Source organism: Malus domestica, chromosome 13, assembly GCF_042453785.1.
Source record: "Malus domestica chromosome 13, GDT2T_hap1".
In the NCBI taxonomy this organism is placed as follows: Eukaryota; Viridiplantae; Streptophyta; class Magnoliopsida; order Rosales; family Rosaceae; genus Malus; species Malus domestica.
Window position 1 is genome coordinate 24287728 of NC_091673.1, and position 72089 is coordinate 24359816.

At 40.4% G+C, this 72089-nt stretch overlaps 1 protein-coding gene across 3 annotated transcripts; it reads right to left on the reverse strand.

Annotated features, from left to right (window-relative positions):
• Positions 1-15604: 15604 nt before the first annotated feature.
• LOC103422319 (transcription factor bHLH35-like) lies at positions 15605-22854 on the reverse strand. Of its 3 annotated transcripts, none has more exons than XR_011574470.1 (5): positions 22518-22763; positions 22235-22397; positions 21715-21945; positions 17515-21420; positions 15605-17344 (listed from the first exon to the last, which is right to left on the reverse strand). XR_011574470.1 is itself a non-coding variant. In XM_008360372.4 (5 exons), exons 1-5 carry the CDS (start codon positions 22589-22591, stop codon positions 15795-15797), a joined length of 729 nt encoding a protein of 242 aa, XP_008358594.3. In that variant the 5' UTR covers positions 22592-22854; the 3' UTR covers positions 15605-15794. The 3 variants fall into 3 exon arrangements, 1 of the variants encoding a protein (XP_008358594.3); XM_008360372.4 differs by having other exon boundaries at positions 15605-15884; positions 21250-21420; positions 22518-22854; XR_011574471.1 differs by lacking the exon at positions 15605-17344 and having other exon boundaries at positions 20451-20703; positions 21005-21420.
• Positions 22855-72089: the final 49235 nt, after the last annotated feature.

The window sequence follows — 72089 nt, forward strand, 5'->3', positions numbered from 1 at the left end:
CATATTATAACAAGGGCGTTAGGTCGAGAGGTCTACAAGCAAGAGACTTAGTCCTAAGGGAAGTCTTCGAAAACACTACAATCCTGGAAGAAGGTAAACTCGAGGTAAATAGGGAATGTCCATATAAGGTCACCAGAGTAGGAGGCAAAAGAACCTACCACTTGGAACACATGGACGGAACCATGATCATAAAAAAGTGAATTAACACCAAGCTCAGAAAGTATTATCCATAGAAGCACCACACGAACTACACGTGATTTGATTCCCTTCTCGGGATATGTCGGCAGTCTTCTCCAGACCCAATCACAATGCCGCCGTTTGTGCCTAGACAAATCCATGAAGAACTCATCTCCTAACGCCCCATCATAGACTTATCGTCAAAAGTGATCCTTGATGTAATTTTTTAAGCCATATCATCTTTTCCATAAAACTACAATAGTGATTTGATTCTCCATCCTGGAGATAAGTAGGCAATCCTTCTTGGATTTAATCACACCCTATTGTAAATTAACTTTGGAAAGAGGTCATTTCAGGATCCCTTCCACCAAATCCACCAAATCAAGAGATCCGGGCCCTAGAAATTTGATCCAACGACTACAAACAGAGGGCCCCTTTAAAAATTATAATAACTTTAGCTATTAGATTAAATTTCAATGGCCCGAATCTCTTGATTTGGTGGATTTGGTGGAAGGGATCCGGAGAGGATCCCTTTCCATTAACTTTACTTAGATCATTAATAAAGAGCATATATACACCTTAAATACGTGTTCTTAGTACCCTACTTGTTCAAAATAGACCCAAACTTTGAAAACTTCACAGCAATACAAGTATAAAATCATTCAAAGTTACTGTCAGATGAGCTTTATTTTCCCAATTCGTCTGGAGTGGTTAACAGCTTAGGAGACTCAAATTGTAACAAGTGTGGTAACGATTGAAGGGCTACAGGGACAGGCATAAGGCGCCTTGACTTACAAGTCCAATGCACCATCTGGCCTATGGAAAGTTTATGTAACCAGCAAGGTTGTGGGTAGTAACATTCAAACCTGGGCTCTACGCCATTCGAGGTAATCATCCAAAGGGCGATTCGGAACTCATCTGAAGGTGGCACAGAAATCCAACTCTAAGTACGACTACTCATATCCCAGACTAACTTAATAAGTTAAGTAAGCTCTGCAACACCAAGTTTAGTAGGTTTGAAGGGGCATCTAGACTAGGTAATCCCTAAGAGGAATTTATTCCAAAGAAGCTCCGATACGCGGAAATGCTTTGGTTAAGCTAACCAAGGTAGTTTAATCGAAAACTTTCAGGTCAGACGCATAGGGTCTGACAAAAAGATTCAAAAACTGTTTCTGATCCACATGCTGATGATTTTATGCTCCTAAAGAACTTTCATTTAAGATTCACTGGGAGCTGACATGCAATCCAATTTGGAAAAATCACTCCCAGACTACATTGCGCGTATTAAAGATCTTAATTCAGAAATGGGGAAAAATATTGAACAAATTTTTGGTATCTTATTGGAGGTAATTTTTCTTTAAATCAATATTACCAAGGGGGTTTTTCACTAAAAACTATGTTCTGGGCCCACAAACTTACTCGCATATTGCTTCGTTGCTTATTCTTTTCTTTAATGTTCATTTACTTTAGAAACATTTATCGGATTGGGAATTTCACAAGAAGATGTATGAGATGGGAAAATCTTTACACAAGCACATATCTATTATCAAAGTCTCAAAGAATATCAGCTTAGTATAACAGTTTGGGGGAGACAAGCCCTTACCCTTAGCGATCAAATATTTGAAAACGATTACATAAGAGTTTTGATTAATGTCATCAGGTTTTGATGTCAGATCAACGTTCTGCTATGCCTACTTAGTTGCATACAGCACACAACATTACAATGAAGGCGAGTATTTTGATGACGATCCACCATCGTCATCTTTAGTACGCAGAGAAGATTGAGAAGCTTGGAGATGAAGAATTCACAAGAACATCCAATCGTCCTGAAGGGATCAGACACCAGTACATGTTTTACATTAAGTGTCCGGCGATAAGAGAATGAGTGATGTGGCATCCCAATGAAATTCCAAACACTCAAGCCACATGACTGCCACATGGGCTATGTGGGACCATGATTTTCGAAGGCCGGAGTAAGGTTAATCTGAATACTGTTACCTCAGAAGTGATAGTTATAGACTCACTAGCTCCGAGTGGAGCTGTATCAGATGGAGCAGGGTGCCACTACCACTATACTCCACAGCAACATGCGGAGTCTTAACAACTCTGCTGGATGGCCAGGCTTATTCCGCAAGACACGCGATTTGATCCAAATATGGACACAATCAGATCCTATAAGTCTTGGAGTCCCTACAATCTAGGGATATGCGTGCGCTGTAAGTAATCTCAACTCCTAAGAGGATGCAATATCTACTTACTAGATATCCTCTAGGCTTTTCCTATCTTAGAATGAGGATTTTGTCCTAGAAATGTCTCTCTCCCACGATATAAATACACCTATCTAGGGTTCATCTATGGTAATGCAAGCTATACACTTGAATTCTCTTGCCCACTGCTTGAGTCTCAAACCATTAACTAACTTGACTGTCGGAGAGCATTTGGCCGGCACACCCCCTAGCCTAAGATTTGATTATAGTTGTTTCATTGTTTTGTAGGTTGCTTAGGATTATGCAAATTTGTACTAAACCACCACTCACGGAGGTGCGTATATTTGGTTCCAACAATTGATGCTTTCATTGAGAGCAAACCCATATTCCTCTCGACGAAACCATTTCACCAATAGACATGTCAATCGAATAAAGTTCAGTCAACTCCCACATCAACCCGTCCGGTGAAAAAGGCCTACCTTCTAATGCATCAGTTATCCTTAAGGTAAGAAGCATGTTGCCTCTGATTACAGTAGCAACGCTTGAAGCCATTAATGACCCTAAGGGAAGATGGCTACCCCTAGGGACGAAGAAGATCCAGTTAGGAGACTTCCCCTACTATGAACCAGATCTGGGAAACTCTAACCATGATCATCATTTATGTTGAAACGTTACAGAAGAACCAAATTATTGCTAAAGTTGAGAGACATTCCAACTTCGTGGACATAGAAAAACAGACAAAGAACCTAGAAAACTTAAGTAAGACAATGCCCTTACCCAAATCTCTGTCCTCAGATTTAGAAGCATAAGTACCATAACTCTAGAAAGTGACCTAATATCATCTCCAATCATTCAGGCATTGACAAATGTTGCAAATCTCAGAAGAAATCTCGCTGGCGATGGATGAATCCTAGGCCCAGACACATGAGAAAGATCCCAGAATCTGCAAAACCTCTCTTAAAACACCTCTAGGGTACTGAGAGTAGAACCCCGCCACTTGAGGTTCAACGAACTCGAGGCTCTTGAGATTGAGAAACAACGACACTTTTTGAATGGAGAATACATGTAAGTCTCACTCGGCCACGTACTTCAAACAAGTTGATGGTCCGGGTTTGGACGCCTCTTTTAGCAACAATTGAATGAGCGCTCCCTCTAGAAAAATTATCTCAACCAAGGTTCAAGTCATTCTGCAGTGATTCCAACCTTAGCTACCATATCATACATTATAGGAATGTTATGGTGTTGTATAGTAAGATGTTTCCATCCACTTTGAAGGGACCCATTATGAAATGGTACTCAGAACTACCCACTAGGTCCATCGATTGTTTTGAAACTTTAGTGGACCTATTTACGAACACCTATTTTGTGTACCACAATGTCCATAAATGCCATGAAGCTATGTTTTAATTGCTTCCTCAGACTAGAGATGAAAGCCTCAGAGCCTACTTGATGCACTTCCGGGCAGAGTTAGTTGAGGTGGAAAAAATCGGATGATAGACTCGCGACCATGAAATTCAAACATGGTCTCTATGTCCATTCACTTCTCTCCAAAAAACTGAACAAGAAAAAGTATAACTATATTACCCTAGCTGAATGCTTCCATATCGTTGACAATTTAACTGATTGGAATAACAAAAGAAGAAGGATAGCCATTGAACCAGATTACTCCAGGAAGACCAATAGAAGAATGATGGACAGATACACTCCCTCACCTTCTTTACGACATGTCATAAGAGGAAAACGCCGAGACAAGCAAGTCTTATCGAAACCCAAATATTACGTTGCATGGAACACCTCTATCACTAACATCATCCACAACATAAAGGATAAACTCTTCCTCCAACTCCCAAAATCGCTCCCAAAACATTTGGCTAAAAAGAACCGGAGTGAATATTACTCTTTCTACAAAAGTACCAGCCACGCCACCATAGGTTGACGAGCGTTCATGGATCCTATTGAGGAATTGCTAGATCAGGGGCGTTGCTTGGAATTTTTTAAAGACAAGGCAAGAAAGGAAAATTCGACCAAACGTATGGACAAAGATTGGTTGGACAAACACACTGATGATGAAGATCGATGGCCTGCAAAAAAACGGACCCTTAACATAAATTTCATCCGTGAGGGACAGATGCAAGCAGCAAAAGGGGTCACTAGAAACTTAGTATCAATCACCCTAAAGTGGATGTCTCGTCATCACATTCAGATCGAATAAAAGTGAAAGGTAACACGAACTACACACGATTTGATTCATTTTTCGGGATATGTAGGCAGTCCTATTCGGACCAATCGCAACGCCCTCATCTGCACAAAGACAAGTCCACGAAGAACTCATCTCTTAATGCCCCACTATAGGCTTATCGTCAAAAGTGATCCCTAATGTAATTTTTATGTTATATCATCTTTTTCTTAGAACAACACAAGTGATTTGATTCTTCATCTCGAGGATATGTAGGCAATCCTTCTCGAATTCAATTACACCCCCTTGTAAATCAACTTTGCTTGGATCACGAATAAGAGCATCTGTTTGTCTTAAATACGTGTTCTTTCTTTATTTTCTCGATGATACACATAGTACTTTACTCTTTCAAAACAAGGCCCAAACTTTGAAAACTTTGCAGCAATGTAAGTCTAAAAACGTTCAAAGTTACACTCTTAGAAGAGCCTCTTTTAGCTAAATTCGTCTGGAATAGTTAGCAGCATGGGAGACTCGAGCCGTAATAAGTATGGTAACGACTGGTGGGCTATAGGGCACGGGCACATAGTGCCTTGAACAGGAAGTCCAATGCACCATCTGGCCTTCAAAATGTTTATGCAACCAGCAAGGTTGTGGGTTCCTAGGCTCTACGCCATTCAAAGGAATAGTTGAAAAGGCTATACCAAATGTTAGCAGGTTCAAAAGGGGCATCTAGACTAGGTAATCCCCAAGAGGAATTTATTCCAACTGAGCTTAGATACGAGAAAATGCTTTAGTTAAGCTAACCTAGATAGTCCGATCAGAAACGCTCAAGTCAGACATATAGGGTTCGACCCACATGCTGATGATCATGCTCCCAGAGAACTTTCGGTTCGAAATGGGGCAAAATATTGAACAAATCGCTGCTATCTTATTCCTTGCAAGTTATTTCAAGAATAAGGCAGTCGCCTCAAGTATGATAAATGTATGAATAAGTTCGAAGTAAGGGATTCCTCATGGGTTTAAATGCTTGCATTCTTGGTGCCAAAGTAAAGTGGTACTCCAGTTATCATGATGAGAATCTTTTACGCATGCTAAGTTTGGGAGGCAATATTTCTCCGAATCAATATTACAGAGGGCTTTTTCAATAAAAACACTATCCCAGGCCTACAAACTTACTCACATTCTACTTCGTTGCTTATTCTATTCTTTAAAGTTCATTTACTTTGGAAACATTTATCGGATTGGAAATTTTGCATGAATAAGATGTATGAGATAGGAAATCTTTACATAAGCACATATCTATTATCAAAGTCTCAAAGGAGATCAAAATAATACAGCAGTTTAGGGTAGACAAGCCCTCACCCTACAACGAAATATTTGAAAATGACTACATATGACTCTTGATTAACGTCATCGGGTATTGCTATCGGATCAACGATCTGGTACGCCCACCTAGTTGTATACCACACACTATACTAATTGAAGGCGAATATTCTGATAAGGATCCGCCATTGTTGTCGTCCGTAAATAAAGGAGATGGAGAAGCTTGGAGACAAAGAACCACCGCTGTCATCGTTAGCAAGCATCAGATGAGGAAGAAAACGGGGATGGAAGGGCCCGTTGTTGGATCTCCACACTTGTGATGATACAACCCTTCTATAAGACCCACACAGAAGCCGTACGAAGTGATGAATGTTATAAAATGAGTTGCAAGAAGCATGGAAAAATTATAGAACGAGTAACATACATGCGTCATGGAAAAATATGAGGGTTTGAAGAAAACTGTGACTTGGTAAGGCTATTTAAAGGAAGATCACTAGAAGATCTCACGTTAAAAGTGAAGGGTTGCGCATCTCAAGATTGTCACACATAAAGATTGGTGTTACTAAAAGGAAAGGTAGCTGGGTAAAACAAAGGCGTTCATCATCATGGTAGTTGATATATTTTTCACGATTCTAAAGATTATGTGATGGGAATTGAAGCAACTAGACTACTCAGTTACTACAAAGAATTTGAAGACTAAATGGTACGTATTCCAGCTTACTCCAAAAGGCATAGTCTTTGGTAACAATCCATCCTCAAGGGGAACGAGTTGCCTCTTAGATGAATAGTTAGGGGCAATTGTGGGACCATGATTTTCCAGGGCTGGAGTAAGGCTAATCCGAATACTGTTAACTCAGAAGTCCAGTCATGGACTTACCAGCTCCGAACGGAGATGTATCAGACGGAACAGGGTGCCACCATCACTCTACTCCAGGGCAATAGGCGAAGTCCTAACGACTCTGTTGGATGACTATGCTTGTTCAATAAGACACACGATCTGATTTGGATATGGACACAATCAGATCCTACAAGTCTTAAAGTCCCTACAACCTAGCGATAGTCATGCGCTACAATTAATCACAATTCCTAAGAGGATGCAATATCTACTTACTAGATATCCTTTAGGATTCTCCCAGCTTAGAACGAGGATTCTATCATAAAAAGTCTCCCTATTAATGTGGTAGACACTAACACAAAAATTAAACCCTATATATTATGCAATCGTATTACAAGTAAGTAGGGATCGTTCTATTCTAGGGATTAGAATGGATGCTAATCAACACAAATTAAACTTGTAAAACTGAAAACTAAGTTAAACTAACATAAAAACAATGAAGGGGAAGATTTTGGACGAATTTAATGAAAACAAAAGTAAATGGCAACAAGTAAATTAAGTTGTGAATGAAATATGGGTGAAATGATAGCTAAAGGATTCTTCTCCACACATGGATCATATGCATACAAATCGATTTCCAGTTATTCTTCCTATAAACCATGAGTGACAATGCCCCAAATTAACCATGAATAGCACTAATTAACTCTTAGATTTTCCTAAGTTCATTGAGTTGGACTCACCGGCGCAACCAAATTATTCTTCTCAAGTTCCCTAACTATGAAAAGCATGATAGAGATACATCTCAAAGATCATTAAGTTCTGTGAAAATCATAAGTATTGACAAAGCATTCGTAACTATGAAAAGCATTATACTCTTGCCAAGGATTTACTTAACTCAATCATGACTAGTGACTTTTACTACTTACAAATATAAGTTCATAATGATTAGGTGAAATTCCCTTATATTTTAGCATCAAATCCTTGCATGCAAATTAAGCGTGCACCCTTAGTAAACATACAAGAATAAGTTCTCTATAAAGTAGATAAATCACATTCATGTCTTACAAAACAATAATTGAATGTAATCAATTTATATAAAACATATGATCATGGCTTCAAATTCATCTCTAGCTAAAAAGAAACTTATCTACACATGTTCATCATAACTGAAAAACAATCTAACATAAACATTGAAACTTAAAACAAAGAGAGAAAGAACTCTGAAAATTCCAGCAACTTCAATGGATGAATGGTAGGCGCGACACACCCAAATAGCTGCAAGAATTTCATATATATAGGGGGAACGGCTGAATCCAAGGAGGAAAAGGTTTTGTCATTTTGAATTATTTTAGGACTCTAAGAATCAGGTAGAAAGTGTTGGAATGTGATTAGGATTGTTCCTTGCAGCTGGAGATAAGATAAGATAAGATAGGATAAGATAAGCTAATATAGGATAAGATAGTGTTTCTCTCCAACTAGGATTCTTCTTTGTTGTGTAATTCCTTGCCTTCCCAACCTCAACTTTAATTTCTCCAGATTTTAGCACATGTCTAGCACCATTTAAATACCAAAAACGTCCAGCCCATATGCTATCCACGCATGCTATCCAATCCAAGTCCAAAAATGCTCCAAATTGCTCCATTTGGCTATTTATTGTCATCTTACCAACTAGACCTACAATAATACGAAAATAACTTAAATTACTACAATAAATGGAAATTAACTAAATAAACGTAAAGAAATAAAATAACAAAGTCACATAAATATGCTCCTATCACCTACTACAGTATAAATACACCCATCTAGGGTTCATCTACGGTAATGTAAGCTTTACACTTGAATTCTTTTGCTTACTGCTTAAATTCTTACACCTACTCAATAACTTAACCGTCGGAGAGTCTTTGGCTGGCACACCTCTTACCTTGGCCTAAAGTTTGCTTATGATTGTTTCACTATTTTGCAATTTGCTCAGGATTACACGGATTTGCGCACAACCACAATCACGGAGGTACGCATATTTGGTTCCAACAGGCAAGTGTTTGAATGAATGACCACCGCTGTCACCGTTAGCAAGCATCAGATGAGGAAGAAAGCGGGGATGGAGAGGCCCTTCATTGGATCTCCACACTTTGTGCAGATCTAACCCTTCCATAAGACCCACACAAAAGCCTTACAAATAGATGAATGTTATAGGACGAGTTGCAAGAAATGTGGAAAATTATAGAATGAGTTGCAGGAAGAAGGAAAACATTTTTGGAGATTTACAGCAGGCAATACGATTTTCTAGGATTGAATCCTTTCTTAACAAAAGACTAATACGAATTAGAGATAAGCTAGGAAAACACAAACATCATGATAGAAAATGTAGAGGGGTTGAAAAAAAAACCATGACTTGGTAAGGCTATTTAAAGGAAGATCACCAGAAGATCTCACTGTTGAAAATGAAGGCTGATCCGAATATTGTTACCTTCGGTCATGGACTCACCAGCTCCGGGAAGAGTTGTATCAGACGAAGCAGGGTGCCACCATCACTATATTCTGGAGCAATAGGCGAAGTCTTAGCGACTCCACTGGATGACCAGTTAAGACTTTGCTAGATGACCATGCTTGTTCCACAAGACTTGCGATCAAATCCAAATATGGACACAATCAATTCCTATAAATCTTAGAGTCCTTACAATCTTAGGCGTGCACCGCAAGTAATCACAACTCCTAAGAGGATACAATATCTACTTACTAGATATCCTTTAGGATTTTCCCGTCTTAGAACGAGGATTCAATCCTAAAAATGTCTTTCTCCCACGGTACAAATATACCCTTCTAGGGTTCATCTACGGTACCGCAATCTATACATTTGAATTCTCTTGCCCACTGCTTCAGTCTCAAATCATTCACTAACTTGATTACTGGAGAGCCTTTGATCGGCACCCCACCCCCACCCCCTACCCCCCCCCCCCGCGCGGCTGGCCTAAGGTTTTCTTATGGTTGTTCTACTATTTTGTGGGTTGCTCATGATAATATGAATTTGTGCCCAACCACATGGAGGTGCGCAGATTTGGTTCCAACACTCATTGAGCTCTATTGAGTGACTCTAGAACTATGTTTCTTGTCAATGCCTTGAGAAATTTTAGAGCTGAATAGAAATGTGAACTACAAATGACTTGATCCCGTCTTTGGGTACGTAAGAAGTAGGGATGGCAATTTAACCCGTAAAATTCGATCCATGCATATAACTAATTTGAGCAGTTTGATTTCGAGGATCAAATTTAGGATATTTCACCGTTATGGGTAACCGTCGAGTAAATTGTTTGGTTTCGGGTTCGGTTTTAATTATTAGGGTATCCATCCTGTACCCATACCCGAAACCATCCTATTTTCATTCCTTAATAAAAAAAATAAGAATATTTATTATATGTTTTTATTTATTTTCTCCAGCAATTTATCAATTAAAGGATTTTAGAGACTCCGAAAGTCTTGAGCGTGCAAACTTCAGAGGTCTCCAACAACATTATTCCAAAACTTTCAATGCTTTCAATCAAACGATGGAATCTATGAGAAACTTAATACAATTTTCCTTCCAAAATTGAATTGTTTTCTAGCTTTTTGGCTTAGTTGCGATGGAGGAGAATCAGGACTTAAGCTACTCTGTACAACTATTTTTTCTTATTCCCCTTCTTTGCATAGCTTGCTGCTTCTGACTTATTTCTCTTTGTTGTCTGATTATTTGTAGTCACGCTGTTCTTTGTTCCTCTTGTATGAATTCCTCTTATTTGATTGAAACCCAAGGGTCTCTAGCAAACTTTCTCCCTTTTTTTTTATGAATTCCGCTTTTTATTCTCATACAAAACGACAGCAGCATACGGCAAGCAGTAGGCCTGGCATTTTGGACTCAACCCGTTAACCCGATCCAACCCGTTAATATTTGTATTTGGATGGATGCTTAACGGGTCGGGTCGCTAACGGGTGAACCCGTTAACAATCCGTTAAATAACGGGTCACTTTGGGTCAACCCGTTAGGACCCGTTAACACCCGATAGTTGAGGATATTTTAGTAATTTTAGTAAAGTCTTAATAACAAAAAATAAACTTTATGCAAAAAAAATAATAATAATAATTGTTAACGGGTGAAACGGGTGACCCGTTAGCTTAACGGGTCGAGTTCGGATGACCCGTTAGCTTAACGGGTTGAGTTCGAGTGACCCGTTAACTTAACTGGTCGGGTTGAACCCGACCCAAACCCAATAAACCCGACCCGTTTACAGGTCTAGCCAGCAGCCTCTTGCCTTCTCCTTTGCTATGCGTATCTATCCCCATGGGGAAAACTGTTACCCGATGGAGAATCCACTACCCGCACGTTGTCTGATTATTTGTAGTCACGTTGTTCTTTGTTCCTCTTGTATGAATTCCTCTTATTTGATTGAAACCCAAGGGTCTCTAGCAAACTTTCTCCCTGTTTTTTTATGAATTCCGATTTTTATTCTCATACAAAACGACAGCAGCATACGGCCAGCAGCCTCTTGCCTTCTCCTTTGCTATCCGTATCTATCCCCATGGGGAAAACTATTACCCGATGGAGAATCCACTACCCGCACGTTTGGTTATGGGAATTCTCCATTCAAGGATTCTACGATTTCGGTTATAGGGTTGGCATATCCGAACCAGATCCAACCCATTACCATCCATAGTAGGAAGTCTAACATAGAGTTTAGATGCAGCCATAAACTAGAAAGAACAGATACCACATTGTTGAACCATTGGGTCACTTAGTCATGCCTTGGGAGCGAGGCATGTTGTGGTACAATTACGTCCTGACATCACGTATCGATCCTATAGGTATCTCGGGATCAGGCATGACAAATAATATGAAGTGTAACGTTGTGATTGTCTTAATCGCAATTAGAGTCTTAATTGGTGCGTGTTATTTTAATTCCTGTTTTAGTTTAGTTCGTTGGGTTCTCTATTAAGGGTTCCACATTATTAGTTAGATAATTAGTTAAATAGTTGTACAAGTCTGTTAGTATTTGGTTAGAGTTATTAGGCTTTCTATTATTAAAATAGTGTGTGTAATCACTGTTCTTTTAAGTCAATGTACACTCTAAATTCTCTCTATTTCATCTTTCTCAGCAACTCTTTCTTCTCAAATTTCTCTTCGATTCTCATATATTTCAATGTAGTTAACATGGTATCAGAGCCACCAGCCTCACGTTCTGGTGGTTCAACTTCTCAGTAGTTTCATCTACTTCTAGTTTTACTTCTCTTCTAATTTTTCGTTAGAGATTTCGTTAATTTCCTTGATGCTTCGGCAATCGTTCAGTTCGTTCTGTACTTTCATTTTCATTATGGGTTGTGATTAGAGATTATTGGTGATGTCATATCTCGGTCTTTGGAATTGTAGCAAAATTTTCTTTGTCCATAAGCATGAATCTTGATTCTTCAGGCCAACTAGAAGTGGGAATTTTTCGGTTCTTGAATATTGTGGTTCTTGTATTCGAGATTTTTCATATTTTCATCAAGTTCTTCACCTCCCATTGAATGCCTTCATCTTCGTCGGGCACGTAATGGTGGTCTACGATTTGGAGAAATGGAATGAGATTGCATGATTATCCAGGCCATCAATTATTGGTGCGTTTTCTTAGGTGCCCTTGATCTAGTTCCTTCATCTTGGTGGTGTTTTCAGATGAGCTTTCTGAATTCTATATTCTTCGATTTTGATCCGTGCTCTGTTCCCTGGTATAGACGAAAGTTTAGCCCTATGTGCAGCCTAGGTGTTTGATGAAATGACCAGCTCAAAAGTTTTATATGAAGGTTAAGTTTTTCAGTCACTTCTTCTGAATTTCTTGGTTTGATTCTTTTAGTATAACGTAAATCAATTAGTTTGTTGTTGTGGGCATGAAGTCATTTCAATTGATATGTTGAGTATTAAGTGCTCGAAGCCATCTTTCTTCTGAGTCTTTGTGTTCTTCCTCAACTTTTGGGTTCAAGATTGGTCATTGCTTCATGATCAATGTTTGTGATAGCCTCCATTTGCTGGATTTTTTGAAATCATGAATTGTACAATTTGTATCGTGCCTAATTCTTGTCTCTCTGCTTCACTGATTTCTACAATTCTTTTGAGGAGTTTGTGCAGTATTTTCCTCTTACAGCCTATAATGTCGAGTCTAACGAGCTCAGTTGTTAGCATGTATCTACTCTTCCGGTTATACATGTCTTAGAAAAAGATGGAAGTTTGAAGAAGTTGTTGACTTGAGGTAAATCCCACGAAGGGTAATCCGGTGATATGAGTAGGTAAATCCCACAAAGGGTAATCCTACATAGATGTTGACTTTATGTTGTTGAAATTGTGAAGGCCGATGCCATTGTTAAGAGAAGTTGTTTCCGGTAAAATCCACAAAGGGCGATCCCGTGGTACTATAGTTAAGGCCGATGCCATACTATAGTTTGTTAGTTTTCTATTTTTGTAAATATTAAAGGCCGAAGCCAATGTTGAATGAGATTGTTGACGGTAAATCCAAAGAAGGGTAATCCCGCAAGAAATTGTTATAATCGGCAGGGCCGGCCCAGGCCCAGTGCAAGCAGGGCGACCGTCCGGGGCCCAAAAAAATTAGGGGCACCAAAATTATTAGGGCAGTATATTTATATATGTTTTTATAAGAGTATAAATTTATAAAATTTGGTTCAAAGACATAGAAATTTAACTAGAAGTGGTGGTTTGTCATTTGAAAATAATGAGAAGGTCTTGGGTTCAAAACACCATGTGTGCTTATTTACTCTCCATTTTTTACAAATTTCTTTTTATAAGAGTATAAATTTATAAAATTTGGTTAAATGATCAAGAAATTTAATTAGAAACAATGATTTTTATTGTTTAAAATTAACAAGAGGTCCTAAGTTTGAAATGTTATGTGCATGTTTATTATTTTCAATTTTTAAAAATTTTTGTTTGGTTGTTAATTTATTTTTAGTTACTATCTATTAGCTATGTGGGTTGTTATTTTTAAATATTCGTTTTAATTCAAGTCTAATCTTCAACAAAGAGTAATACGTAGACCAAATTTGCAAATTATAAGACGTGTCATCAAAATGTTTAATTTAGTGCCTATTCATTAATAATACATATCAATTAAAGACTCGAGAGCATAATTATTTTTTAGTACCATATTGACAAGGTTAGTAAATAAGAAAAAAAAAACACCTCACGATTTATTCAAAAACACATTCAAAGTTCAGATGGAAAACAAAACTCATCATCTATCTACTTGTAAGCCCGAAGTTTTTTGGTTTCCATCTCTCAATACAAAATAAATTAGTCTTTCTGTGTTTCTAAATTATTGAATTTGAAGTGTTTTTCTAAGTATAATTTTATCGATGTCTTATGTGTGAAAATAAATAATTTTCTTACATGAAGTTAGGGCACTTTTTTGACGTCGCCCCGGGCCTCAAAAATCTACGGACCGGCCCTGATAACCGGCATGAGGGTGTTTTACGACTCCTTTATACAAGGCTATTCTTTGATTGAAACTCTTGTGAGAGGCAGACGAATATTGGGTGGCATGAATTTAGGATGTGTGCAGCATAGTTCTTTTCAAAGATTTTGGCCTGTATGTTGTAGTGATGCAGTGAATATATATTTGAAGAGAAAGGGAATCATATTTGAAGTGGAAGACATCACTTCCATAGGTTATTATACAATATTGGAGAACATTCTGTCTTTGGGAAGATTATATCTGGAAAAGTAAAGCGTGATGACAATAGGATGAGTAACATGTTTTGGTTTTGGCAATTTTGAAAGGATGACACAGGGTTCTATTTTGCAGCAGTTGGATTTGTACATTTCTATGGTTTATTCTGATGATTACTTGTTGCCTACTTCCAATGGAGTTGTCATGATTCAAAACTGGTCTGCAGATATATCTTGAGCTATATGCAGAGCGCTTGGATGCGTTGTACAATTACTTGTGCAGAAATACAATTGGTCACTCGGTCCATCACCATTGGTTATGGAGAAGGAATATCCTTCTTAGACATTGCTTGGTTTGTTGCTGGTAAATATTGGTAAATGCTGTTATGTAGTGTGTGGTTAGAAGGGATCATATTGGTTTTGAAAATGTTCACGTTCCCCGTCTACTCCATGTGAAAGTTTATCTGCACTTCATGTGATTCTTTGTGCATCTATGGTTAGAGGCAGAGGAATACAAGTCCATTGGTTGGATTATGAGGCTGGAAATAGAGAGGGTATTGGTACTACTGAGGTCCATATAACTGAACATTATTTCCCATAGTTGGAACAGGGGAACCTGTTGGAGAAGATATGCCATATGTTGCATACTTATACCCATTGTGGTATGGTAGAGATTTGTTCCAATTTCTTGCTTATGGGCATCTTCCTCATCTCCTTCCAGATTTCTAAGGCTTCTGTGATAATTAGTATGTTGGATTGCCATAGACTTTAGACTTAAATGCTCTGAGCTTCCAAGACCAATAAGAGACAGAGGTTTGGGTTTCTGCAGAGTTTAGCTTCATAGTAGTGATTGCAGATGTTCTTCCAATCTCAAATTGGGTTTCCCCTGTTGAGATTGAGGGGGATTATTAAGGGTTCCACATCATTAGTTAGATAATTAGTTAAATAGTTGTACAAGTCAGCAATAGAGTTAGCAAGTTTGTTAGTATTTGGTTAGAGTTGTTAGGTTTTCTATTATAAAAACAGTATATGTAATCATCATTCTTTTAAGACAATATACAAGTCTCATGCTTTTTCCTCTAAATTCTCTCTAGTGCATCTTTCTCAGTTACTCTTTCTTCTCAATTTTCTCTTCGATTCTCAAATATTTCAATGTCGTTAACATTCTCCAGTTGGCAGTAGTGCTTGAATGGTATACGAGCTCTTGCTTGGGGGAAGAAATGTACGTAGTGATCATTTTATTAAAATAATATAATACAGAAACAGATGTTACAGAAATTTGTGAATTGGTTTTATCAAAAACCCAGCAAAGAAAAGACATTTCCATCCGAAACAAGATCGGCAAAGATAAAACCCTAAAATAGCAGCGATGATAAGAAAAATGGAACTTCATCGTGATCATATGCTCATGGGGCTTTCTGGATCATTCAAAGCTTCAATGGCTGTTTCAATTTTTATCTTCAAATCATCTTTTTCTTCTTCGTCTGCCTGCAAAATCCAAGGGACTATCATTAACTATTGCGGTACAAATTTAAAATAATAATATGGTTTGTAATATATAAAACAGAATTAGATGTTCTAACTTGATTTATTATTTTAATACGTGAAGCACCGACTCCAAATACTATTGAGAATATTATATATATGATATGATGATGCATATGAAGCGATGCATGGGAATGTTCTAATGTGTGGTGGACGGATTGGGATCACCGGATCCCAGCTTACGGAGCCAATTGACCAAAAGATGTCAGCCTTCCAATTTCATCTTGCCTTGTTTTACATAAGAATTTTTCAACATTTAAATTTATTCCTTGCCACAGGATCAAAAATGGAAGGATGGGATCTTTAGGTCAGTTGGCTCCGCAGTGATCCCAGTCCGTGGTGGACAAACCATGCATACTTATATAATAAAGAAACTAAACACAACTAACAATTTCTCTCCAGGTGTGAGAGACTTTCTCCCCAAGGGTTAGAGCTTTTTCTCTCCGTGTGAGAGCAGTACAAAACCTTGTTTTCTCCTTTTGCCGCCGGTCCTAATCCTTTTAGGTCGGCGGAAAACCTCTTTTTCTTTTCTTTCTGTTAGTTTTTCCCTGGTTTTTCTTCCTATTTTGTTTTTTTATAGAGAATTTAAAACCTAAAAAAACATAGAAGTAGAATAAGAAGACAAAACAAGATGTAATCAATCGTGCATTCAGGTCGTTTCTTGTAATTTTCGTTGGAGATATGACAAAACGGAACAAGAAAAAGAAATTGCAGTAGAAATGATTCGAATTAGGACCATTAACTAAGTTTTTATTTGGTTAAAAAATTAAAGGATTGAGAATCACTATCCCACTTACAAGGAAATTATAACTAGTCACCCTAATAACGAATTTAGGAAACTAGATATTAATCCTTGAAAAATATTATCTTTAGACTAAAACCTTAACCAAGATAAAAAAACTAATTATAGTCCTTTAACTTATGTCCAAGTCAATATTTATATTTAATGCCAGACTTAATTTCTTTTATGTAATTTTTTTCTTCCTATATTATCCTTGAGTGAATTATAATGTCTCATATTTAATTTATTTATAACTTTTCATTTTACTGCTAACATAAATGATTCTACTTAAAAATGAAACTTTTTGTCCAACCCAAAAATTTATCTTCAACCGTCTCAGAAGAAAAGGCTAGGGCCACCATCCACATCTAATATTTCTTCTTCTTATACATCTAATAGTGCATGATTTATTTTTACCATTTTTTTCTAGTGTTGATGATTTATTTTTACCTTCTCATACATCGAATCTACCGATTTTTTCTTTTGATGTTAATGTATCAATACTTCCGTACCTATGTGTACATATGTACCGACACTTCAACATCGATACTTCCATACCGATGCTAACGTATCAATACTTTCATACCTATATGTATGTATGTACCTATGTGTATGTATGTACCTATGTGTATGTATGTACCGGCACTTCCATACCGATACCTTCATACCTATGTGCACGTATATACCTATACATATGTACCGACACTTCGACATCGATACTTCCATACTGATGCTAACGTATCAATACTTTCATACCTATATGTATGTATGTACCTATGTGTATGTATATACCGGCACTTCCATACCGATACCTTCGTACCTATGTGCACGTATATACCTACACATATGTACCGACACTTATCCAATTCCTATATATAGATAATAAGTTGTTATACTATTTTTTTGTGATATATATATATATATATATTAAGGGTTATTATTTAATATTTTAACCTATTGTTTTTGTAGTTGATTTTTCTATCTTCGACTTCTTAAGGTGACTGACCTAAAATTACTATAGACTTAATTTGTTTGTCAGCAAGTATAAATTAGTATAATTTACCTTAGTTGGATTTATCTTATTGACTTTCGTATCAAAATTTAAATGTTTTTGAATTTTGAATGGTTTATTAACAGAAAATATTTAAGCCTTAATTATAGAATAGGTTGACAATTTAAATGGCAAAGTTTGTAAATATGGTAGGTAATAGAGGTATCTTGTAATATGATGTGGCGGTGAATATTATGTTAGGGACTTAAATAAGTTTTTGAAACCCATTAATGTTATAATCTAAAAATTATCTTATATAGGCCCTAAAATCTAATTGCCCCTAACGAATTTTACAAAAACCAGCTTGGTTCTTGTTTTTTCTTTATATTAATACGGTTTAGTGATATTATTCTCTTCACTTGTAAGTAAGAGATCTTATATTCGGATCTCGTCAAAGACGAACTTGAATTATATTATTATGACTCGTTCATTTTGAAGTTTAGATCACTCCTCACCCTTTTAATGTAGATAATATTATTTGTTAAAAAAAAATTAAAAAAAACCACCAACCAAAGGCAACTTGGTAGTTGTAATGAAGCCACTGCTTGGAACAAAATAATTAAAACGATGACCAAATTATAATGCCCTCAAAATTCATAGGGAACATGTGAATTCCCCACGAGGTTTTGAAAACTTTTTATTCCCAACCACCCAATTTTTGTTTGTTTGCTAATATTTTTTCGTTTTTTTTCATAAACGATTTTTTTGTTTCTTCGAGACGTTACCCATATGGGAAACATGTCTCTTTGTAACCGTTGACCCAAAACATATCCATTGACGTATAGACATCACAATATATATCTCTCCCACCACTCCAATACAAGTTTCGCACTTTCTGGATTTGGGAATAGAAATGTCATGTGTTCAACTTCCATTAACAACATATTATATTATATCATATCATTCTTATATGCCAAAATGTATCATTCAGTTACGTATGACCTACACCTCGTCATTAATTTTGAGTTTTTTTTTTATGATTTTGAAACGAATGAGGCGAACTGACCTAGTTATAAAAGCATAACAATATGGTAAGCCCTAGGCAGGTTTGAATTTTTTAAAGACGCACAAGAAGAGAACGATAAAAAAAGTATGTAAAAATTGAAAAAAATGAATAAAAAAATTGGTCTTACAATGACGGTATAGCCCATCGTTTATTTAAGTTGGCTTTATTTATAAATTACTATGTCGTTTGGAATGAGGATCCTCAGTTCATTCAGGAGATGTTTAAGTGTATATCTGCTTAAGTTTAATGAACAAGCTGTCAAAGTTTAGTTTGCTAAAGTTGAAAATCAAAACGGGGTCGTTTGATCACTTTTGTTCCTCGACTGGTTTTATTCGGACACTCTGGCCTGGATCGCCCTGAGTAGTAAGTAGCCACATCACATAATGCTGGAGTCCGGACCCTCAATTCACTTTATTTAAAGTGCTCTCCATCGGTTTACAAATCTTGTAATTGTGGTGGACCCTCAAATTCTACCTCTTTCATTAGTATTATCATGGACATGATACTATTTGGATTAAATTGACATTCTATCACTTTCTTCATTGCTTTTCCTTTTATTTAACATATTATATTTTTTGTATAGTAATTCTTGTGACAGAACATTATTGTTCCATCACAATTTATATGTGACAGCTAATATCTCAACAAATAATTAATTATATTAATTAATCTCATAAGTCGAATAATATGGTTAAAATTATAAATCTCTCTCCAAGATGAAACAGGCACCTAAAATCTCTAAAATTTTAAGTGTCATTTCAAATTAGTCTCAAATAGATTCTTTTTGTTTTCAATGGATGGTTGAAAGATTTTTATTTTTTATTTTATTTTATGGAAGGTTGAAAGCTTTTTAAACAGTTTAGAAGTTTAGTTGAGCACTATCACATGGAAATAAATTATATTGTTAATTAGCACGTACCCCTTTCAGGGGTACGCATCAACAAGGTCAAATCTTTTACATTTAAAATGGATGTGATCTTTCTGTTGCCCAAATTATTAAATGTCATGTTTATAAACTTAATTTTTGTTGTTGTCAAAAATTTAATATGTGTCAATTAATAATTAAAACTACAGAAAGGCCACACCATTTAAAGTACAGAAGATTTGATCTCCGCAACAACAAATGCTGCTAGTGCAAGTGCAACTAGAGTTGGCCAATCAAGTGCCACAGTTGTTTCTACGTTTTGAATTTTGTCTTTTAGTTGAATGAAATTTCCAGTTTACCTTAATACCAAGTCCACCTTTTACGCGGGCAAGGGCAATACAAAGGCAAGAGCATGTAAATTGCTCTTTGCCAAGTGATTGTTTTTGTGCAAGTTCATCTGTTTGGCAAGAAGATGACGATTACTATTTACAAATTAATTTTTTTTTAATTTTTTTATACTTTGTAAGTGTACTTAAGTGTGTACTTAGTAAATATTCTTTGAAAATAAAGCTCCCTATATAACTCCAGTAATTTAATTATAATTAGAACAAGCATAATTAATTAAAATAAAAGGGAATGAAGAAGATAGTTGATGTTTGTAAGTTTGCTTAAGTGTGTTGTTCAAAATAATTTTTGTATATTGTTGGAATATTTTACTTTTAGATTAATCCTGGTCGCTGATTCATAGTTTTTTTCTTTTTTAAAGATGCACCAGATTGTGCAAGTGCAACGGTCTATAGTTTCCAATTTCTTTTAGGATTCAAAATCCAACAGTACAGATGAAAAAAACGTTGGAAATCCAATGGCTGAGGGCGAGGCTAAAGGAGTCTTTTGGCTCGGTGGGTTGCACATGAGGGGATCCCCTTTGTCTACTGCCTGACGTTAGCCTATTGAGGCCATTGTCTAACAGGTACAAAGACAGGTAATTCTTCGTTGGGCAGCCTAACGGGCTGCTGCCCTTGGTCCATTTGCCAGCCAATTTTTTGGGGAAGAGATCCCCTTCGTATCTCTCTCACCAAATTCTAAGGATTCGGAGATCTGGACTTTTGAAATTTGATCCAACTACTATAATTATTATAACTTGTAGAGTAATCTCCTAATTATTATAACTTGTAGAATAATCTCCTGTTTGTAACTGTTAGATCAAATTTCAAGAGCCGAGATCTCTTGATCCTTATGATTTGGTGGGAGAGATCCGGATGGGATCTCTTCCCTTTTTTTTGACCGGATAGATGGTTTTATTGAGTTGGGAGCAATTAAACCCAAATGCATAGGCATTTGAAGCACGGGTAGAGATAACAACAACGACAACAAAGTTTTTTCCTATTAAGTGGGATCGGTTATATGAATCCTAGAACGCTATTGCGCTAGGTTTTGTATCACGTCTTTTACTAGATCCAAGTACTTTAAGTCTTGAAGCACGGGTAAAAATGCTCCAAAAAAATTGTCCAACACTGAATTTGCTAGCGATGTAAATTACCAAATTCCAAGTGACTAACTAAGAAAGTAAATTAATTAAAAAGTAGTAAGGAAAAAGCAACTTACCTCAACGAAAACCGTCTTCAAAACCCTCCCGTTGAAAGAAGTAATATTCGCGGTAATAATTTTGAGCTTCAAAGATTCGAATACCTCGCACAATTTTACCATCGTGTCCGTTCTTTTACTGCATGTCAAGCTCACTACCACTGTTTTTTCACCCATGTATGTAACCCTAAGCTGTAAAGTGCAACATAAAGGCTCACACCATTAATTAATATAATATTACATCCATCAAGAGTTAATTAACCGGCTAGTGTTCCACATATCTATTTTTATTTTTTTTACACTTCCTTTCAATTTTAGCCAAGATCAATAACAAAATATTAACAAAGTTGTGTTGGAGGTAAAAATTAATTAACATGCGTCTCATTCGCTCTTTTAAAAATGCAAATAAAGCTTTTCCAAAAAGTGTAGATGGCGATTTTTTGTTAGGGTGTGTCTGGATGAGAGATTGAATTAATTAATAATTACCTCGAGGATTTCGATGGTGGAAGTTCTTGATCCTTCAGAGTCGTAGATCTGATCAATTTTCTTCTTCTTTGATCTCAACAGGACCGGCAGGTCTTGTTCGAAATCGGAACCCTGATTTTTGTTTGATTTTCCAGATTCAAGCTCAACTATCTCTGTTTGAATTCTTCTTTCTTGTTCATGCAGCTCTTGGATATATTCAATGGCGTCTTTGATTATAGAAGCCTTGTCCATCTGTCCTCCAAACCCAACAACAAAACCAAATTTACAAATAATAGATAAAAATAGAAATAAAAAACTCAAATCATGAACACCATTTCTTCAAAAAGAAAATAAAATATAGGGTCATGTTATTGATCGTCATATTATAATGGGGGGGAAGCAAATTAAAGAACACTAATCAACTGCTAATTTGTTAGTATAAAATAATTAAGAATGGGGTAAGCAAGCAAAGCAACAATTAAGGAGATAGAGTGTATATGAATTAATTAAGATTAATAATTTAATATATTGTATGGTTAACCTTGCTAATGTTGGGGACCACAGCTCTAAGTGCAAACAGCCTTTCATTGAGCTTCTTCCTCCTATTCCTCTCAGACACAATATTCTTGGAGGCCATGGATGAAGCTGCTCCGTCCGGCGAGCTCGAATCGTAGTACCCGGAAAACGCCTCATCCAAACCCCAACTGCCACGGACCACGGCCATGATTGGTGTCAAAAAGCAGCATATATGTAACAATTGACAACATGTACTTTCTTAATTGTGGGAAGAAAAAAACATAAAACACTAATATTTTCAAGGTTACCTGTCAAGCTCTTCGGTTTGGAGGAACATATTGGTTTCCCAGTAATGTTTGTACTCATCACCAATATTGTCCATGGCGGACTGGAGAGAGAGAGAGAGAGAGAGAGAGAGAGAGAGAGAGAGAATGTCGAAACTGAAAGCAAAGGTGGAGGGGATCGAGTGAAATTTATAAGTGGAGGGGATTTTATATGACACACGTGGGAAAAGAGGAAGCTTTGATGCTTCTTCCACGAAAAGATCTAAACCGTCTAACGAGTGACTGACGACTGCAAGTCTACATTTGAAAATGTGGTCTACAAGGCCGCGTAAAAAGGCCGGACAACGGTTCTCTTTCCTCTTTTTTTTTTTTTCATTTTCTCTTTTCTTGTTTGTACTCTCAAAATTTAATTTTGTTTTTTTATTTTTGTGGAGAGAGCAAAGAAAAAAAAATATGAAAGAAGGAGAAAGGAGAGAGCAGTTAAAAAAAAAATATGAAAGGAGAGAGAATCTCCAGAAAAAAAAAAGACACCACTCTAAATAAAAAGACTGAGAACTACCTTCCTTTCCATCTTGAGGTTTACGACAAACAAATAATAAACAAAATGTTAAGAGAATGTGCTACGAACACTGGGCGTGTGTTTTGCATTCTCCCAACGGTACTTTCAAATTTGCATTCCATGAGTGCGATCAAGGAGAAGGTACTCCACACACCTATCGCGCTACGGGATTTAGCAAAATTGGGGAAATAGGTAAATAGATGTAATCTTTTCCCAATTTTCAATTAAACATAATAAAATTGTTATCGTTTTTTTTTAACAAATGATATTATTTATACTAAGGGGAATAGAGAAAATTGTTATCGTTTTGGCTTCAAAGAATGGAGAAAGTCTTCCATAAGCAATGAATAAAATTTTCCTTTTATTAAAAGAGTCAATGAATGTATGTGCATACTTCTTTTTCTCCAAGTTTTTCATTTACAATGCTATTTGGACCTACAAATACGGGGATGATTGGAATGAATGATGGCGATGCAAATTTTTGCCGTCTCTTGCTGTGACGAAAATGCATCTGTAAAACAATAAACACCTTTGAACAAAGACAGTGGTGCAGCCAGAATTTTAGCTAAGGAGGAGCCTAAAAATCTCACCCTAAAATGATATCTTGACCTAAGAAAAAATAAAGGTATGTTGTGTCCTAAGCTACGACCACCATTACTTGGGTTTGGTGTGACGTCTTTCTTGTCATAAAGCAAATTTTAAAATAAAATCCAATTGTCTCGCCTACTTTCTCTCTCTCCCTCTTTTGATCACCTGAGTCCTGCAAACTCACAGTGACGCTGGTTAATTGCATGGAAGCCACAACCTCAAATTGAACCTGTTGATGCACAAAATCAGTGAGGACTTTGGTACAACAGAAAGTGTTAAGTTTGTGACCTTCGCTAGATTGCTCCGGTCATTGGTGTGGATAAGTATGTAAATGGATAGAGACAGGGAAGCAAACACAAGATGTACGTGGTTCATCTAGATTGGTTACGTCCACGGAGTAGAGGAGTTCTCATTAATTGTGAAGGGTTTACACTAGTACATAGGTTTAGGCTCTCATTTAGTGAGTACTAGTGAATGATTTAGTACAAATGACATTTGAAAATATTGTGAGAGAATGATCTCTATTTATAGAAGAGAGTTTCTAGTTTCATTCTGACATTGACACGTGTCGTGTTGTGATTGGCTTCTAATGTTGACACGTGTCGCGCTATGATTGGCTTCTGATGTCGACACGTGTCGCGATGTGATTGGCCTCCTGGTTGGAGGGAAACTCTTCTAGGTTCTTGACGGTATAACGTTGACCGGTGTTTCAGTAGTTTCGGGATTGGTCAAGTATGGTACAAACAGTGCTCCCCTAAGTTCCCGAGTGAGGGAAACTCCTCGGTTGGGGACTTGAAAGATCCAAGCCATTGAGTAATCAAAAAACTTCTTAGTATAGAAGTGTGGTATCATTTTCACTTGCCTTATCTGTCTCATACGTAGATGTGACATCTTCTCTGGAAGTACTTTTCCTCCATCCAAGGGTGGTATCTTTAACCGATGAAGATGCACAAGGTTATGTATCAATTTCACTTGAAGCTTACTTGTAGTTTCGGGCTTGGTCAAGTGCGATACAAACCCTATAGTAGGAGTCCCCTAAGTCACTGAGCTAGGAGATTTGCCGAAAGAGGTAACAGACAAGGTAAGCAATTAGACTTCCAAGCAAGCAACCTGGATCGGAGGTTCGACTTCGGCTTTCGGTTGATTGTTCTCCTTCTCCTTGTGTCGTAAACAGCAACAAGGATAAGGAGAAGCAAATGGAGAAGAGATGATATGAGATACTTTTGCTTTTGAAGAAGTAACTTTCCACAGGCTTATTCTTGAACTCGGCTGGAGGGTTTTCTGGTTTCCTCCAGAGTATAAGGCCAACTCAAGAATTTGAGGGTCAAAACAAGTCCATCAAATCTAGAGTACGTTCGACCCTGATGATATGGGATACTTCTGCTGTTGATAAAGTAGTGGATGTATCGGCACGTGTTATGTTATGCTTATCTCCACATGCTTCCTTGTATCCTTCTCACTTGCCCTATCTATTCCTCAAGCAGATGTGGTATCTTTTCTGGAAGCATAAGATGTTAAAGATGAGTACTTGAGAGTAATGTCAGGTAAGTAATTAGGCAAGGGGTTCCAGGCAGTCAGTTCATAACTGGAAGCTTGATTCCAAGTGCTGACTGATTGCTCTCTTTCTCCTTGTCTTGCAGGTAAGAACAAAGCCAAAGGAAAAACAGGGAAAAAGCATGATATGGGATACTCTTGCTTTTAACCCTGATGATATGAGATATTTTTGCTCTGGTGTGGCTTGTTTGCAGAGGTATTATCGGGGGGAAAATAAGCTGAGTATTTCGAGAGACTCTGCTAAGAGTGCCCTCTCAGATGTGAAGAAAAGTTGAGCCTTTTTTTTTTATTTGCAGGTCTGCCTGGTTGTAGGGGATGAAGGTCGACATATATAGGAACTGTCCCAACAGCGAGTGGTAACGCTGTTCCTTTACCCTTCTCGGTCATAGCAATGTAGTGGGAGCTACAAGATTCACGTGTTTTAACTTTGTCAGAGCACTTTGAAAAAGTGGTCTGTGGTATTTGGAAAGCTGATGTTGCGTGTGAAGATTGCAGACAAGCTTTATCCAAGGAAATCTAGCTTTCAAAGTTCGGAGAGCGGTGCCTCTTCGGTTTTCGAACAAGCAATCTTGTTGGGGATCTGGCTCTCGAGATTCGGAGAACGGTGCCTTTTCGATTTTTGAGAAAGCAATCCTAACAATCCTGTTAGGAGTCTGGCTCTTGAGATTCGAAGAGCGGTGCCACTTCGATTTTTAAACAAGTAATCCTGTTGGGAGTCTGGCTCTCGAGATTCGGAGAGATGTGCTTCTTCGATTTTTGAGCAAGCAATCTTGTTGGGAGTGTTTTCTCTAATGTGAGTAAAGGTTGGGCGTTTTTGCCAATCTACCTTGCCACGGAGCATGGAGGTTGACACACATAGGGACTTTCCAGTTATCAAGCAGTGTGCTGTTCCTTTACCCTTGTGGCTAATAGTAGGGTAGCTGGACCTTCAAAATTTATGTGTCTAAACTTTGTTAGAGATCTTTGGAAAGTTATTTGTGGTACCCGAGGAGCTGATGTTGCGTGTGGGGATTGTCGACATATTTTACTCAGGAAAATTTGCTTCTCGAAATCCGGAAAGTGGTGCCTCTTCGATTTTTGAACCAACAGCCCTGTTGCCTTTTCTTTTATAGGGGCACCAATTGTGTGCAAGAAGTACGTTCAGAGAGTTATTGCTTGTAGGAATTTTCCCCTTATTTTTATACTTCAGAGATTTATTGCACCGCATTTCTTCTTCATCATTTCTAAGAATGTCTGGCCCATCCGACCGTCGTTTTGACTTGAACTTTGGTGAAGAGGCAGCCATGCCCTCTTATGACAACATATGGTGCCCATCCTTTTTATCCCCTATTGGTCATCTTATAGTTGGGGACTCTGTGATGAAGAATGATATGACAGATGCGGTGGTGGCAGGGAACATTCTCACTCCCAAAGATAACAGACTACTTTCCAAACGGTCTGATGAGTTGGCTGTTAAGGATTATCTGGCTCTCAGTGTTCAGTGTGCAGGTTCTGTGTTTAATATGGCCCAACGCCTATTTGCTCGAACCCGCCAAGTTGAATCATTGACGGCTGAAGTGATAAGTCTCAAACAGGAGATTAGAGGGCTCAAACATGAGAATAAACAGTTGCACAGGCTCGCACATGACTATGCTAGAAACATGAAGAGGAAACTTGACCAGTTGCAGGAATCTGATGATCAGATTTTACTTGATCATCAGAGGTTTGTGGGTTTGTTCCAAAGGCATTTATTGCCTTCGCCTTCTGGGGCTGTATCGCGTAATGAAGCTCCAAATGATCAACCTTAGGTGTCTCCTCCTTCTGGGGTTCTACCCAGTACTGAGGCTCTAAATGATCACCCTTCGATGTCTACTCTTTCTGGGGCTCTGCCGATTGCTGAAACTTCTCCTGAGCAACCTTTGTGAAGGCTCCCTCTTGTTTGTTTATTTTGATTCATGTATATGTACATATTTGTAACTTATCGGAGATATCAATAAATAAGCTTTGCTTCATTTCAACGTATTGTGTTAAATACACCAAAACCTTCTTCACTAAGTTCTTTGAATTTTTCTTTTGTTGAAGCTTGTATGTTGAAGCTTTGTTAATGAAGCATGTATGTTGAGGTAGTGCTCCCTTAATTTTCTGAGTGAGGAAAACTTCTCGGTTGGAGACTTGAAAAGTCCAAGTCACTAAGTGGTCGTGAGACTTTCGAGTATCAAGGTGCAGTAGCATATGGTAGGAGTCCCCCAAGTCTCCGGTCGAGGGAGTTGACGAATGAGGCATTTCCTTTCTAAGTGGTAGCCCAAAACTCCTCCTTCATATATATATTTGTTTTGAAAGTTGTTAGGCCCAAAGAAAAGGAGGCCTATGCAATTTTGTTTTTGAATTTTTTTTTGAATTTTTTTTTCTTTCGAATTTTCGAATATTTGAATTTTCGAATTTTTGAAAATATATATATATATATATATATATTTTAAGTTTTGTAGGTGAAGCTTTGGTGTTAAAGTTTTGTAGGTGAAGCTTTGAGGTTGAAGCTTTGTTGGGTACCATGAATTGATTTAGCTTCACACTATCTTGATCAAGATAGTGTGAAGCTTTTGTAGGTGAAGCTTTTATGGGTCAAGCTTTTGTGGGTCAAGCTTCTGTGGGTCAAACTTTTGTAGGTGAAGCTTTTGTGGGTGAAGCTTTTGTAGGTAAAGCTTTTGTGGGTCAAGCTATTGTAGGTGAAGCTTTTGTGGTGGGTGAAGCTTTTGTAGGTGAAGCTTTTGTGGTGGGTGAAGCTTTTCTTGGTGAAGCTTTGCAGGTGAAGCTTTGGAGTTGAAGCTTTTGTTGGGTACCATGAATTGATTTTGCTTCACACTATCTTGATCAAGATAGTGTGAAGCTTTTGAGAATTTGTTGTTGTCCTCCATTGATGAAGCTTTGTTGAATTTCCCTTCTTTTTTGTTTGGGAAAACTAGAAGTTAGTTGAATTTCCCAATTTCCTTTTTTTTTTCGGAAACTAGAAATTTGTTGAAGAGTGTGTAAAGTTTTTGAGAATTGTGGTTGCCTTCCATTGATGAAGCTCTTGTTGGCACCAAAAATTGGTTTTCCTTCACACTGTCTTGATTAAGAGTGTGTGAAGCTTTTGAGAATTGTGGTGTTTGCATTGTTACAGAGGGGAAATGTCCGAAGCAGATGCAAGAGGGCTGAATAGCTTGATCTTCATATGCCATGCACTGAAATTGTTAGCTTGCAATAAGACTTTATTGGTGACTATAACTCTTGTTGGACATAAGTGCTCCCCTAGTTGAGTTGTCACGCTTGAGGGTTTTTGATTATTTGTGAATGCTAGGAGTTCACATGTACAAGTTGTACCACTCGTCTTCTGGTAGATGGAATGAATGGTGAGTTGCTTCCATCACTTGGTTGGTGGTACGAAGGTGAGTTCCTTCATCACTTTTCATCACATTTCATCACCTGGTTGGTGGCACAAGGATGAGTTCCTTCTTCACCTGGTTGGTGGCATGAATGAGAGTACGGGTTGTACATTTCATCACTTGGTTGGTGGCATGAAGATGAGTTCTTTCTTCACCTGGTTGGTGGCATGAGTGGTAAGTTGCTAAATGATATTAGAGTATGGGTTGTACATTTCATCACCTGGTTGGTGGCATGAAGATGTGTTCCTTCTTCACATTTCATCACCTGGTTGGTGAGAATAAGGGCAAGGTGTCTAGGCACATTGTAGCAAGTGTCGAATGACACAAAGTATGTTGTATGATTGAATGAATATACTGTGAAGTTGTTCGTTTATTTGTATAGTCTTGTTGACATATACTTAGACTTTGTTTCATGTTGGAAGCATTCATGTTGAAGCTTTGAACCTAAGTGTTTCATTGCTAGGAATGTAAGAGGATTAGGACCGAGTTGTCTAAATCACCTCTTTATTGAATTCATCCAAATAGTCTTTGTTACATAGGATGCCGAACGGCTGAAGCTTAACACTTGTACAATGTGAGTTTACTTGTAATTGTACTTCAAGTGATCAATGTTTCATGGATAGCCAAGGGTCTTGCCATCAGAGCTTCTAAGATTGTAGGAGCCAGGGCGACTAATGCCAACAACTTCAAATGGTCCATCCCAGTTTGGCCTAAGTGTTCCTTCACTTTGGAATCTGTCACAGAGTAATCTTTTCTTCAATACCCAGTCCCCCACTTTGAAAGAACGAGGTTTGACCCTTGAGTCATAGTAGTTGGAGATGCGATGCTTGCAGGTGACATTCCTCAAGTGAGCCTGGTTTTTGTGTTCCTCGACTAAATCTAAGTTGAGGGTAAGTTGTTTGTCATTTTCTCTTTGCACGTAGTTCTGGACTCGGAACGTTGCTTGCTGAAGCTCAACTGGGGCAACTACCTCTGTACCAAAGGCAAGTGAGAATGGGGTTTCTCCTGTTGATGTCCGATACGAGGTGCAGTATGACCAAAGAACTTGGGGTACAAATTCCGGCCAACAACCTTTAGCCTTGTCCAAGCTGGTTTTCAAAGTTTGCTTGATTATTTTGTTGATGGCTTCGACTTGTCCATTAGACTGAAGATGAGCTGGGGAGGCAAAACATAAGTTGATGTTTAACTTAGAGCAGAACATCCTGAACTTATTGTTGTCGAATTGTCGCCCGTTGTCAGTGACTATCGCATTGGGAATGCTGAATCTGCAAATGATGTTCTTCCATACGAAGTCTTTTATTTTTTGCCTCAGTAATGGTTGCCAAAGGTTCTGCTTTGGCCCACTTTATGAAGTAGTCAACTGCAACGATTGCATAGCGAACCTTTCCCTTCCTTGCAGGCATTGGGCTGATCAAATAAAGTCCCCATTGGGCGAAGGGCCAAGGGCTGATCATAGGAGTGAGCGACTCGGGATGGGAGTAAGGAATAGTTATGTAGTGTTGATACTTATCACATGAGCGGGATATTCTGATGGCATCTCTTGGTGGACTGTTGGCCAGTTATATCCTTGGCGAAAAACCTTGTGTGCTAGGGATTGAGATCCAGCTTGACCTCCGTAGACTTCTTCATGTATTTCTCGAATGACAGTTTTCGCCTCTGCGGGCGTAAGGCATCTTAAGTATGGTAGGTTAAAACCTCGCTTGTAGAGTTGGTCATTAATGATCAAGTAACGGGTAGCCTTGTATCAAATGTGCTTAGCTTGGACTTTGTCATTTGGAAGGGTGCCATGAGCAAGGAATCTATAAATCAGGGTAATCCAACCATCCCTTTGTTGTAAGTTGCACACTTCCGCAGCCATGGTGCGTGGTGCTGCCAACAATTCAACCTGAATTTTTCTCCCAATTTTGTCTTCCACCGCTGAGGTGAGGTGAGCCAAAGTATCTGCATGATTGTTTGCCGCTCGAGGAATTTGGGTGATCTGGTAATGGAAGTGTTGGAGCAACAATTATGTTTGTGCCAGATATGCTGCAATGGAGCTATCCTTAGCTCAAAGTTGTTGGTGACCTGGTTAACCACCAATTAGGAGTCATTGAAGATATCAATTCGTTTAACCCCAAGGTGTTTGGCCAAACGTAAGCCTACCAGGAAGGCTTCACATTCGGCCTTATTGTTCGATGCCTTGAATTTGAAACGAAGAGCATACTTCATCGCCACTTTGTCAAGGGTCGTAAGGACTAGTCCTGCTCTATAACCCTGTGGTTGGATGAACCATCAACATATAGACTCCATGCTGAGGCTGTTAGTTCTATTTTTTGAGCTTCCGAAGGTAATGAAACCACTTCTTTAGGCATAGAAACAATGTTAATAGGATATGTGAAGTCGGCGATGAAGTCTGCCACTACTTGGCCCTTCTCAGTTGGCTTTGGTTGGTAGGAGATGTCAAACTCACCCAATGCTATCGCCCATTTGATCATTCACTTGGAAGTGTTAGGACTTTGGAGTATCTGTCGAAGAGGATGATTGGTAAACACGATGATGAAGTGTGCTTGGAAGCAAGGGCAAAGTTTTCAAGCAGACATGACCAATGCTAGAGCCAATTTCTCAATGTTGGAGTATCGTGTCATTGCATCTTGTAAGGCCTTGCTAGCGTAGCAGACAGGCTGTTCGACATTACCATTCTTTCGAATGAGAACAGAACTTATTGCTGAAGCCGATACCGACAGATAGATAATGAGAGTGTCACCAAGCTCAGGTTTGGAGAGCAGATGGGCTTTACTCATGTAGTCTTTGAGGTTTTTGAATGCCTCAGCACATTCATCAGTTCATGTAATGTACTTCTTACTTCCCTTAAGTGCTTTGAAGAAAGGAGCACATCTGTCTGTGGCCTTAAAGATGAACCTAGTTAAGGCTGCCACCTTACCAGTAAGGCTCTGGATGTCTTTTGAAGTTACCAGTTCCTTCATGTCGAGGATTGCTTTGATCTTCTCGGGATTAGCCTCAATGCCTCGTTGGCTTATCATGAAGCCTAACAATTTGCCACAGCCTACGCCGAAGGCACATTTGTTGGGGTTTAACCTCATTCGATACCTTTTCAGAATGGTGAAAGTTTCAGATAGGTTGGTGATGTGTTGGTCAGCATGTTTGCTCTTGACTAGCATATTATCAACGTAAACTTCCATGCTTTTACCAATATGTTTGGCGAACATTGAATTGACCAGTCTTTGATAAGTTGCTCATGCATTCTTTAGGCTGAAAGGCTTGACTTTATAGCGATATAGTTCCCTGTCATTAGTGAAGGCTGTGTGTTCTTGGTCAGGAGGGTTCATGAGGATTTGGTTGTATCCCGAGTAAGCATCCATGAAGCTCAGAAGTTCACACCCTGCCATAGAGTCTATAAGTCTGTATATGAGAAGAAGAGGAAAGTTATCCTTCGGGCATCCTTTGTTTAGGTCGGTGTAATCGACACACATTCTCCACAAGACCTTTTGGAGCAGGAGACTTTCCTTGGTCGGATTCTTCTTAACAAGGATAACATTTGCTACCCACGTTGGATAATTGACTTCGCGGAGAAAGACTATGCCTTTGAGTTTTTCAACTTTTGCCTTCATTGCCTCGTACCGTTTAACGTCATAAGATCTTCGCTTCTATCTCACTGGCTTGGTTTTTGGGTCAATACTTAAGCGATGACAGGTGATATCGGGAGAGATGCCTGGCATGTCCTCGTATGACCAACCAAATGGGTGGTGACAAGGTGGTGCCAATCTTCACCAGCGATCCGAATAATCTTTTGAGATATAGACCTTATCCAACTCTTTAATGGGTTGTGCTTGCTGGGTGAATGAGTCATCTTGAGGTTTATCGGGTTGACTGTTGCCACCCTGAAGATCCTAGTTGGCTTCATCTGGGCTAGTCTTTATGACTTAATTATGTATATAAAGGGTTTCCTTGGGGTAGGTGCTGTTGCTTGACCAAAGTGTTATAACATGATCATGCACTAAGTTGATCTCATCTGATGTAACCATTGCCATAAGGGGTTGGAAATTTCATCAACAACATATGTGTGGATACCATGGCCTTGAGATCATTGATGCCTGTGCGTCCGAAGATGACATTGTATGTTATTGGGCAATCAACCACTAGGAAGTTAGTGGTAATGGTAGCTGTGTAAGGGCCTGTGCCAATGGTGAAAGGTAAGTGTATGCTCCCCAAAGGTTGCACGATATCACCGGATAAGCTTATCAGATGGGAAATTTAGCGATCAAGCAAGGGTTCAGCTACATTAAGTGCCCTGAAAGCTTCAGCAAACATGATATTGACCGAATCCCCCGTGTCTACCAGGATTCATTGTACTTCAAAGTTGGCTATGTGAGCTTCCACGATCAGTGGGTCGTTGTGAGGGTAGATGATACCTCTTTCTTCCTTAGGGTAGAAACATATTGGATCCCAGTTAGGCTTTTGATACTTACTTCCCCTGATGGCTTCCATGTGAAACACTTGGTGGCCAGACCTTAAAGCTCGTTCACTATTTTTCATGGCCCTGTTGGAAGATTTAGATATGGGTGTGCCATCACTTATGGAATATATCACATTCACCTGGCGTTGGTTACGGTTTCCCCTTGGAGAGTGAAGGAGGAATTGATCAAATTTTCCTTCACATGCCAAAGCTTTAATATGATCACGAAGGGTGACACACTTCTCTCCGTCATGGCCGTTATGCTCGTGGTAGCAGCAAAACGTGCCTGTGTTCTTCGTGGGCTTGTAATCCGGGTGCCTTAGCTTTGGCTTCGGTATCAGGTGTGCTATGCTGGGGTAAATAGCCACGCATGTGGTTTTCAAAGGTGTGCATGCGTCATACCTCGGGGTAGGAGTTGTCCTGACACGTGCTTGACCCACTGTGTTGACTGCCTGGGGTCAGGGATTATCATGGCGATACCCTTGGTTATCGCGGTAGTGTCCCTTACTCATTTTACTAAAATGAGACTGGTGAGGATGAAAATCTTTCCTTTTGCCCTGAGATTGATATGTCTGTTGACTTGGCAAAGTATTAAGTATGGCAGGGGGAGGCACCGCTGCCGTTTGGAAGGTTGAGGTCTTCTCATTTGGTTGGATCTGGCTTTCATTCCCTATTTGCTGATAAGGGATGGCTGTGGGGGGTTTCCCTTGATACGTCTTTGCCTCAGCGGAGGCATGGTTGTAAGCCTGTGCCATCACCTCAGAGTAAGTCTTCCAAGTGTTGGCATTAATCATGTACTTGAAGAAACAATCACGTAGGCCTTGAAGGCGGTCTTGTCATCTGCCTCAACGCAGCAAGAATACTGATGGCTGAAATGACTGGCATACTCTCGTTGTGACTCATCCGACTTTTGGCAAATAGTGTACAAATCATCTGCAGAATGCAAGCGATCGGTCTAGAAGATGTGTTGATGGACAAACAGTTTCCTCAGTTCCTTAAATGAGTCTACCATCTCAGGTGGAAGACGGCAATACCAGTTTAAAGCTCTGCCAGAGAGGGTGGAGGGGAAGAGAAGACATTGCTCTTCGTCGGTGTGCATCCGATATGCCATGGTAGACTCAAAGAGGTTAAGGTGTTCAATTGGGTCATCCCTTCCAGTATAGAGTTGTAAACCAAGCTTTTATTTTGTCTTCGCTTGAAGAGGGGTGTCGAGGATCCTCCTTGTGAGAGGGCTAGGCCTGGGTTGGTTCCAGTCAGGTATCTTGGCCTGATGTTTGGCTTTCAACTTGTTTACTTCCTCAAGGAGCTGTAGGACAAGGGGGTCCTGAGTAGAGTCGTGTACCATTGGGATTTTCTTTCGTAAGTCTCCATCGCCTTTTGGAAGTAGGAAAGTTTGAGCAAAGGCGTGTGATTTTTCCTTGGACTCACCGTATTGACTTATAGGCCAAGTCTATCGGAATACCTCATAGTCCCATGTACCTTTATGTTCCTTTGGGACCTGTCGTTCATTCCCTAGATTGGTAGCTGGCCTGGGTCGTGGGAGGGGATCGAGTCTTTCAGAAACCCTTGGGTCATTGATCTTCGAGCATATGCGGAAAGGATTATCTCGACGTTGCTTTAGGAAGTCTCGGCAGTCACGATAAACGGTTTTCAATTTTTCCAACCTTTCTGTAAGGAGGTGTCTTCGTCCACTTCTTCTGCTTCGGGTCGAAGCAGCTGGGTTGAGAGAAGTCTCATGTTGATCAATGTTTTGATGATTAGCTCGCTCCTCATCAGGGATACCCATGTAGAAGGAAGGTGACCCTCCATGTTGGGGGCACCCAGATGATGGTTGATGTCCATTGGGGCAACGAGCTCGTGTGTTTGAGTACGCCTAATTTCATGGAACGTCTCAAAGAGCTTCTCATAGTGCTCCTGGAAGACCTCATTCTTCATTGCTATCTTGTTTTTCTGAGCTTCTAGCTCATCGACTTTAGCTTCAAGAGTAACCCTATTTCCTTCCTTCTTTCGTTGCTTCGCACTAGGTGCAAGAGGGGTGTCATTCTGTATGTTATGGCTTCCTTCGCTCCCTATGTTGGAGAGGGATGCCTGGTAAAAAGAGAGTGTACGAATGGTGGAAACCAGCTTGACAAAGCTGAAGAGAGTGAGAATAAGTGTCGTTCCCACAGACGGCGCACAATATTGATGCACAAAATCAATGAGGACTTAGGTACAACAGAAAGTGTTAAGTTTGTGACCTTCACTAGATTGCTCCGGTCATTGGTGTGGATAAGTATGTAAATGGATAGAGACAGGGAAGTGAACACAAGATGTACGTGGTTCATCCAGATTGGTTACGTCCACGTAGTAGAGGAGTTCTCATTAATTGTGAAGGGTTTACACAAGTACATAGGTTCAAGCTCTCGTTTAGTGAGTACTAGTGAATGATTTAGTACAAATGACATTTGGAAATATTGTGAAAGAATGATCTCTATTTATAGAAGAGAGTTTCTAGTTTCATTCTGACATTGACACGTGTCGTGTTGTGATTGGCTTCTGATGTTGACATGTGTCGCGCTATGATTGGCTTCTGATGTCGACACGTGTCGTGCTGTGATTAGCCTCTTAGTTAGAGGGAAACTCTTCTGGGTCCTTGACGGTATAACATTGATCGGTGCTCAGTAGTTTCGAGATTGGTCAAGTATGGTACAAACAGAACCGAATGAAAAAAATAAGGAAAATATTCTAGTTGGGGCCCTAATCCCGTGAAAAGTCTTCAGAAATAAAAGGAATAACTCTAGTTTTTTGCATGAAAAAAAAAATTCAAGGTAGGCCCGAGACCATTTTGGTCCTTTGATGGCTCCGCTCATGAACAAAGACTTAAGCCTCATGCGCCCACAAGGTGGCTGCGGAGGGGGTTACGCCAATGGATCTCCGATGCCTAAGTTAGTTTCTCTGAAAAGAGTATGTGTTTAGGGCTTTTAGGGGTAGCAAAAACTTACCGAAATTTGGTAAAGATGGACCTATTGGCCATGGTTTATAGAGAGAATATTCTCAGGATATTAAATAGGAAATAATATTTTGAGATAATGGTGTAAATATCCCCAATAGATTGAAATATGGATTACTTACTTGAAGGATTTGGGTAATTATCCTTATCTTTAATGATTTGACTTTTCCTTGTCATGGGCAGGTGAGCTGTGGATAGTCGTATTCAACCACATGGACCTTTAGGAAGTATCTGAAAAGCGTGCCCATTAATGAGGGCAATCTTATCTTTCTTGAGCAAAAGTCCAAGTGTCGCCTCTAGGATTTTTGGGATTTTTTTAGGCTCCACAAATGCCCTCACACCTGCTGGGCTACACGTAGAAAAAGGGAAGTAGGTGTAGAAGTCCCAAACCGCCTAGTTATGTAAAGAGTTGTTTCCCAATTTGATGTAGATCTCCTTATTTGACTTGGAGATAGACTCTTCTAGGAAAAGGAAACCAATTGCCCTCAATACCTATATAAATTTGTCGTAAGCAAGGGATTAAATAAATTTGGAGAACAATTTTTATCCCTACAAGGAAGAGAGAAGCCATAGGAAATTTGTTTCCCCTTCCCCTAGCTTTCTTCTTCTTTTGCCTTTGCAAAGAGTCGTTTCTTGTTGTTGTTCTTCTTGTCTGTGCCATACCAAGGTAAGAAAAAAAAAATAAATTTCATTCTTCTTAATTTTCTAGAGCCTCAAGGCTTGAAAATTTGGCTTGGCGAGGGTCGATGAGGTGTGAGAAAAGTGGCAGGGATGCCACGGTGCTCCAGGGAGCAGCTCAGGCAGTTGGCAGCGCGGCACGATGACTGGTTGGCATAGGTTATGAGCTCGGCTAGGCTTGGGCAAAGGTGGCAGACTCACTGGGTGAAGAGCAACAAAGAGGCCAACTCAGGTTGGGCCTCCACGGCTGCTAGGTACCTGCTCGTGCAGGCGAAGAAAGAAGGAGGTACTGGTCTTCTGCTGGCGAGTTGGGCCGAGAGGCGTTGGGCCTCGCTGGGCATACACGAGAGTGAAGAGAGGTGAGAAGAGGGCTGGGCCTTCTGTGACCTGGCTGAGATGGTGAATTAGGCCGTGGGGCCTGGCTCGAATGTGCTGGGCTCTATTGTCCTCTATGCATATATGCATATATATATTTATATTTTTTCTTCTTCTTCTTCTTCTTGCGATTTGCCTTTTGAATATTTTTTTTCTTCGTATTTTTTGTAGAAATTTTGAGATGTCTTCCACCAATCACAAAATTGATAAATAGCCTCCATCTTTGTATTGCCAATGTGGTTTCTTCGGTAAGGTAGATTACTTCAAAGTTGCTCAGTCCTCTTCGTCAAGAAAAAGACGGACTGCCTCTGCAAGAAGAAGTTAAGTGGACAAAGGATGATGCATTTGCTCATCTGATTGTTGTCGTGGAGCCTGCTGCCAATGAGGGTGGACCAAAAAAGGTCTTCCTCACTTGCTAGTGAGTCGTTGGCTAAAAAGAAACCAAAGACTTCTTTGTCTTCTCGTGGGGGCTCGTTTACTACTAAAAAGCTTGTTATTGATCTGACTTTTTCCAAGGGGAAGAAAAGACTGTTGAGTTTGAGCCTATAAAGTCTGCTGCTCTGAATGTGGCCACGACCATTGCTGAGAAGATTGCCCAGTGTAAGGGTTCAATTGTGCCTTCAGTGTTTAGGTTTATATCGAAACCCGCATCTAGAGCTAAATCCAGTTCGGCTTCTGAGAGGTTCACCGTTATGAGGAATAGGAAGGTGGATTCTGTTGCTAAAATGGTGCCATGGAGTTTTTTCCTATTGTTGCGACTGATTCGTTTGCTGAGAAGGAGAAGTCTACTCACATGGTTAATTGTGAAAAGTCCATCGGGTTTGTTTATGAGGAATTTCCCAAGATTTATGTGTTGTTGAAGGCTCACCTTCTTGAGAACGTCGATGCATGTGCCAAGTTTGTTGATAATGTCAAGAAGGTAATCCGCTAGGACTCTTTTGCAAAGCGTCCTACCTACTCGAGAAAGTCCTTCATGCTTGCAACTATGCAGAAGACTTTAATCTTGGCTATTGAGTCTATGCGCATTGATCATGATGCTTCTATGGATGCTAAGGAGGTCGAAGTGGTGCTAACGACTCAGCTTCACGTAGCTTCTAAAAAATTTGAGAAACTCAAATATGAGCTAGCCATTTTGAAGGGGTCAGATGTTTCTTCCACCACTTTTGTGCGGTTGCAGTGAAGGAAGTCAATCGCTTTGCACTGGTGGTCCAGGACATTGAGCATGCCAATTCAAAGCTATGGTCTGCTTGTTTTGCCAATGATGATGAGCTTATATTTATGCATGATGAAGTTTCTTATCTCAAGGATGTTGCCAGTAAGCTTGAGCCCAAGAAAGTGAATCTGCAAGGTGCGATGTCTGCTAGTGAGAGCCTGAAGAATGAACTGGATAAGCTGCAAGTGCTCACACTAGGCTTGCTGAGGAGAATGCATGGCTGAAGAATGAGAGGTGTTGATGCACAAAATCAGTGAGGACTTTGGTACAACAGAAAGTGTCAAGTTTGTGACCTTCGCTAGATTGATCCGGTCACTAGTATGGATAAGTATGCAAATGGATAGAGACAGGGAAGCAAACACAAGATGTACGTGGTTCACCCAGATTGGCTACGTACATAGAGTAGATGAGTTTTCATTAATTGTGAAGGGTTTACACAAGTCGCCAAGCTAGGAGATCTGCCGAAAGATGTGACAGACAAGGTAAGCAATTAGAGCTCCAAGCAATCAATCCCAGATCAGAAGTTTGATTTCGAATTCCGGCTAATTGTTCTTATTCTCCTTATCTTGCAGGTAGCATAAAGGATAAAAAGAAGAAAAGGGAGAAGAGATGATATGAGATACTTTGCTTTTGAAGAAGTAACTTTCCACATGCTTATTCTTGAACTGGGCTGAAGGGTTTTCTAGTTTCTTCCAGAGTATAAGGCCGACTCAAGAATTTGAGGGTCAAAACAAGTCCATCAAATATAGGGTACGTTCGACCCTGATGATATGGGATACTTTTGTTGTTGATAAAGTAGTGGATGTATCGGCACATGTTCTGTTAAGCTTGTCTCCACATGATTCCTTGTATCCTTCTTACTTGCCCTATCTGTTCCTCAGGCAGATGTGGTATATTATCTTGAAGCATAAGATGTTGAAGATGAGTACTCGAGAGCAATCCCAGGTAAGTAATCAGGCAAGGGGTTCTAGGTAGTCAGTTTCTGAATGGAAGTTTGATTCCAAGTGCTGATCGATTGCTTTCTTTCTCCTTGTCTTGCAGGTAAGAATAAGGCCAAAGGAAAAGACAGGGAAAAAGCATGATATGAGATACTCTTGCTTTTAACCTTGATGATATGAGATACTCTTGCTCTAGGGGAAAACAAGCTGAGTATTTCGAGAGACTCTGCTCAGAGTGCCCTCTCGGATGTGAAGAAAGGTTGAGCATTTTTTTTTATTTGCAGATCTACCTGGCTGTGGAGGATAAAGGTCGACATATATAGGAATTGTCCTAAAAGCGAGTGGTAACGCTATTCCTTTACCCTTCTCGGTCATAACAATGTAGTGGGAGCTGCAAGATTCACGTGTTTTAACTTTGTCAGAGCACTTTGAAAAAGTGGTCTGTGGTATCTGAAAAGCTGATTTTGTGTGTGAAGATTACAGATAAGCTTTATCCATGGAAATCTGGCTCTTAAAGTTCAGAGAGCGATGCCTCTTTGATTTTCGAACAAGCAATCCTGTCGGGGACCTAGCTCTCGAGATTCGGAGAATGGTGCCTCTTCGATTTTTGAGAAAGCAAACCTGTTGGGAGTCTGGCTTTCAAGATTCGGAGAGCGGTGCCTCTTCGATTTTTGAGAAAGCAATCCCGTTGGGATTCTGGCTCTCGAGATTCGGAGAGTGATGCGCCTTCGATTTTTGAGAAAGCAATCCTGTTGTGAGTCTGGTTCTCAAGAGTCGAATAGCGGTGCCTCTTCGATTTTTGAGAAAGCAAACCTGGTGGGAGTTTGGCTCTCGAGATTTGGGGAGCGGTACGTCTTCGATTTTTGAGCAAGTAATCATGTTGGGAGTGTTTTCTTGATGTGAGTAAAGGTTGGGCATTTTTGCCAGTCTACCTTGCCACGGAGCACGAAGATTGACACACACAGGGACTTTCCAGTTATCAAGCAGTGGTGCTATTTCTTTACACTTGTGGGTAATGGTAAGGTAGCTGGACCTTCAAAATTTATGTGTCTAAACTTTGTCAGAGATTTTTGGCAAAGTTATCTGTGGTACCCGAGGAGCTGATGTTGCATGTGGGGATTGTCGACATATTTTACTAGGAAAATCTACTTCTTGAAATCCGGAGAGTGGTGCCTCTTCGATTTTTGAACCAACGGCCCTATTGCCCTTTCTTTTATAGGGGCACCAATTGTGTGCAAGAAGTACGTTAGAGAGTTATTACTTGCACGAATTTTCCCCTTATTTTTGTACTTCAGAGATTTATTGCACCTCATTTCTCCTTCATCATTTCTGAGAATGTCTGGCCCATTGGACCGTCGTTTTGACTTTAACTTTGGTGAAAAGGCAGTCATGCCTTCTCAAGACAACATATGGCGCCCATCCTTCTTATCCCCTACTGGTCCTTTTACTGTTGGGGACTTTGTGATAAAGAATGTTATGACCGCTGCGATGGTGGCCAGGAACCTTCTCACTCCTAAAGATAACAGGCTCTTAGTGTTCAATGTGCAGGTTCTGTGTCTAATATGCCCCAATGCCTATTTGCTTGAACCCACCAAGTTGAATCATTGGTGGCTAAAGTGATAAGTCTCAAACAGGAGATCAGAAGGTTTAAGCATGAGAATAAACAGTTGCACAGGTTCGCACATGACTATGCTACAAACATGAAGAGGAAGCTCGACCAGCAGCAGGAATCTGATGGTCAGATTTTACTTGATCATCAGAGGTTTGTGGGTTTGTTCCAATGGAATTTATTACCTTCGTCTTCTGGGGTTGTACCGCGTAATGAAGCTCCAAATGATCAACCTTCGGTGCCTCCTCCTTCTGAGGTTCTGCCTAGTACTGAGGCTCTGAATAATCACCCTCCGGTGCCTCCTCTTTCTGGGGCTCTGCAGACTGTTGAGACTTCACCTGAGCCACTTTTGTGAAAGCTCCCTCTTGTTTGTTAATTTTGATTCATGTATATGTACATATTTGTAACTTAGCGAAGATATCAATAAACAAGCTTTGCTTCATTTCAACGTATTGTGTTAAATACATCAAGGCCTTCTTCACTAAGTTTTTCGAGTTTTTTCTTTTGTTGAAGCTTTGTGAGTGAAGCATGTATGTTGAGGTAGTGCTCCCTTAATTTCCCGAGTGAGGAAAACTTCTCGGTTGGAGACTTGAAAAATCCAAGTTACTGAGTGGTCGTGAGACTTCCGAGTAACAAGGTGCAGTAGCATATGGTGGGAGTCCCCCAAGTCTCCGGTCGATGGAGTTGACAAATGAGGCATTTCCTTTCTAAGTGGTAGCCCAAAACTCCTCCTTCATATATATTTGTTATGAAAGTTGTTAGGCCCAAAGAAGAGGAGGCCTAGGCAAATTTTTTTTTTTGTTTTTCGAATTTCCGAATATATATATATTTAAGCTTTTGAAAATTTGTAGTTGTCTTCCATTGTTGAAGCTTTTGTTGGTGAAGCTTTTGTGGTGAAGCTTTGTTGGGTATCATGAATTGATTTTGCTTCACACTATCTTGATCAAGATAGTGTGAAGCTTTTGAGAATTTGTAGTTGTCCTCTATCGATGAACTTTGTTAAATTTCCCTTTTTTTTTTTTTTTTTTTTGGGGAAACTAGAAATTTGAAAATGTGGGAGAGACAACATATACAAATTTTGCTTCCACACTGTTGAGCAAGAGATGGTGATGCAAGCCACACCTTGTAGTAGTCGAAGGTTTGGACGAACCACATAAATTGAATTTGCTTCGAACAGTCTTGATCAAGAGTGTGTGAAGCTTTCTACGGGTTGTAGTTGCCCTTCATTGATGAAGATTTTCTTAGCACCATAAATTGGTTTTGCTTCACACTGTCTTGATCAAGAATGTGTGACGCTTTTGAGAATTGTGGTTGTCCTCCTTTGATGAAGCTCTTGTTGGCACCATAAATTGGTTTTGCTTCACACTATCTTGATCAAGAGTGTGTGAAGCTTTTAAGAATTGTGGTTGCCCTCCATTGATGAAGCTCTTGTTGGCACTATAAATTGGTTTTGCTTCACACTGTCTTGATCAAGAGTGTGTGAAGCTTTTGAGAATTGTGGTTGCCTTCCATTGATGAAGCTCTTGTTGGCACCATAAATTGGTTTTGCTTCATACTGTCTTGATCAAGAGTGTGTGAAGCTTTTAATAATTGTGGTTGCCCTCCATTGATAAAGCTCTTGTTGGCACCATAAATTGGTTTTGCTTCACACTGTCTTGATCAAGAGTGTGTGAAGCTTTTGAGAATTGTGGTTGCCCTCCATTGATGAAGCTTTTTTTGGCACCATAAATTGGTTTTGCTTCACACTGTTTTGATCAAAAGTGTGTGAAGCTTTTGAGAATTGTGGTTGCCCTCCATTGATGAAGCTTTTGTTGGCATCATAAATTGGTTTTGCTTCACACTGTCTTGATCAAGAGTGTGTAAAGCTTTTGAGAATTGTGGTTGAACTCCTTTGATGAAGCTCTTGTTGGCACCATAAATTGGTTTTGCTTCACACTGTCTTGATCAAGAGTGTGTGAAGCTTTCTACGAGTTGTAGTGTTTGCATTTTTACAGAGAGGAAGTGTTTGAAGCAGATGCAAGATGGTTGAATAGCTTGATCATAGTATGCCATGCACTGAAGTTGTTGTGGGCTTGCAATAAGACTTTGTTGGTGACTATAACTCTTGTTGGGCATAAGTGCTCCCCTAGTTGAGTTGTCAAGCATGAGGGTTTTTGATTATTTGTGAATGCTAGGAGTTCACATGTACAAGTTGTACCACTCGTCTTCTGGTAGGTGGAATGAATGGTGAGTTGCTTTCATCACTTGGTTGGTGGTTCGAAGATGAGTTCCTTAATCACCTATCATCACATTTGATCACCTGGTTGGTGGCACGAGGATGAGTTCCTTCTTCACCTGGTTAGTGGCATGAATGGCAAGTTGCTAAATGATATTAGAGTACGGGTTGTACATTTCATCACCTGGTTGGTGGCATGAATGGCAAGTTGCCAAATGATATTAGAGTACGGGTTATACATTTCATCACCTAGTTGGTGGCATGAAGGAGAGTTCCTTTTTCACCTGGTTGGTGGCATGAGTGGCAAGTTGCCAAATGATATTAGAGTATGGGTTGTACATTTCATCACCTGGTTGGTGGCATGAAAGAGAGTACGGGTTGTACATTTTATCACCTAGTTGGTGGTATGAAGATGAGTTTGTTCTTCACATTTCATCACTTGGTTGGTGAGAATAAGGGTAAGGTGTTGAGGCACATTGTAGCAAGTGTCGAATGACACAAAGTATGTTGAACCCTTTCGAAGCACAGTTGGCTTATGTATGAATGTGTTGGAATATATGATTGAACAAATATACTGTGAAGTTGTTCGTTTATTTGTATAGTCTTTGACATATACTTAGACTTTGTTTCATGTTGAAGCTTTGAACCCGAGTGTTTCATTGCTAGAATGTAAAATGATTAGGACCGAGTTGTCTAAATCACCTCTTTATTGAATTCATGCCAAATAGTCTTCGTTACATAAGATGCCGAATGGCTGAAGCTTAACACTTGTACAATGTGAGTTTACTTGTAATTGTACTTCAAGTGATCAACGTTCCATGGATAGCCAAGGGTCTTGCCATCAGAGCTTCTAAGCTTGTAGGAGCCAGGGCCATTGATGCCAACAACTTCAAACGGTCCTTCCCAGTTTAGACTAAGTGGTCCATCACTCGGGACTCTGTCGTAGAGTAATCTTTTCTTCAATACCCAGTCCCCCATTATGAAAGAACGAGGTTTAACCCTTGAGTCATAGTAGTTGGAGATGCGCTGCTTGTAGGCGACATTCCTCAAGTGAGCATGGTTTCTATGTTCCTCGACTGGATCTAACTTGAGGGTAAGTGGTTTGTCATTTTCTCTTTACACGTAGTTTTGGACTCGGAACATTGCTTGCTCAAGCTTAACTGGGACAACTGCCTCTGTACCAAAGGTAAGTGAGTATAGGGTTTCTCCTGTTGATGTCCGATACGAAATGCGGTATGCCCAAAGAACTTGGGGTACAAATTCTGGCCAACAACTTTTAGCCTTGTCCAAGCTGGTTTTCAAAGTTCGCTTGGTTATTTTGTTGATAGCTTCGACTTGTCCATTAGACTGGGGATGAGCTGGGAAGGCAAAACATAAGTTGATGTTGAACTTCGAGTAGAACATCCTGAACTTATTATTGTCGAACTGTGCCGCATTATTAGTAACTATCGCATTGGGAATGCTGAATCTACAAAGGATAGTCATCCATACAAAGTCTTCTATTTTTGCCTCAGTAATGGTTGCCAATGGTTCTACTTCAGCTCACTTTGTGAAGTAGTCAACAACAACTATTGCATAGCGGACCTTACCCTTCCCTTCAGGCATTGGGCTGATCAAATCAACTCCCCATTAGGCGAAGGGCCAAGGGCTGATCATAGGAGTGAGCGGCTCAGGAGGGGAGTGAGGAATAGTTGCATAGCGTTGATATTTATCACATGAGCGAGATATTCTGATGGCATCATGGTGGAGTGTTGGCCAGTAATATCCTTGGTGAAAAGCTTTGTGTGCTAGGGATTGAGATCTAGCATGATCTTTACAGACTCCTTCATGTATTTCCTGAAGGACAATTTTCGCCTCTGCGGGCATAAGGCATGGTAGGTTAAAACCCCGCTTGTAGAGTTGGTCATTAATGATCAAGTAACGGGTAGCCTTGTATTGAATCTGCTTAGCTTGGACTTTGTCATTTGGAAGGATGCCATGAGCAAGGAATCTTTAAATCGAGGTAATCCAACTATCCCCCTATTGTAAGTTGCACACTTCCGCAGCCATGGTGCTTGGTGTTGCCAACAATTCGACCTGAATTTTTCTCCCAATCTTGTCTTCCATTGCTGAGGCGAGGTGAGCCAAAGCATCTGCCTGACTGTTTGCCGCTCGAGGAATTTGGGTGATCTGGTAGTGGAAGTGCTTGAGCTATAATTGTGTTTGTGCCAGATATGCTGCCATGGAGCTATCCTTAGCGTCAAAGTTGTTGGTGACCTGGTTAACCACCAATTGGGAGTCACTGAAGATATCAATTTGTTTAACCCCTAGGTGTTTGGCCAAACGAAAGCCTGCTAGGAGGGCTTCATATTCGGCCTCATTATTCGATGCCTTGAATTTGAAACGAAGAGCATACTCTATCGCCACTTTGTCAGGGGTTGTAAGGACTAGTCCTGCTCCACAACCCTGTTGGTTGGACGAACCATCAACATATAGACTTCATGGTAAGGTTGTTGGTTCCATTTTCTAAGCTTCCGAGGGTAATGAAACTACTTCTTTAAGTGTAGAAACAATGTCAACACGATATGTGAAGTCGGCAATGAAGTCTACCACTGCTTGGCCCTTCTTAGTTGGCTTTGGTTGGTAGGAGATGTTAAACTCACCCAATGCTATCGCCTATTTTATCATTCGCCCCAAAGTGTCAGGAGTCTGGAGTATCTGTCGAAGAGGATGATTGGTAAGCACGATGATGGAGTGCGCTTGGAAGTAAGGGCGAAGTTTTCAAGCAAACATGACCAATGCTAAAGCCAATTTCTCAATGTTGGAGTATCGTGTCTCTACATCTTGTAAGGCCTTACTAGCGTAGTAGACAGGCCGTTCGACATTACTAACCTTTCGAATGAGGACGGAACTTACAGCTGAAGCTGATACCGATAGATAGATAATGAGAGTGTCACCAACTTTAGGTGTAGAGAGCAGATGGGCTTTATTCATGTAGTCCTTGAGGTTCTTGAATGCCTCGGCACATTCATCAAACCATGTAATGTACTTCTTAGTCCCCTTAAGTGCTTTGAAGAAAGGAGCACATATATCTGTGGCCTTAGAGATGAACCTAGTTAAGGCTGCCACCTTGCCAGTAAGGTTCTGGATGTCTTTTGAAGTTACCGGTTCCTTCATGTCGAGGATTGCTTTAATCTTCTCTAGATTAGCCTCAATGCCTCGTTGGCTTATCATGAAGCGTAAGAATTTTTTAGAACCTACGCCAAAGGAACATTTGTTGGGGTTCAACCTCATTCGATGCCTCTTCAGAATGGTGAAAGTTTCAGATAGGTTGGTGATGTGTTGGTCAGCATGTTTGCACTTGACTAGCATATCATCAACGTAAACTTCCATGTTTTTCCCAATCTGTTTAGCAAACATTGAATTGACTAGTCTCTGATAAGTCGCTCCTGCATTCTTTAGGCCGAAGGGCATGACTTTATAGCAATATAGTCCCCTATCAGTAGTGAAGGCTGTGTGTTCTTGGTCCGAAGGGTTCATGAGGATTTAGTTGTATCCTAAGTAAGCATCCATAAGGCTCAGAAGTTCACACCTTGCCGTAGTGTCTATAAGTCTGTCTATAAGAGGAAGAGGAAAGCTATCATTCGGGCATCCTTTGTTTAGGCCGGTGTAATCGACACACATTCTCCACAAGACCTTTTGGAGCAAGAGACTTTTCTTGGTTAGATTCTTCTTAACAAGGACAACATTTGCTACCCACGTTGGATAATTGACTTCGCGGACGAAGCCTATGCCTTTGAGTTTTTCAACTTCTGTCTTCATTGCCTCGTAACGTTCACCGTCATAAGATCTTTGCTTCTGTCTCACTGGCTTGGTCTTGGGGTCAATACTTAAGCGATGACATATGATATCGGGCGAGATGCCTGACATGTCCTCATATGGCCAGGCGAAGACCTCAGTGTTCTTTTGCAAAAAAGAGATCAATGGCAACTGAATAGGTGGTGACAAGGTGGTGTTAGTCTTCACCATGTGATCTGGATAATCTTTTGAGATAAAAACCTTCTCCAACACTTCAGTGGGTTGTGCTTGCTAGGTGAAAGAGTCACCTTGAAGATTGTCGGGTTGACTGTTTCCATCATGAAGATCCAAGTTGGCTTCGTCCGGGCTAGTCTTTATGACTTGGTCATGTATAGAAAAGGTTTCCTTAGGCACATGCAGGTGCTGTTGCTTGACTGAAGTGTTGTAACATGACCGTGCACTAAGTTGATCTCATCTGATGTAACCATTGCCATAGGGGGTTGGAAATTTCAGCAATAACACATGTGTGGATACCATGGCCTTGAGATCATTGATGTCTGTGCGTCCAAAGATGACATTGTATGCCGTTGGGCAATCAATCACCAGGAAGTTAGTGGTAATGGTAGCTGTGTAAAGGCATGTACCAATGGTGAAAGGTAAGTGTATACTCCTTAAGGGTTGCACGATATCACCGGAGAAGCTTATCAGATGAGAAATCGAGCGATTGAGCAAGTGTTCAGCTATATTAAGTGCCTTGAAAGCTCCAGCAAACATGATATTGACTGAAGCCTCCTTGTCTACCAGGATTCATCGTACTTCAAAGTTGGCTATGTGAGCCTCCACGATCAGTGGGTTGTTGTGAGGGTAGATGATACCTCTTTCTTCCTCAGGGTAGAAACATATTGGATCCCCGTTAGGCTTTTGATACTTGCCTCCCCTGATGTCTTCCACGTGAAACACTTGGTGGCGAGGCTTTAAAGCTCGTTTGCTGTTTTTCATGGCCCTATTGGAAGATTCAGATATGGGTGTGCCGCCGTTTATGGAATATATCACATTCACTTGGCATTGGTTACGGTTATCCCTTGAAGGGTGAAGAAGGAATCGATCAATTTTTCCTTAACGCGCCAAAGCTTCAATATGATCACGAGGGGTGATACACTTCTCGCAGTCATGGCCGTTATGCTCGTGGTAGCAGCAAAATGTACCCGTGTTCTTTGTGGGCTTGTAAATCGACTACCTCAGCATTGGCTTCAGTATCAGGTGTGCTGTACTGGGGTAAATGGCCACGCATGTGGCATTCAAAGGTGTGTATGTCTCATACCTCTGGGTAGGGCATGTCCTGACATGTGCTTGGCCCACTGTGTTGATTGCCTGGGGGCGGGCATTATTGTGGCGATACTCTTGGTTATCGCGATAGTGTCCCTTACTCCTTTTACTAAAATGAGACTGGTTAGGATGGAAATGTTTCCTTTTGCCCTGAGGTTAATATGTCTGTTAACTTGGCGAAGTATTAAGTAAGGCAGAGGGAGGCACCGCTGCCGTTTGGAAGGTCGAGGTTTTCTTATTTGGTTGAATATGGCTTCCACTCCCTACTTATTGATAAAGGGTGGCTGTGAGGGGTTTCCCTTGATATGTCCTTGCCTCGGCGGAGGCATGGTTGTAAGCTTGTGCCATCACCTCAGAGTAAGTCTTCCAAGTGTTGGCATTGATCATGTACTTGAAGAAACAATCACGTAGGCCTGCTATGAAGGCTTTGAGGGCAGTATTGTCGTCTGCCTTGGCATAACAGGAATACTCATAGCTGAAGCGGCCATCATACATACGTAATGACTCGTCTGGCTTTTGGCGAATAGTGTACAAGTCATCCGTAGAGTGCATGCGATCGGTCTGGAAAATGTGTTGAGAAACAAATTGTTTCCTCAATTCCTCAAATGAGTCTACTATCTCAGGTGGAAGACGACAATACCAATTTAGAGCTCCGCTAGAGAGGGTGAAGGGGAAGAGAAGACATCGATCTTCGTCGGTGTGCATCCGGTATGCCATGGTGGATTCAAAGAGGTTAAGGTGTTCAATCGGGTCCTCATTTCTAGTATAGAGTTGCAAGCCAAGCTTCTGCTTTGTCTTTACTTGGAGAGGGTGTCGAGGATCCTCATTGTAAGAGGGCCAGGGCTAGGTTGGTTCCAATCAGGTATCTCAGCTTGTCGTTTGGCCTTTAACTTGTTTACTTCCTTAAGGAGCTGTAAGACAAAAAGGTCCTGAGTGGAGTCATGTACCACTGGAGCTTTCTTTCGTAAATCTCAATCTACTCTTGGAAGTAGGAAGGTTTGATCAATAGCATGTGATTTTTCCCTGGACTCGCCGTACTGACTTCCAAGGTATCTTTGTCGGAACATCTTTGAGTCCCCTATACCTTCGTGTTCTTCTAGGACTTGTTTCCTCTTCCCCAAATTGGTAGCTGGCCTGGGATATAAAAGGGGACCGAGTCTTTTAGAGACCCTTGGGTCATTGATCTTCGAGCTTACATGAATGGGATTGTCTCGATATTGCTTTAGGAAGTCTCGACAGTCGTGAAAGACAACTTTCGATCTTTCCATTCCTTCTGTAAGGAGGTGCATTCCTCCACTCTTCTTGCTTCGAGTTGAAGCAGCTGGGTTGAGATAAGTCTCATGTTGATCACCATTTCGATGAGTAGCTTGCCCCTCAACAGGAATACCCATGTCGAGGGCAAATGACCCTCCGTGTTAGGGGGCACCCAGTTGATGGTTGACTTCCACAAGGGTGATGAGCTTGTGTGTTTTAGTATATTTAGCCTTGTGGAGCATGTCGAAGACCTTCTCATACTGCTCTTGGAGGATCTCATTCTTCATCGCTATCTTGTTGTTTTGAGCTTCCAGCTCATCGACTTTAGCCTGAAGAGCAAACTTTTTTTGTTCATTCCTTAATTGCTTCGCACCAGGTGTAAGAGGGGTGTCATTCTTTGTGTTGTGGCTTCCTTCGCTCCCCATGTTGGAAAGGGATGCCTGGTCAAAAGAGAGTGTACGAATGGTGGAAACCAGCTTAATAAAACTGAAGAGAGTGGGAATAAGTATCGTTCCCATGGCGCCAAATGTTGATGTACAAAATCAGTGAGGACTTTGGTACAACAGAAAGTTTCAAGTTTGTGGCCTTGGCTAGATTGCTCCGGTCACTAGTGTGGATAAGTATGCAAATGGATAGAGACAGGGAAGCAAACAAAGATGTACGTGGTTCACCCAGATTGGCTACGTCCATGGAGTAGAGGAGTTCTCATTAATTGTGAAGGGTTCATACAAGTACATAGGTTCATGCTCTCCTTTAGTAAGTGCTAGTCAATGATTGAGTACAAATGACATTAGGAAATATTGTGGGAGAATGATCTCCTTTTATAAAAGAGTTTCTAGCTTTGTTTTGACATTGACACGTGTCGTGTTGTGATTGGCTTCTGATGTTGACACGTGTCGTGCTGTGATTGGCTTATGATGTCAACACGTGTCACACTATGATTGGCCTCATGGTTAGAGGGAAACTCTTCTAGGTCCTTGACACTATAACGTTGACCGGTGCTCAATAGTTTTGGGATCAGTCAAGTATGGTATAAACAAGAGGCTTAGTCACGATGTGGCGCTTACTTCTTGTCAGGCCGATTTCTACAAGCTTGGCTATGTAGACCATCTCTAGGTAAGCCATTAGATTTTGAGTTTTCTGAGAATGACTGCGAGCCTTACTTCATTTCTCCAGTTGATATGCTTGACTTCTCATTTGAGGCTTCCTTTGATGGAGCAGCTGAGGGCAGATTATCTAGACAAGGGTGGTTGATTATGAACTGATAGAAGCTTTGGCTGCTGAGAGCGGTGTGGTTGTTGAAGGTGTGGCAGTCGAGGAACTAGTGGTTGCGCATGCTGCCAATGAGTAGTCTTTTTGTTAAGACCTGGGAATTTTCTTTTTTTCCTTCTTGTTCTGCTTTGTTTGAACTTTGTTGGCCTTCGAGCTAATTTATCAATTTGCTAGAAATTAAAAAACTACATTCTTTGCTTTGCTTCATCCTCCATGTCTTTTGCAAAACTTTATCTCATGACGGGTGGCTGGGCGAATTGCTTCGGCGAAGCAGTCTATCCCATGTTGTCACTTTAGATTTTAGTTTTACCTTCGGGGCTTCGGGAGCCTTGCCTGCTCACAGTGACTTGTAAAAATTTTCTGTAGGATAGGCAGCTGGGTAAGCTACTTCAATGAAGTGATATACGAAATGATATAAGAAATTTAGGCTGCAGTCTTGGCTTTGACGTTTAAAGAGTTATACCTGCACGAAGTGATATACGAAATTTCTAACTTATAGAGTTAACGGTTGGATACGTGGCTTTCGTAGAAAGCAAACAAGTCCGTGTGACTACTATAGTCAAGAACTTCAGTTTTGGTGGCTTCATAAGCCTTGGCCCTCCCGAGACGAATTGCAGAACTTTTAACTTATAGAGTCGGTGGCCAGACGTTTGGCTTTCATAAAAAGCATACGAGTCCGCGTAGCTGTTATAGTCGTGAATCTCAGCTTTGGTGGCTTCACTAGCCTAGGCCCTTCCTTGGCAAATTGTAAAAACTTTAACTTATAAAGCTAACGGCCAGACATGTGGCTTTAATAAAATGCAGACCAGTCTGTTTATAGTTATACATTTCAGCTTTGGGTCTTGCAAAACTTTTAGCCATGGACATTCAGTTGGATGCACTATTTTTGAATAAGCAGATGGTTCGGTGTAGTCATAGTAGGCGTAAGTCTTGGCTTATAGATTGCCTAAGGCCGCTAACCTTTGGGTCGTCGGCCGAGCGTCTTACTTACAAAAACAGACGACTCGCGTAACCACTTTAGGTGTTAGCCCTAGCACTCTGAGGTGTTTTAGGCTTATGTTATGTGTGAAATTGTGACTCAGTGGCCTAGTCTTCCGAGGTGTTGGTCCCCTAATCTTCTAAGCTACGTGCAGACCGCTACGAATCTCTTGGGCAGCAAAGTAACTGATTCCGCATGTCATTTGATTAGTATTGCAACACTTTAGAGTCGAGTTACATTCATGGAGATTGCACACCGTGGGCATGCCATTCTATCACCTGGGCAATGATCCTGCACTTAGTGTCTTTTTCAGTTAGAGACCTGGGCTCCCATAAAATTGAATCATTCAGTCGGAGAGCAGACCCAGATGGGTGTCGGGAAATTAATTTAGCATATTGCACTGAATAGCTTACCTAGATGGGGGTTTGAGCAAATGTTGAAGGCAACAGTTGAGCCCGGCTTGTGAATGACTTCTTCGATCTTCATTGAGAATAAAGAAATGTATCAAATATGCTGGAAGGTAGAAACTGCATAACAACAGGGATAATCCTTGGCCTGCGAGGTCTTGTTCGTCGAATGGCTTGAGACTTTAAACTTATTTGGATAGGCTTGAACAGGGTTCAGGAGGTGATGGGAGATTTCCCAGGCATTCATTCATATTACTACTTGATGAAAGTTGAATGCTTCATTTCTTCGGAGCTACTTGCTCAGACCTGGCAAAGATTCCATTAATCCACATCATCTTCAATGGGGTTCAATGTTGGCTTTTGCTGCTTGCGTAGGTCGTACAGTTTACTTGTCGAGGTATTCGTCACACTAACTTTCCTTCGTCAGCTCCTCGAGCTACTGCTTCCACTCCAGGCAGCTGTTTGTAGTGAGACCCGTTCCTTGGTGGAATGCACAATACTTTGTTTGATCTAGCCTAGTAAGATAACCCTTCATGAGTGGTAGCTGTTCAAACCATGGTTCATTCTTGAGCTTACAGAGAATCTGGCTAATTGGAACTGTGAACTTGGTGAACGTTTCAGGCGCTAAGTCATCTCTGTTTGGAGAACAGTCCCTCTTAATGAAAGCACAAATTTGTCGATTTAAATTTCCGCCTTCTTTTACTTTGACGAAAATGCACTTGCAAAACAATGAACACCTTTGATCAAAGACCTAAGCTTCACGTGCCCACGAGGTGGGGTGGTTAGGCTAATGGATCTCTGATGCCTAAGTTAGTTTCTCTGAAAAGAGTATGTGTTTAGGGCTTTTAGGGGTAGTAAAAGCTTACCGAAATTTGGTAGAGATGGAGTTAGATATAGGGAGTGGCCAGCCCTGGTGTCAGGGTTTTACCTTATATATGGTGGCATCCTATTGGCCAAGGTTTATGGAGAGAATATTCTCAAGATATTAAATAGGAAATAATATCTTGAGATAATGCTGTAAATATCTCTAATTGATTATTATATCATTGGGAGTATTCCCATAACAACATTTTGCCAGAAAGTCCTCGTCAACACAAAAGCTCTACCATTAAAATCTGGAGGGGCGAAAAATAAAGGTGAGTTGGCCTAAAAATAAAGCTTTGTAAAAACCTTTTGGAAAACGTATAACACCTCATCGTAAAACAAGTATAGTTTCGAAATATAACATAGTACGTATAGTATGAAAATACTTACCGTAGCAAGTAATACCTCAAAAATGTAATACTTCACAATAATTCGTAAATAAGCATATAACTTCCCGTAACCACAATATCCCGCAAAAATAAACATATCATATAGAGTGCTCATCGACATATGCTAATACACGAGTTCATGTAGAGGTATTCTGACATGAACATGACTGGGTGTAAAGAAATGATTTATGCTATAGTACTACAATCACGTGAAGATTGGCATTATGCGCATCACATACGAGTCCTAATTACCTATAGCAATCTAGGACAGGACTAGCACCTACAATGGATCCAAAGTGAGCGTACAATGCGATGTGAACATACACGTGAAGACTGGCCCTGGCCCAGGTGGGTACTAACACTAGTGTAGCACACAATGAGCAGATAATGTAAATATGATTATACAATGGTAAATCGATAATTTCTAGTCGACATCATACTATTCAATAAAATACTAATCATGGACGTAAACAAAAATCCCAAAATAGTTCGCCTACCTGTGCATCCCATAGGATTTAGAATAATTTCGTAAATTCCGTCAATACGCTAATTTATAAAAGCATTAGTCTAATCTAGGCACAACGTAGAAAATTCTTTATAAAATATATAAATGGAAACTAAAAAAATTATATAATATTTAAAAGTAAGCCGGAGTCTCCGATAGTACTCGCACTTAAGCACAATATTGGGACCCATTAGTAAAACTCCACTAAAACAGTTAAATTTGGGAAAACGGAGTGCAGATTTGGCATCAGGGTGTCGAAATATGCTAAGAACCCGACAAATTTGTAAAAATTCAAAGGTGAACCAAAAAGTCAACCAAGACGTCGAGCCAGTCAACTACATTAAATCTTTGGAATTTCACTACATGGATGTCAAAAACGGACTCAGGACGTCAAAATTAGTCTAAGAGGGTTTCTGAGAAAATTTCGAAAAAAATCAACATAATTTATATTCCACAAAATATTCCGAAAATATTCCAAATCCATTTAGGAAATGGGTCGGGCCGGATTCGGATCTGGATCGCAGATCTGGGCTTTGAATTTTTTATTTTTTTTTCTCTCGGGTTAGGTTGACCTATTTGGGCTCGCGAGTCAGTCGAACCCAACGAAGACGAAGGCCGAATATGGGCCAAGTTTGGCTGGAAAAGTTCCAATCGCCATAATGGTTTCAAAACTTAACCAAAATCAAAGATTTAAAAGCCAAAATGAAACTAGGAAGACAAGGATTCAAAATATGCCTAAATGGGACTAAGCCATGGCCGGAGTTGGCTAGAAAATGGCTCAAAAGTTGCCTGATGTCCGCTAGAAAAATGGGGAACTTTCCCCCGCATTGGTTTTTGCATAAAATCTACCCAAAACTCACGTGTAAGCTCGAAATCGAGCTAAAAATCGAAAGATATGATGAAACAGAGTGGTGCGGGTTCTTACTGAGGTTGGGAGCGCGAGGTTCATCAGAGAAATTGTCGGAGAGATGATTAACAGTGGCAACAGCCACCATTGCGTGAGAGATTTGGATGTCTTAGGTGTTTATTGTTGAAGGTCATGGTGGTTCTATGGTTTGAGAACTTGTTTACTACGGCGAGTGGTGGTGGTTCTCGGTGTCATTGGGTTTCACCGAAGAAGAGAGAAGGAAGTCTGAGAAAGAGTCTTATGGGAGATTGAAAATAGGTGGAGTAAGGGAGAATAGATCGAGAATGTTTCGAGATGGTTGGGAAGGAGTGACACGTGGCAGAGAGTGAGTGTTGGGTATGGGTGTGGGCCCCACGAACCAGAAAATTACTAAAATAATTAAAATATCCCACCAAAAAAATATTAAAATAATCAAGGGCCAAAATTCAAAAATACCAAATTACGGAAGTACCCTCACGTTTATATTTCCGTAAAAACTTTGTCGTAATTCTAGATTCAATTTCGCTTGCGCCTATGCATTCATACCGTCGAGTATAGCACATATACACTAAAAGAATGTTCATACATCTCTTTATACGGTGGTCAACAAAAGTCAAAATCCTTGCTTCTAGGGGCATTTTGGTCTATTCACTCTTTTTAAATTAATAAAATCGTAAAATTAGGGACAGGTAGTTACAATGCTAGATTTTAGGAATAAATTGGTGAAATTAATAGCAATTCATAAATTTTTGAGTGTTAGAAAGGAAAAGTTAAAAAAAAGGGCACCAAAATTGTAAGGTGTTTTTTTTTTTTTTTTTTGGTGAGTACATCGATATTTTTATATTAAGTGAAGAGGGAGTTCAGCTAAATCATACAATGAGCCACCTAATTTGGTATTGAATTTTCCATATATGAGATTCGAACCTAAGACATCTCACTTTCAAATGAAGAGGCATACCACCAGACCGTAGTAGGAATGTCTGGTTAATAGATATAAGGTGTTGTTTAATAGTTTAAAAACTAGGAATGTTTGGTTTAATAAATTCAAAACTCAAGCGCCTAATCAAAATTTAATTTTCCTTCTACTAATAGATATAATGGTTTGAATTTGACTTATTTTCTTTCTAATAATGGATATCATGGTTGGAATTGGAGGAGTGACAGATAATTGACCAAGACTTATGAGCATAAATGACGCGCACCGACCATCTTTGGTCAAAGCAAAGGAAGTTAAGAAATGCTAGCTGACTTGTCATATGGTAGGAATTGGCATACAGAACGTTTGCTCCATTTTCTTCTTAAAATATTTGTGGATAAAATTGTAAATATTCCTATGGATAGTATTGGTGGCTCGACATATAAGTATATATGGAGACCAACTAATGATGGTAACTTTATTGTGAAGTCGATCTATGTGTTTGACCTAGGCGCTAATATGAACACCAAGTGGTGATGGAGCTTTACCTGAAAGTTGCATCTTCCTCATAAAGTGCTCTCTTTTCTATGTCTTGTGTTGCTATACAAATTATTGACTAATGCTCAATGAGCTAGACAGGGGTTGGCTACGGATCCTTCATGTGGCATATGTGATGGTGATTTTGAATCAATTATTTCTTTAGACTGCTCTTTTGCTGCCAAGGTTTGGAGAAGTTTCCCTGTTCCTGATCAATGTTTACGGATGCATGCACTACTGCATGGTTCTAAAATAATCTCGCTTCCAAAATGTTAGTCTTGGATAATTTGGAATGGAGAGTTATTTTTGGCATCACTTGCTGGTTCTTGTGGCATTGTGAAACAAAAGTATTTTTGAGCATGACTTTTCTCTTCCTAAAAGTAGAGATAAAAATCCTTAAAAATACTTGTAAGAGAATAAGGTACTTGTAGTATAAATGACTCAAGCAATGTCGTTTCCACAAGAATTATTTTAAACCATTTTTGCAAAAGCAAAATCTTAATTAATTATTTGAAAACAAAGTTTGGAAAAAGTTGATTTTATGACCTGAAATATTAAAAACAAATTTTAAATTAAAACAATTAAAGAAATTAGCAAAATAAAGGAAACAAAAGAAAATGGTTTTGAAAATTAAAGTTGTGAAAGTACTAGGGTTCCGCCGTCACTTACCAATTATATGTAGTTTTACTAATTACTTATGAATTACACATGCAACTTTGAAGGTTAGGTTTTCCTGATGCATATTTGACTTGTGGCAATCAAGTTAGAACGTATATCAAACATGCAATCCATCTGTGGCATTCAGATCAAATATAAACATGCATGACTCATTACGCTTTGTGAAAACCCTTTGAAAAACCATGTAACCCCTAAGACGTGGCATTCGCCCTAGGTGAACTTACAACTATCAATCAAACCAAGCAATACTTAATCCTCCAGTGGCATTCTAACCGAATTGCATCTGATTACTTATCTAATCATCCTAATGGTAGCTAAGCATTAAAATATAGAGACAGTTTAAACACAATGATTAATAATTCAAAGATGCATGCATTGTGGATGCAAATTTCTTCCTCCTTGATCTTGGACAAAATTGTACCTAAAAAACAAATAACACCTTAGGTCAAGGCCAAGAGCCTCATGCACCCATGATGAATTGGGGGGGGGGGGGTGGGGGGGCTTTGGCTGAAGAACCTCCGATGCCAAAGTTAGAATTTTGAGGGAAAGTGTTTGGAGAATTTTATAGAATTTTGCTAGAGAATTGGAAGTGAGTTTTGGAGAAAATGAGGGGTGTTTATATAGGGGAGTGGCCGGCCACTTTAGGAGGAGATGGACCGGCTACTTGGATGGATTTGTGTGCTAGGTTCATGATTTGTGTTTAATTAGCTAATTGATGGAATAATTATTTGATTAATTGGTTAATTAATATAATTAAAGAGGAAGGATTTGGGGGTTACCTTGTGGAGAAGATATGATGAGGATGGATGAAATAAGTTGTAAATAAATACCTATTTGGGTACTTTTGACTTGATTGAGGGATGATTGTCCACTGCTTGCGCGTAGAAACTCCGGTGTGCCTCGAGGGTAGTTTTGTCATTTTTACCCAAAAATCCACACGTCGCCTCTTGATTATTTTTGGCTCCACAAATGCCCCCACGCTGCTTGCAGGAAATGGTAGCATGTGTAGAGATCTTCTTGCTTTAGGAAATATAGGCTTGTTTCTTATTTTGATGTAGACATCTTCAGTTAGAAATTAGGTCATTCTAGGAAAGGGAAATAAATTTCTCTCAAAGCTTATTTAAGTCCACCTTAAGTGGATTATTAAATCAACTTTGGAGAGCAATTTATTCTACCCTACAAGAGAGAGAAATCTTAGAGGATATTTGTTCTCCCTCCTCTAGCAATCTTCTACATCTTGCCCGTGTAAAGGATCGTCTTTCGTTGCTTGCTTCGTTTTCTCCGCGCCGCATTGAGGTCAAAATTTAATTTTTCTCATCTTCTTATTGGATAGTACTATCATGGGGTAGCTATTGGGGTGGTATAGTACGTCGACTGGCAGGGGCTAGGAGTCGGCTTGACATAGGCCGATGAGGTGTTGTTGCAGGGAACACTGCTTAGGCTGCATGGCTTGGCTACAGCCAATGGCAGCTTGGGCAGCTGGGGTTACAGATTGAGGCACTGGGGTGCAGTGTTAAGCAAGCCATATGGCTCATGTTCTTTGGGTTCTTGGACCTGACACGGGCCAAGCCAACAATTAGAAACGTGGGCCTCATGGGCTACTAGAATGTTAGGCATGCAGGCCTCATACCTGCTAGCCAGAGAGAAGAAATGAGGGAAAAACCAATATGGGTTTAGCTCCCCTGCTGAGTATTGTGAATGGCATTGGCTGCTTAGTTCTCTTCACTAGGAAAAAAGTGGGCTGCTCTCGAGAGATGAAGTAAAGAGGATCAAGGTGGATCCATTAGCTCGTCTGAACGTTGTCGTGGAGCCTATTATGAATGAAGGTGGAAAGAAGAGATCTTCCTCGCCTGCTCAAGAGATTCTGATTGAGAAAAAACTGAAGACTTCTCCCGCTGCTTGTGAGGATCCGCCTGCTGCCGAGAAGCTTGTGATTGGCATGACTTCTTCCAATGAGAAGAAAAATGAGGTTGCTAGATCTTAGCATGTGGTGTCTACCATGTCGAGAATAACTTGTACTATTGCTGATAGAATTGCTCAGCGTAAAGGTCCTATCATGCTCCAAATGACGAAGTCTGTACCAAGTCGTCCGTTGAGAGCTAAGTCTAAGTCACCTTTGGAAAGGCTTGTTATTATGAAGAGCAATAAGGTGGACTTTGTTGCTATAGTGGCGCCAATACCCACTCCCTCTACTGCTGAGATTGATTCGCCTGTTGAGAAAGAGAAGACTGCTCGCATGGGCAGCTGTGAGAAATCCACTAAGCCTGCTTCTAAGGAGGCTGTTGAAATATGTGTGCTCTTGAAACTAGATCTGCTTGAAGACATGGACGCTTGTGCCAAGTTTGTTTATGGTGTTAGAGTTTGCCCAAGTTCCTTTACGAAACATACAACCCAATATAAAAGGACTGCTCTGCTTATTATGATGCAGATATAGCAAGGCTGCCAAAGAGGTGGCGAAGACTATGGCAACTGAAGCTTATTCCTTGGTCGAGAAGATCAAGAAGTTGGATTCTGAGCTAGTTGTTTTTGAAGTACTTCGAGGAGATCAAGAGGTTGAATTCTGAGCTCGTTGCTTTAAAGGGGTCTAATATCTCTGCCTCCACTTCTTTATAGCTTGAGACCTCTCGCCAAGAGATCGTTGACTTAAAGATTAGGCTTGACGCGATCCAAGTTAAGTACGAAAGTGCAGAGAATGAGATCGAATGTTACATACCTCATATTCAAGATCTTGATTGTGCTATTTATGAGCTTCGTTCTACTGCTTCTACAAAGGATGAAAAGTTGATTACTGTTTATAATTAAATGATCTACTTCAAGAGAATCGTCGATAGGGTTGAACCCCAAGTCTTGGAACTTCAAGGTGTACTGAAGATCAACGAAAGTCTGAAGAAGGAAGTGGATGAGCTACAGCGCGTCCGTGTTGGTCTGCTTAAGGAGAATGAGCAATTGAAAGGTGAGAAGGATGGGCTCGAGGTTTCGAGACCTTCTCTATTTCTTCGGAAGACTTGCTTGCTTTTACTTTTGAGGCTTCCATTGGTGAAGTAGTTGGATAAGTTGGTGCCCAGGTTGGGGCAGTCAGGGGTAAAGCGCTGGATGATGTCATTGCTAAGAGTCTCGCGGCTATTGAAGGTGTGACGACCGAGTAGTTTTCTATGTAGCCTTTAGGATTTTCTTTGTTTTTCCTTGTAGCTCTTATTTTGCTTGAACTCTTTCAGCCTTTGCTAGTTGTTTATAAACATGCTTCCTTCACTTTTTTTCATCTTCGCTTCTTTTGTTCATGCCCTAACCTTTAGACTTTATAGACCAGTGGCAGACGTGCTACTTTTCTATAAGCAGACAAGCATGCGTAGCCTATGTAGCCGTAGGTGTTGGTGTAGAACTTTGTAAAGTTGTTAGCTATAGGGTTGACAGCCTAATGCCTTACAAAAACAGACAAGTTCGCGTAACCACTAGGTTGTTAACCTTGGCTTTCTCCAATTCCATAGGTTACGTAGCAAGTATCACAACATTTTAGGACTTGGTGTAGATTGTTCCGCGCTTGGCAGATGTGAAGCTTATCGACTACATAGCATGTCGGCAGTGGATAAAGCTTCGTATATGCATGCTAGCTTGTTTAAACTTTCACAAGAATGTGCGGTTCTATAAGTCTAGTGTGGTTTTACTGCTCGAAAGGCAAACCATAGGCAGTATTCCAGAAACCGTAAGCTACCTTGGTGCACTCGGTAGCAACTTTAGGGTTCCACGGTAGCTATCTGTAGAGCGTACTGCATAATGTGCCCCCTCCATCTCTAGGGCCTGATTCCCCGCGGATTAGGCCAAGAGACCCAAAATCATTCAGTTAGCTAAGCCTTCAAAAAAAACCATTATGGCTACTTCTAGGAATCCCGGCGCAAGCCATCGTGCATCTAGTTATACTAGGGCATCCGACTCATCCACGTCAGGATATTCGGCGTGTAGAGTTTATCATCCCGTCTTGGCGAGCTAACCTATGTGGGTGTCGGGGAATTGGTTTACCTTCTCGTACTGGAGAGCAATTAGTTTACCCTCTCACATTGGAAAACATGGTTGGTTCCTTAGGGGGCGCAATTCTTGCAATGAGTCCCTAAGAAAGACTCGGTCTTCTTTTGAAGTGCAAGAGTGATAAGTTGTTGTAAGCATGTAGTCGAGCCAAGTTGCGATTACTTCTGAATTTCTCATTGAAAAACTAGTAAAACGAACGAGAACTTAGCTGTAAGGTAAGAACTGTATAACAACTATATAACCCTCGGCTTATGAGTGCCCGTTGAGCTGCTTGAGTCTTCGGGCTTTGATGTAGCGGGAGGTCACATGGTACCTCCTCAAATTGTAGGCGTTATACTGTTTTTCGATCTTTTTGTCGTTTTATGATGGCAAAGGTGTAATTACTCTTGCCGCTTACTCTGTTGATCTTGTATGGACCTTCCTAGATAGGATCCATCTTTTTGGAGCCTTTTCTGTGGGCAGTGATGAAGGCTTTTCTTAGGACTAGATCTTCGAGCTGGAATTGCTGGATCTTGGCCCTTTAGTTGTAGCTGGAGAGGAGCTGCTGCTAGTAGGCTGTGATAAGGGTGATGGTCTGTTTGCGCTTCTCCTCTACCAGATCTAAGCTTGTGGTCATCTCCTTACTATTCTGCTCAATGCTTGGTAGTAGAGCGATGATACTTGGCTTGATGACATTGGGATGAATGATTGCTTCTGAGCTAAATGCCAAAGAGAAAGGAACTCACCGGTTGCTCATCTTTTGGTGGTGCAATATGCCCATAGACATCCAGGGAGTTCATCTGACCATTTTCCTTTCTTGTTGGTGAGGAATTTCTTGAGGTAGTCGAGGATCATCTTGTTGGATGCTTCGGCCCGCCTATTGTCTTGAGGATATCTCGGCATGGACATGTGCTGCTTAATGCCATACTTTTGGACGAACTTCGCCACATCTTCGCCTATGAATTGCTGGTCGTTGTCGATGACGATGGACTGAGGGATGCCAAATTGGCAAATGATGTTCCTCCATGTGAAGTGCTCTATATTCGTCTGAGTCGTGGTCATCTTGGGCTTTGGTGAAATAATCGGTTGCCACGATCATCATGCCTCTGCCCACAGTAACAGGCATTATAGGTCTTACCAGGTTGATTACATATCGCATAAATGGCCAATGACTCGTCAGCTGGTGTAGCTTGCTGGCAGGCAATACTAGTACTGGCTTGTAGCTTTGGCAGTGGTCGCACTTTTGTACTAACTCCTTAGCATCTTGGTGCACGGTAGGTCAATAGTAGCCTGCGTTAAGAGCCTTCTGTGATAAGGATCAACCTTAAGAGTGATTTCCACAAACGCCTTCGTGGATTGAGCTTAGAACCTTCAAGTCATCGGGAAGCGCTAGGCAGTGGAGATGTGGTTCAGTGTAAGATCTTTGGACAAAAATGATGTTCTACATGTAGTAGTGTGCTGCCTTTATTTGAAGCTTTCAAGACTCCAACCTTTCCGTGATGAATGTGCCATTGATCAGGTAATCTATAATAGAACTTTGCCAGTTTGGAGTTACACTAACCTGTGACACCTTTGTTACCAATTTTGCCTCTATGCTTGCCTTGTTTAGATACTCCACTGGAATAGAGCGTTTAAGATGGTGATAAAGGTGGAGCCTAAGTCGGCTAGTGCATCCGTATAAGCGTTGTCTGCCCACGGAACTTAAGTAAGAGTGTAAGTCTAAAACGCCTCAAGTAGTCTGGCTAGTGATTAACTGGGAGTTATAATGAATTGTGAGTTTTTTCACCTCTAAGTCTTTTGCCATTCGGACGCCTGCTAGTAGGGTCTCGTATTCTGCTTCGTTGTTGGATGTTTTGAAGCCTAGAGTGATCGCCTACTCAAGCATCGAACCGACTGGGTGACAAGGACTACGCCTATTCTCAAATCTTTGTAGTTGGATGCGTCGTGGACATGGAAATGCCAAAAGTCTCCATCGGGTGGAGCAGGTGCGACTAGGGCGTGCTTGGCTACCTCCGAAGCGTCATTAGGTCGCTCTGTTACATCACCTAGGCTTGGCGTGAAGGCGCAATAGGGAGTTGTGGAGCCGTCGTTGGGTCGTCCTATTGCTTATGAATGCGTGGTAGGGAGCCGTGGAGCTGGGGCCATGTTACATGTAGCATGAGATGCTCAACTACCGGTATTGAGCCACTCTAGAGTTGATTTATGGAGCAAGGTTCAGCTGGGGACACGTAGTAGGAGGTGGTGTTCAACTGCTGATACATGTTGCTCCTATATAGAATATTTTGGGGCGACGAGGACAAACTTGCTTCCGAGTGTGTTCTTCTAGTGTTTGTTTGCCCTTGGCGAGCCTTTTGGGCATGTTGTTGCATTGATCAGAAAACTTTGCATCCGCCAAGGTCTACACCTTTATCATCGCGCGTCTGGATTGGGGGGAATAATGCGTCATGAGGATGACTGCGTGTGTTTGAAGGTAAAACTTAAGCTTCCAAGTTACAACAACTGGGGGTGGGCACGGGCCGGGCCAAGCCCAAATTTGGAGGGACCAGACCGAACCCATTTTAAAATGGAACGAGGCAGGTAGGGCATAAGAAATTTAAACTTTGGAACCGGACCTAACCAGGCCCGTTAATAACGGGCCGATTTGAGGCAGGTCCACAGGGCCTTTTTTTTTTTAAGAACAGGTTAACAATTATAGAACTTTGAGCCTTGTAAACAATCTCTAAATTACAAAACTTGCAAACAATTTCCACTATCAATAAAATACTCAACGTTCCTTCCAAGTTTGTGGATTCAACTCAAAGATTGCACAGGTTGCTGAAATGCCCAATAGGTTCAACACAAAGCTTGTAGATTCAAGCAAGTATGCAAATTTAGACAATACATAAATAATAAATTCCCATTTCAAATTTCAAACAATATGAAATGCCCAATAGAGTGAACATTTGAATCCTAATCCCTAAATCCCAAATTCCCAATTCCTATAAAGGCAAATTTATGAACTGGGTTTGGGGTATTACGAACTGCTTAATAAAGTGAGAGATTGCAGAAAATCCTAACTCCCAAATCTGGAAAATTAATCAGAGAGAATCAGAGATTGCGGGAACCCTAATCCCTAAATCCAGAAAATTATTAAGCGTTAAAAAAATTAAGAGTTCAGAAATTATATTACCTTAAATTGGGAGGAGATGAGAAAATGGTTGCTGATTTTGATTCACAATATAGTGGTGTTCTCGACGGCTGTGATGAGGTGGTCGCAATCTGGAGAGATGACGGTGATGATGGTTGTTGATGATGGTCACCACTTATGATTCGCCAGAAAGAGGGAGACAAAGACGAAGTCGAGGGCTGTGGTCAGAGATGGTGGTGGTTGATGGATGACTACGGTTTAGGACTCGACCGGGCTCGAGCTATGAATGAATGGGAGAACGGGTCTGAGACTCAGACTCTAAGTCTAAGAATGAAAACTTCCAATCATAAAATCCCATCCAATTACCTCAAGTTAGAAACGGGTCAGGTCGGGGGCCCGTTCCCTCCTATTTTTAGATCTGCCCTGCCCCATTAATTTTGTATACCCACCCCGCCCTACCCTGTTTTGTGTTTTGAAATTTTAGACCCGCCCCGACCCGCAGGTACAAGAACCGTTTACCCACCCCTAGCAACAACTATCACCAAAGTTAGCTTTTGAATTTCTGATAACATCGAGAAGAGCTTTTGAACTATGAAATACAGGCAGTCGGGCCCCTAACTTTTCTCATATGATGGTAGAGCTTATTACTGCTTTAGATACCGTTAAACAATGGAATAAGTACTCCGTTGCTTTCAGTTTGGATAATAGAGAGGTGATGTCGGGTAGTTCTTCAAGTCTTTGAATGTGCATTGGCGAGCCTCGTCCCAAAGTGCATGCTTCTCTGCCACAACGAAAGAGTCTGCCAGAGTTAAATCTCCTTTCATGATCAATTTTTTGAATAGCGGGTGGTTTGCTGGAAGTCCTTTTTGGAAAGCTAATCTAGCTATCGAGTCGTTGCATTCGACAATCCTTGCCTTCTCTGCTTTGAACCTCTTCACATAGCCGCTAAGCGACTCCTTTGGGTTCTTCTTGATGTTGAACAAATGGTCAGACTTCTTTTTGATCAAGCGATATGATGAATATTCTTTGGTGAAAACCAAAGAAAGTTTGTCGAAACTCCGGATGGATTGTGGCGGCAGGGTGTAGAACTAATATTGTGCCTTGCCTTGTAGAATGAAGGCGAATATCTTGCACATGACATAGTAATTGTTTTAATAGAGGATCATTGCGCTTCGGCAGTGCTTTAAGTGTCTCTCTAGGTCTTTATCCCCTTTGAAAGATTTGAAATGTGGCATGCTAAACTAGCGTGAAGGCTCTGCCTGCTCGATCTCGTTTGTGAAATATGACTTGCTTATGTTGGTCATGTTTCGTCGTAGTGCCTCGTCAATGACCTCGTTGCGTTGGGGTAGCGGAGCTCTCGGCTGCCCCCAACTGTGACTTGCTGGTCTAGGCTGTTCTTCCATGTGTTTGGCTCATTTATACTGCGGATGAGGTGCGTGTGGTGCGTTCTTAGCAAACGAACGAGTTCTTCGCAGGCTGCTGGTTGAACTTGAACCAGATTGAGTAACTGCTTCTTTCCGTTCGTCGTGCTGCCTACTTCGATGTAAGGTGGATGATGCTTCTTACGGGCTGAGCCACGAATGAACACTTCGCCTGGAAGGTTGCTTATGTTGACTATTGGAGTGTGAGCCCAACTATGAATGTGTACTTATTCGTGTGCCAAGTCGAGAATGCACGCTCCTCCACGTGCTAAGATAAAAGTACACCCTATCTCAGGGGCCCAATCGGGAGTGTACACTGTCGAATGCTCGGTTTGTGGCTGGTTGAGTGGCTGCCCTTGTTTTACTTCAGGACACCTCATCTGGGGCACGTTGCATCTTTGTGCACTGCAAAAGCTGGCTCACCAAGGTCGTCTGCTGTGCGAGGGCGCTCGTCAACTCTATGACTTGTCGAGACAAGTGTTGTTCTCCATTTAGGTTGGAATAGCTTGGAAGGAATGTGTCTGTTTGAGCAGTGGAAGTATGGTAGACTCCGAGTGGGAGATTTGAATTGGGAAATGTCAAATCCGTAGAAAAATATGGTGAAAATGCTCCTAGTTTGATCATCGGTTAGGAAATTTAGAGCCGAGATGGTTGAACTAATCTTGGATCAATTTGGGTTGCTTCGAATGCCACGGGAGCATACTGGGCCGCGGGAGCAGGTTAGGGCGTGGGAGCAGGCTGGGCAGCGGAAGCAGGCTGGGCCATGAGGGCAGGCTGGGCCATGGGAGCAGGCTGCTCGGCGGAAGCAGGCTGGGCCACAAGAGTGGGCTGCTCGACATGTGGCATACGTGGGTGTGAGGCTAGGGCTCGACTTGGCAACACGTTGGGCTTGCATTAGGATTGAGTGACATGGCTTGGGTCGTGGCCTTGGTACCGTGACCCTTGGATGGCACGGCTTGGGCCGTGGTGGTCACACCATGGACCTCACTACGGATGGATACTGTGGTGGTTGCCATGGTGGAGCCTTATGGTGGTGGTGTCGCTCCACTTATTGTCACGTTTAGCCTCATTGATCGTCGTGGTCCCATCTCTTGAAAATTGGAATTTTCGTTCGTTGAAGTTTCTAAATTTCTAGCCATTGTACTTTTCTTTTACGTTTTATCAAGGAATTTTTGCAAATAAAAAATTCTAAAAATAAGAAAGTACGAAAAATCTACAAATGGTCAAGAAAATAGAAAACCTTGGATGCGAGAGTCTTCTATGAGTGTGGGACTCAACTCTAAATGAAAGCACCAATTTGTGGATGCAAATTTCTTCCTCCTTGATCTTGGACAAAATTGCACCTACAAAACAAATAACACCTTAGGTCAAGGCCAAGAGCCTCACGTGCCCATGATGAATGGGGGGTGCTTTGGCCAAAGAACATTCGATGCCAAATTTAGAATTTTGAGGGAAAGTGTTTGGGGAATTATATAAAATTTTGCTAGAGAATTGGAAGTGAGTTTTGGAGAGAATAAGGGGGTTTATATAGGGGAGTGGCCGGCCACTTTAGGAGGAGATGGACCGGCCACCTGGATGGATTTGTGTGCTAGGTTCATGATTTGTGTTTAATTACCCAAAAATCCACGTGTCGCCTCTTAATTATTTTTGGCTCCACATGCATAACATCATAAACAATTAAATAAAGACTACGTATGCATGCTAAGGTTCAAGGCATCACCCGAGCAAATGGAAATTAGTTACGAACAACTATAAAACAAAATGTTATTAAGAACATAGATAGAAAACACCTTGAAATACAAATCGTCAAAGCCTAGCTACGTTCTCCAAATTAGTGCATGTGTTTCTCCCTCCTTTCTACCCTAATGGCTAAAAAGTCTTATTTATACTACTACAAAATAAAATCCTATCTAGAAAAAGTCTTCTAAAAACTAAGAAACATAATAGAATAATATAATAAGATAACTAGGAAATAAAAGGTTTCATATTTAAACTGGAATTCAGACTGTAGAGAAAATCTATCTTTTGACCAACCTCAACTCCGATTTGGTCCCAAGAGTGAGTCTTCCTCAAAATATGCCATCTTGACCTTCAAAATACCAAAAATGTCCAAAAACATCAATCTGGGAAAGCTACGCGTTGTGCCTTCTTTTCTTTGTCACAATCAAACGACTTGGTAGAAAATCTGGAATTTTGATACAATCATCTTGAAACACTCACGAACATCCTTCAATTGGAATCACTCCAAAATTCATCCGTTTAATCACTTTTTGCTTAAGACAAAGTCGAATGACTTACATTAAAAAAAAAAACAAAGTATCAAAATTCTACCAAAATAACCAATAAACTATAGCTAAGATTACGGTAAAATATAACGTATAATATCAACTCATCACATCACTTGCAAGTTCTTGTGGCATTGCGAAACAAAAGTATTTTGAACATGACTTTGCTCTCCTTAATGATCCCAAATCTGTTATTATTACCTACTTGAAAGATTGGCTTCGGGCGAAGATGGTTTCTTCCATAAAACCCCTTTGAACACATGTTTTTCTTCATTAGGAACCTTCTCCTGAGGGTTGGGTAAAGCTTAATGTTGATTGGTGTCACAAGGGGGTGGGCAATTTCATTGGTGCTGGCACTGTCTTCAGAAACTCATCGCAGTCATAAGTTTCTGGCTTTTTTGTAATCTTGGTCGAGGTGAGATTCTATGTCCTAAAGTTTTGGGTGATTTTATTATGCTGCAACTTGCATGGGATAATGAAATTAAGAAGATTAAGGTCGAATCAGATTCTACACTTGCAGTACAATTGATTTTAGATGCAAAAGTGGATAGTCACCCTCTAGAAAGTTTAGTACTGAAATGTCATTCTCTTATGCACCAAAGTTGGTCTTGTGAAACTTGTCATATCTACCATAAAAATAATTTTGTTGTTGATGATTTGGCTCGTTTGAGTTTGTCATGTAGTTTGGGTTTAGTCTTTTTTAGCAAGCTCCTCCTTTTTGTCGTCGATTGTTAATTGAAAATATAGCTAGGGTCTCATGGTCTCATGATATTCTTATGTAATCTTCCTTTTCGTTCGGGCTTTTGCCTTTTTGTCAAAAAAAAAAAATTAAGCAATTTGTCATATCAACTTTTTTTTTTTTGTCAAACGATAGATTTGTTAGATTAGATGTTAGATTAGGAAGTCAACAAGGTTCGAACCCACATCGTGGTGCAAGGGTAACACTCCTGAAATCATTAATTTTTCAAATACCTTTAACTCCATTAAATGTTTCATCCAAAGTAAATCATGTGTCTTGCATGTGAATTGTATTTATGATTATTTATGACATTTTTACTCTACTCCCTTTCTAAAAAGCTGCGTTCGACGAAACAAATATATAAGGTTTCTACAAACTAAAAAAATGAAAATGATTATATAATGGAATTATATTTTTTATTCTAAACAAAAATGAAACTTAAAAAAATGACGTGATATAATTTTGATCGAGTTTCTCTCCAATAGTATAGTCCTCAAAATATATATTACATGTTTTTGAAGCATAGTTGTCCTTTATAACAATGTTAAGTATCATACTTGCATTGTTTTTCCAAAGTTATTGCTCATGGCAAACAATAAAATGAAAATGAGGTCAAATGTCCAAAAATAACCTTAAACACAAGTCACGTGCAAGTATTTTGGATGGGATACTCAAGGTGTTAGGATTAGGGGTGGGCAAACAGGTTCTGTACCCTCGGGTCGGGGAGGGTACCAGTAGTTTGGGGTGGGTACAAAATTTCAAAACACAAAACGGGGCAGGGCAGGTTCAAAAATAGGAAGGAACGGGCCCCCAACCTGGCCCGTTTCTAGCTTGAGAAAATTGGATGGGGTTTAAGAGCAACTCCACCAGGACTCCTAGCCCAATGGACCAGCAACTTTTGCAACCCAATAGCCAGAGCTGCAATCTCCAGCCCATGCGTGCATGTGGATGAAGGGGGCGCAAGTGAGAGGCCCGGCTCGAATCAGTGGCCCAAGAGCCCAAGGGCCAGGTGACGCCAGGCTGATGTCAGGGCGACATCAGTCACAATATAACATTAATAAAAATATAAAATATTAATAAAAATGTAAAAAATTAATTAAAAAAAGAGTAAAAAATTAATAAATTAATAAAAAAAATGTAAAACTCAGTAGGCTTTGAACGTAACGGCTCTCGTCAGAGTTCATCGCCAATGCTGATGATACACCCACAGACAAATGGCATTGACTAAACCCAAGTGTTTCAACTCGAAACACATAAAAAACCAAAGAATAACTCAAGCAATTGAAGTAGGGTAATAACCTCACCTGAGTTTGAGCAATGAAAGCTTGAAGCTCTCGGCTTCAATGGTGGATCACCCAAATAGTGCTCTGATGATGCATGGAAGGATATATTCGAGTTCCTCTCATCCATGGGATTAAGATTTTAGAGTTTGTTAGTTTGATTTGCTTTGGTTTCGAAGAAGAGGAAGAATGAAAGCTCTCGGAGATGTAGAATGAGAATGAGAGTGTTGAGAGATTAAAGAGAGAGAGGTTTCAGAAATGAGAGGGAAGGGCTGCGTCGATAGAGAGAAAGAGAGAGAAAAAGTGTAAGGGAAATGAGAGAGAGGGCTAGGTGAGGGAATCGGTCAAAGTGAAAGAAAGATGGAGTATTGTGCGTGTAAGAGAGAGAGAGAATGAAAGAGAGAGAGAGAGCTAGAGAGATGTGGGAACCGACTGACATGGGAAAGAATTTGAATAAAAAATCCGAAAAAAATTAAAATTAAAAAAAATTGATTTAATTTTTTCCTGTAAATATATTATCATTATCTTCGAACTTACACCATAATTTTATATTTTCTCAAAATCTTGGGGTTGTAATTTCTTATTTAATGACACATGGTACAACGAGACCGATTAAAAATCCTATTCGAAATTACAAATAAAATTATTTTGTATTTGTTTGTACCATACTTGACCAATCCCGAAACTACTGAGCACCGGTCAACGTTATACCGTCAAGGACCCAGAAGAGTTTCCTTTTAACCAGGAGGCCAATCACAGCGCGACACGTGTCGACATCAGAAGCCAATCATAGCACGACACGTGTTAACATCAAAAGGCAATCACAACACGATACATGTCAATGTCAGAATGAAACTAGAAACTCTCTTCTATAAATAGAGATCATTCTCTCACAATATTTCCTAATGTCATTTGTACTAAATCATTCACTGGTACTCATTAAAGGAGAGCTTGAACCTACGTACTTGTGTAAACCTTTCACAATTAATGAGAACTCCTCTACTTCGTGGACGTAGCCAATCTGGGTGAACCACGTACATCTTGTGTTTGCTTCCCTATCTCTATCCATTTACATACTCATCCACACTAGTGACCGTAGCAATCTAGCGAAGGTCACAAACTTGACACTTTCTGTTGTACCAAAGTCCTCACTGATTTTGTGCACCAACATTTGGCGCCGTCTGTGGGAACGACACTTATTCCCACTCTCTTTAGCTTTGTCAAGCTGGTTTCCACCATTCGTACACTTTCTTTTGACCAGGCATCCCTCTCCAACATGGGGAGTGAAGGAAGCCACACCACACAGAATGACACCCATCTTGCACCTAGTGCGAAGCAACGAAAGAAGGAAGGAAAGAGGGTTGCTCTTCAAGCTAAAGTCGATGAGCTAGAAGCTCAAAACAACAAGATAGCAATGAAGAATGAGGTCCCCCAGGAGCAGTATGAGAAGCTCTTTGAGACGCTCCATGAAACTATGTGTACTCAAACACGCGAGCTTGTTGCCCCTGTGGACATCAACCCTCATTTGGGTGCCCCCCAACACGGAGGGTCACTTTCCTTCGACATGGGTATCCCTGATGAGGAACAAGGTAATCATCAAAACATTGATCAACATGAGGCTTCTCTCAACCCAGCTGCTTCGACCCGAAGTAGGAGAAGTGGAGGAAGACACCTCCTTGCAGAAGGGTTGGAAGGATCGAAAGCTGTTTATCATAACTGACGAGACTTCTTAAAGCAACGTTGAGAGAATCCCATCCACATATGCTCGAAGATCAATGACCCAAGGGTTTCTGAAAAACTCGGTCCCCTCCTACGACCCAGGCCAGCTGCTAATCTAAGGAATGAATGACATGTCCTAGAGGAACATGAAAGTACAGGGGACTCTGAGGTATTCCGACAGACTCGCCCTAGAAGTTAGTACGGCAAGTCTAAGGAAAAATCACACGTCCTTGCTTAAACTTTCCTACTTTCAAGAGGTGATGGAGACTTACAAAAGAAAATCTCAGTGGTACATGACTCTACTTAAGACCCCCTTGTCCTACAGCTCCTTGAGGAAGTAAACAAGTTGAAAGCCGAACGTCAAGCCGAGATACCTGACTAGAACCAACCCAGGCTTGGCCCTCTCAAAAGGAGGATCCTCGACACCCCCATTCAAGCGAAGACAAAACAAAAGCTTGGTTTACAACTCTATACTAAAAGGGAGGACCCAATTGAACACCTTAACCTTTTTTAGTCCACCATGGCATATCGGATGCACACCGACGAAGATAGATGTCTTCTCTTCCCCTTCACCCTCTTTGGCGGAGCTCTAAACTGGTATTACCGTCTTCCACCTGAGATAGTAGACTCATTTGAGGAACTGAGGAAATTGTTTATCTCTCAACAC

Excerpts from the sequence above, each read along its gene's own strand:
- LOC103422319 (XM_008360372.4), bottom strand. The coding sequence starts at position 22,591 with ATGGACAATATTGGTGATGAGTACAAACATTACTGGGAAACCAATATG. Across the intron at positions 22,398-22,517 it reads CAAACCGAAGAGCTTGACAG|TTGGGGTTTGGATGAGGCGT; the intron begins GTAACCTTGAAA and ends GGTCCGTGGCAG. Across the intron at positions 21,421-21,714 it reads CCACCATCGAAATCCTCGAG|CTTAGGGTTACATACATGGG; the intron begins GTAATTATTAAT and ends TGCACTTTACAG.